Source organism: Mytilus trossulus, chromosome 13 (assembly GCF_036588685.1).
Source record: "Mytilus trossulus isolate FHL-02 chromosome 13, PNRI_Mtr1.1.1.hap1, whole genome shotgun sequence".
In the NCBI taxonomy this organism is placed as follows: Eukaryota; Metazoa; Mollusca; class Bivalvia; order Mytilida; family Mytilidae; genus Mytilus; species Mytilus trossulus.
The window spans coordinates 42,514,729-42,586,817 of record NC_086385.1 but is presented as its reverse complement, the minus strand read 5'-3'; the positions used below and the strand labels follow the sequence as shown (position 1 = coordinate 42,586,817).

The 72,089-nt window shown below is 31.7% G+C and overlaps 3 protein-coding genes across 3 annotated transcripts; all 3 read left to right on the top strand.

The window, feature by feature from the left end:
• Positions 1 to 23,580: 23,580 nt before the first annotated feature.
• On the top strand, positions 23,581 to 41,014 carry LOC134694389 (chitin synthase chs-2-like). The gene is made up of 14 exons (XM_063555395.1): positions 23,581 to 24,007; positions 25,679 to 26,724; positions 27,390 to 27,492; positions 28,432 to 28,535; positions 31,096 to 31,172; positions 32,088 to 32,199; positions 32,985 to 33,138; positions 34,385 to 34,619; positions 36,247 to 36,447; positions 37,226 to 37,623; positions 37,957 to 38,121; positions 38,918 to 39,132; positions 40,263 to 40,321; positions 40,983 to 41,014. The coding sequence occupies exons 1-14, from the start codon at positions 23,771 to 23,773 to the stop codon at positions 41,012 to 41,014; spliced, it is 3,138 nt and encodes a 1,045-aa protein (XP_063411465.1). The 5' UTR covers positions 23,581 to 23,770.
• A 513-nt stretch (positions 41,015 to 41,527) lies between these two features.
• Positions 41,528 to 42,626, top strand: LOC134694388 (chitin synthase chs-2-like). The gene has a single exon (XM_063555394.1). The coding sequence runs from the start codon at positions 41,528 to 41,530 to the stop codon at positions 42,476 to 42,478; it is 951 nt and encodes a 316-aa protein (XP_063411464.1). The 3' UTR covers positions 42,479 to 42,626.
• An 11,516-nt stretch (positions 42,627 to 54,142) lies between these two features.
• On the top strand, positions 54,143 to 67,156 carry LOC134694387 (chitin synthase chs-1-like). The gene is made up of 11 exons (XM_063555393.1): positions 54,143 to 54,239; positions 54,812 to 54,888; positions 55,571 to 55,682; positions 56,473 to 56,626; positions 58,321 to 58,699; positions 60,085 to 60,285; positions 61,542 to 61,939; positions 63,170 to 63,334; positions 63,945 to 64,159; positions 65,149 to 65,213; positions 66,186 to 67,156. The coding sequence occupies exons 1-11, from the start codon at positions 54,163 to 54,165 to the stop codon at positions 67,154 to 67,156; spliced, it is 2,814 nt and encodes a 937-aa protein (XP_063411463.1). The 5' UTR covers positions 54,143 to 54,162.
• The last annotated feature ends 4,933 nt before the right edge of the window (positions 67,157 to 72,089 follow it).

Sequence of the window (72,089 nt, the reverse complement as noted above, 5' to 3'; positions counted from 1 at the left end):
TATACTTTTGACCTTTATTTGTGAAATTTTTACCTATTGTTTCTGTTTGGTTTGTTCATGCTTCATTATCAATGTTATTTAATTTGATGCGACTCTCAAACAAGTGAGAGGTTTAGCGCTTTAAAACCAGATCAAATCCACGATTTTCTACATTTGAAAATGCCGGTGCCAAGTCCGAAATATGACATTTGTTGTCCATTCGTTTAATGTATTTTGTCATTTGATGTGTTTTGCCATTAGATATTGCCATTTGATTAGGGACTTTCTGATTAAATTTTCCTCGGAGTTCAGTTTTGTTGTGATTTTACCTTACACTAACACAGAACCGAGTTTAGGTAAAATGTGAACACGGCCTTACACAGTCTTGTGATGTGTGGTCCTATATCAATAATATATTAATTGAGATAAAGGACAAAGCGTTTGTGAAATGGTACCGCAACTGTAAATGAAAGTGATATGAGGTTAGATTGTAAATGCAGACATATAAAAATGCCAATACATTTGGATAAAGTTATCTCTTAACTTTTATACAAGTTCGTCTCTCCTGAAATATTAAAGATGTTTTGTAGGTTAACATCTTACTCATTCATAATACAAAACTAGGTTTTCAATAAACACGATCGTTAGACTTGTTTTAATAGACTTTTGTTTAATTTCAGGTTTTGTACTTCATCGTGATAATTTGAAGAAAGGGATTATCAATACCTAAACGATTGATTTTAATTAAATTTTGATAATTTTTGGTTATCGTGAAGTTGCAAATATTTCATGTACATTGTATGAACAACAAGAATATAAAAACGATAATTTACTGCACATGTAACATTTTTCAGATACACTGTTTAGGAATAATCAATAAGGAAGTGCCTAAACAAACATTACATAATTTAAAAAATCAACCTTGTGATGAGATAAGGCGATTACATAAGAAAAGATTCATATGATTTAATCAGTTAAGTTCAAAATGAATAGAAAAGTAAGTCAATGGAAAGACATTTACTTCGATAATTATTGCAATGGTAATTTGCTATATAAAACTTTGTAATCGCATACCATAATATAATTTTATCTATGTATGACGTTCTATTTTTTTAATCTAGGGTGATTGAAATATTGTTACTTGCTCAACGACCTTTGGCAATTATTTTATGTATTCAGTCCTGAAAAAATTGCTTATTATTGAAAATAGATGGATTCTGCCAACGGGAATAATGATAAAACAATTTGCTTGGAAATTGTGATTTGGTTAAATAGGACCATGCTGAACCAAAATTGAAGCAAGAATATACAAATTTTCATTAACACTTTTTAAAGTTCGATTTCATTATGTACTTTCCATCAAAAGGTTCTTATGATATCCAATCTTTAATTCATGGTTTCATCGAGTTTTATATTAAATTCAGCATTTTCTCCTACGTTAGACAGCCATTTCATGACCAAACATTACCGTAGCCTGGCTTGTTTTAAAAAAAAAAATCAACACTGTTGTTCTTATTTAAAATATACATGATTAACTCTAACAAATAGCAATTATTACGCTGACTGTATTTTCTACAGCAGATACGCATATTTAAGATACATTTCTACAAAAAACAAACTAACGTACTTGTATTTAAATCCCTACGATAACAAACCCGCTTCGATTATACCACGTTCTCACCGAGCTTGTTTTGCGACATCACTACCATTATTTCGTTCTCGTTACGACCATTTTACGATTTGTCCGATTGTAACATGATCTTAATACCACGATTCTACTTTGATAATGACACGATATAACCATGATCATACCAAGTTCATATCACCATCTTACTACGTATATGCTCTCAGCAATAACGTCAACATTGTTTTCCATATATATACTGTTCCAATCTTTACGCAGATTTCGTAGAAACAGCACAGTCATGTCACCATCAAAGCTTATTACAACCCGTCGGCGTGATGATAGGAATAGAGGTCGAGGCAGAGAGACCTCTGATATAAATTCTGACCCAGTAGAGATGTTGGACCGACCAATCCAACCTGAATCACAACATAAGACTGGTCCATCAAGGTTAAATGAAGATGTTTGGGTGACGATAGTGTGGATAACCTACGCCGTTTCAAATTTCTATTTGTTTTCGTTCTCTCAATACAATATCATGGTCTGGTTGTTAAGATTGTGTATCTGTGTGAAATATTGTATTGGCATGAGCTCATGAGAATGGTCTTGTGTTTCCAAGCTATAATTGGAGTTTCTAACTAAACCTAAAGAGATTTTAAATATCATCAGCATAGTAGTCAGAAATTCACGGTTAGCATGAATATCAATTATATGGTCATTTCAATATATACTGACCGGCTTTAGAAACGCAACACTAGATTATTTGTGTGTTGTTTTTGAATGAATGTGTCACCGTCAAAAGCGGTGACTGCCTGTTACAAACGCCAAAATGATTGTCAGAAAGGTCAACAAATACTGTCTGACATGTTTTAGGTTCTGTTTTACACCTTCTGATTTTGCATTTGTTCGACCCATTAATTGCTTTTGGCAATTATGCAGTTGTACCTTGAGGGCTTTTAAGGTTTTCCTTACGTCGATTCGTTGGTAATTCAGTTTATGGGAAACATTTATGGCATGAATCTGTACTCAATGACACTCGGCAATTTGATTAGCAGTTGACGTTGCGGCCGTAAACATGTCTGGCAAATGACGTTGCGTATTCAAATTCTGTTGACGTTTCATTGTCACTACACGTTGATCTGTTCATTGATGGATAAAAAAAATCTGGTCTACTTGTTTCGTTGTCTGAAGGACAGTAAGACGAGTTTCTGAAGTCATAACGTATGGTTGCAGCACGTTTATGTTTTCGAGTTTGCAGTATTCTTAAGGGATAATTCAGTTTTTTATTTCTCAGTCTTGGCAAAATGGGGATGCAATATTTTTAAACTAAATTAAGTGAGGCAAAGGATTTAAAGAACTGTTTGAATAAGCAAAAAAAACCTGAAACAATCTTTCATGGGTCCAAAATTTCGCTTAAAGAAATTCGTGCGACTTAAAAATTGGATATGTTCAATAACCACAGGTAAGTCAGATTTTGATTTTTTTGTAAGTAGAAAGAAGTATGAAAAGCATGGACAAAAGTTATAAGAGAATCAAACAAGATTTGTTAAAAAAAATCAACAAAACGAGTGTTGCGTTTCTAAAGCCGTTCAGTATATTTACTGTTTGCAAAAGTATAAATTTATCAAAATACTAAAGATTTTCTTTTTTTTAACTACAAAATAATATTTATACATCAAATTTTGCTTATTACAAATTTCACCAAGAGTCAAAGTTTCTCCTGATTTACCCTGTTACACCACACTGCTTGTCCAGGGAAATAAACGGTTGATCCAACTTATTAACTTATAAAAAATAATATAAAGGATGTATAATTGTCGTATTAAGGCTTGATATATATGCATCTACTCTTTTATTAAATTCATTTTCAAAAATACTAAAGACAGCAACAGTGTTTCGGATACAAAATATATGATTTATATGAATAAAAAAACTCAATAATGGTAATATATAAATAATAAAGTAATATTTACTTTTTGTGATTTTATATCCAAAAACAAGATGTTGAAATTTAATATCAAAATCTATTGTACTTCTTTTAAAGAAGTCATAGATTGTTTGCCCAAATCTACTCAAATATCTACACGTTGAAATATAGTGAGCATAATCTTGTTCTTGGTTACAAAAATACACTTGTCTGGCTTAGCTACTTTCCACTGCAATTTGTCCTTTATCTCAATTAATATCTTATGGATATAGGACCACACATCACAAGACTGTGTAAGGCCGGGTTCACATTTTACAGTTTTTTTTAGTTGGAGCATGGTAATGTAATAATTTCCATCTAACTATTTTTTTCAATTTATTTTCAGTCATATATTCAAAAATAACTTGGTACAATGAATTCATATTGAGAGTTTTTTGTACTAGTAAATTAGTCATATTCGGACAACTTTTTGGAATTTTTAGTTCTCTGTGCTCTTCAACTGTATACTTTGGTTCTTTAGCAACTTTAGTTCGAGCGTCATTGACAAGTCCAATGTAGACGAAATGCGCGTCTGGCGTATTAGATTATAAAAACCTGGTACTTTTAACTGCTACATGTAGTATGTGACAATGAAAACGAGCGTGACTGAAACTTTAAATTGTCTGTATGAACGAAGTCAGGTCGTAAGAAGAGCATGACGAGGAAGACAAGAGTGTTTTATAATTGTACCATTGTACTGAATAGCGTGCTATGAACATGGTATAGACGTAGTAGAAGCGTGGTTGACCCGCGGCGAGAACGTGGTTGTCGCTATAAGATCTTATCGCCGTGTCTCCGACTAAAATTCAAATTTGTCACAACTCGGCCGATTTGATAACTGATAGAAGGAGAGTTACGGATTCACCCGAGGATTGCCGATTGTAGAACTCGCTGTTTCGACTGTTTGGAAATGTTACAGGTTGGTCCATGAGCATGACGATCACGAAGACCTCACCATAACTGTACCATGACCTGACTGCGATTTACACGATCGTCAAAATTTGCATTGTTGTCAGAGGTTGAAGTGGGATCGTGGCTTTGTGTGACCTGGGTATTTCAAATACCAAACACATCAGTTTATAATCAAAATATATCATGATAAACATTTGCATTATTAAATATGTTTGAAATTGTTTCGTGAGTTTATTTTGTTAGGCTCTCTGGTATCACGTACTGTCTACGATCTAAACAAGTATTAGGCAGATTGATCAAAGGAAACATGTACACATATTCTTAAATATACAATGGCACGTACAATGTATCTAAGGAAAGTTAAACGGGTCAACATTCCAATATATCAAACATACTTAAATTATTTGTACGTATTCGTAATATAAAGATTTCAACTTCGCAATTTTAATCTGTGACTGTGCAAGTGTTGATTAAAGGTCCTAGAATTACAGCCCTTTTGGCAGCTTTGCAAGTCTTAATTTATGAACTTGATGTTCGATACTTGTCGTTTTAGATTGATGTTTACTACTTGTTTCAATATTGTGTTGTTTAACTACTGTCTCATGAGGGAGTTTAGTTTGTTGCTCACATATATGGTAAACCACTACAATTAATACTCTATTCTGGCACTATAACAAGAAGCATGTAGTATAGCGGTTGTAGTTTATTGTGATCTTCCAAAATAGTTTTTTGGTTTGTTTAATGAAGTACCTATGAAGCTTCTATCAATCAGTCCATTCATTTTTGAATTGCCTGACAAAGTGTTATTCTTGGGACTTTTTCTCTGTATTATATATAAAGCTGTTCATTATGGAAGGTCTTTAGTTGTTTATATCCTGTTTTGGTTGGTCCGTTATGGATAGTTGTGGTATTTACAGTCTTGCCACATTGCCATATTTCAATATTAGTCTTAAAACTAGTTCGTTCGTCGAAACGTCTTTTTCGTTTTTCTCCGGAAATGAAACATAAGCTCTGTCATGAAGAGTTTTCTTCTATAAGTCTTTTCCTCGAAACGACCATATATTCTTCCGAGCGTTTGGTCTTGCACTAGAGTGCCTGTATGTTTTTTTGAGCGTCGTCCTGTTCTTTGGAGCATCGGCCGGTTTATTTAAGTGACTATATGTTCCTCCAAGCGTCATACAAATTTCCCAGTGTTAGTCTGTCCTTCCGAGTGTGCGTCAGTCCGTTACTAATTTCTTTTACGTTGTGTATCAGCATCTTCAAGTCAAATTTTTTTTTTTATTTTGCATCTGAAAATTTCAGATTGACGCTTACAAAATTCGTCTCATTTAACAAAAGAACTGTAAGTTAAATTTTCTTCATTGATGCTCAATATCTCAAAGTACATTTGAGTAAATAATCTATTACCTATACGAAATAAGAAAGTGCCAAGCTAGGAATGTAACTGGTGTGGTCCATTCTTTAAATGTGTTTGAAGTTGATTTTGCCATTTGTTTACAGTTTCAAGGTTTTCTTCGAGGTTAAGTATTTTTTTTAAATTAATTTTTATTGACAGTTTCTATTTTAATTTTATCTTAAGTTTAGATTCATGCATTTGCTTCTATTTAATTTCATTATTTTGTTTTCAAGTTAAATTTTACGAAACTGCTATGGAGAAGTATAGTTTTTAAGTACAATTTTAAATTTTTTGTTTACTGTGATTAAACATTATATCCATTTATGATTATAATAAGTTGGTATTTTATTACACTCGATAGTGATTAAATTCTTTGTTATTTTGTCACAAGATTTACGATATCATACGAACTTTAAACAGAGTACTTTTTAATAATATGTTTAACGAGTGATATCTTTATAAAAGAGTACAAATTCATTATTCCCGTTATGGTTAACGTATTATTAGAAATATCTATATTTGTATGCCCATTTAAAAGGTAACAATACCACCCAGGATAAGCAAATACATTTGTTCGTCTAATTTCGAATGTTTCATTTACTTAATGCCAATTAACTCGTTTATGATTGTATACATTTACAATTAATTTCATTGTCAAAATACATGAGTTGATGTTAGAATAATAAAGACAACTTCTGTTTTAATGATATTATCTAATAGCATTGAGAATGGAAAAAAGGAAATGTCTCGAAGAGACAACAAATCGACCAAAAAGCAGAAAACACACCTCAAGGCCACCAACGAGTCTTTAACACAGTGATTACAAAATCCTGTAAATGACCACCTGCGGGTTTGTTGCAATTCCGTCAAAACTACTGACCACCATTTTTTAGTTCGTTGAGGGGGCTTCTGCACTCTCTTTCCATGTTGTGCGAGCGGACGAAAAAATCATGCTATATTGCAATAACTATTCGTGAAGTTTTAATTCGTATAATTGATAATCAGCACTGCTGTTAGGGAATTGTAATTACGTACATATACGGCACAACAAATAATTATTGTAAATACTGCATAATGAGGATCACAACGAACCTTGATGAAAAAAAGTGCAGAGATTTAGGCGGTTATCGATAGCTGATGAATGACGTCAGAAAAGCGCTTTACTGATGCAATGTTAAAGTGAAAGACTATGTGTGCGACTTTTTTGTATGATGGAAGTCTCTAAATGCATCAAGTTGCATAACCGAATTAATATTAAGAAACAAAAACAACGAAAAGACTTGCATACATCTTCTTTTTATTTCAATTACAACTGTATAACAATGATTATGTTTGTGTAAATAGTTATAGAATATTTTAACTTGTTTGTAAGTAGACGTTTAAGAACATTATCTATGGTAACCTCAATTTTTATCGTATGCTATTACCCTCCTGATAGCCTCGATTTTAACTAGGAAGTTCATGCTTAATGTTCAATTGCCACCTTCCTTTTTATTCGCCAATTACACTTTAAAAAACAGTTGTTATTAACATTAAACACACGACACGTTTATTCTATTCACTATATTCAGTTCTGCCTTTTTTATTAGTTTAGCCTGTTTTTTAGCAGACCTATGGGTCTTCAATACAGCGTAGAAATCCTCTTTAAGACCACTTTCGACTTTGGTACATTGGTAGCGGAAACTTTTATATAAGTCACCATCATTTGATCGTCGCTTACTTCTCAAAGAAAGAATCTTAGTTAAGTTATTTTCAAATGTCAATTTTAAAGCGCCAGCACCAGTTTAAATCCCTTTATTTTATGACCGGCTCCGACTTATAAGGTCTATCCGGATTATTATAAGGTCTATGCACTTTTCTTTTGCATATGTCATTGAAAATGTTAGGTTATATCAACAATAATTAATAAAGGCAACAGTAGTATACCGCTGTTCAAAACTCCAAAATCGGTGTAACAAACTAAAACCGAGGGAAACGCATTGAATATAAGAGGAGAACAACGACACAACATCGAAACGCAACACACACAGAAACGGACCAAGCATCAGACAAAATCCCACGAGAATAACACATATAACATCTAAACCAAATTACATGAATTTGGGATAAACAAGTACCGTGCAACGTCTTATCTTAATATCTCAAAACTAAGAGAAAACAAACGACACAACATCAAAATGCAACACACACAGAAACAAACTATAATATAACAATGGCCATCTTCCTGACTTGGTACAGGACATTTTTAAAGGGGAATAAAAATGGTGGGTTGAACCTGGTTTTGTGGCATGCCAAACCTCGCACTTTAATGGCAAAGTTAAATATAACATTGAAATGACAACATAATATTGCAGGACTACAATACAATCAGGTTTAAAATTCAATACGTCAAAAACGCGCCTCGTCAACACAAGACTCACCAGTGACGCCCAGATATAAAAGATCGAAAGTGATAAAAAGAACAAAGTTGTACAGCACTGAAGATCAAAAGTTGAATTAGATTGTGCCAAATACGGCGTAGTTTTTATGCTTGGGATAAGAACATCCTTATTATTAAGAACAATTAATGCTTTTGTAAACAGTAAATTTTATCAAATGAATATGAAAGAGATATACACAATGAAACTGAAGTATTAACTAGTTACTGAAAACTAAACCCGAACACATAATGCTAAGAACAACACAGAATAGTCACACCCGACTCAGTTCAGGCCTAAACGCAGTAAATCATAAATTTTAAAATGACTTCACATACGATGGCAAAAAGGCACAAACATTACGCCACATTTGAATTTATGAAATTTAGAAACAGCATGACGTCACATATTAAACAAGATGTACATTTCGACAATTAGAGTCTCCTCAGTGATAGACGAAACCAATACTAGTAAATTTGGAAATACAAAATATAAAATAAACTCCGAAGATATATTCTAACCGTCGATTATTAATGCACTATATACATGATATAGAAAGAAAACATGAATGTAAAAAAACAACGAATATCCACCATTTATATGACTATTGATTGTAAACGAATAGCTTAAGCAGTTTTATACACATGACTCATATTATTTTAATTTCCAATGTTGCAGCGTTTTCAAAAATACAAAGCTAGAGATTAAATCGATAACAATACATATTTAGTAGTAATTGACCAAATTTAAATGCAGGCACCCTTAACTATAATATATTTCTCGAGACCTACAGTGGGTTCCTTGAAAAGACAAAGTCTTGTATATTATGACCTTTACACTGAGAATTTTATATCCAATCAAATTCTCTTATATTTTAATAGTATGTATACCTACTTTTTTTAAAAGCAAGAAGACAATTAAATGTTCCTCAATAGTTTGGTGGATAAGTAACGTGACATGAAACTTCGTGTTTTAAATTGAAATGATCTGATATAATTGAAATTTTGTTGCATGCGTTAGCAATTTATATCTTGGACAAAGAAACATATATTGAAGTTTGAAACAAGGTCACTAAACATTCAATTATGTAATACAAATATCAGGATCACTGCAAAAATTATTTAGTATAGAGGGTTTGTTCTGTGTCTTACATTTTGACAATATATGTATGGAATATTTATAAATCCAAATGTAAGTTGACAATGTGCAGTAATTTATAATTTAGATATTCTACCTTTAAAGGCAGGTTTCGCACACAATTATATACATTAGTACTTTGGAATAAAATTATGTCGATCTGTAATAAATTTTTTACAAAAAACCTTCTAAAAACGTTAAGTCGAAGATATGCTAACGATTTATATGAGTTTTCACATCAACAACTTGTATTGCACATAATTGAATGATTCATAACGCATAAAATAATGGATAACAATTGTGCTGCCACAGTTTAGATGATGTATCATTATACGAGTTGATAGACTTAAACAAAACAATGAATTGTACTTGATTTGTAAATAAATATAACAAAATAAATAAAAAAACACTTTATACTATTTTTCGTCATCAGGAATGTCAGTTTAAAGATAGAATATATGGTAATAAATGATTTTGAAAACTAAGTTTCACAACTGAATCTTGGAAATAAAAAAAATGAAAACGTATATATAATCGAATATTCGTGTAAAACTTATTATGTTACTTGTTATAAGAGTTTTTTCTCCTTAAGAGAAATTAGCTGTTCGATAGAATACGTTTTAACTTTAGGCATTTTAAGTTTAGTTCAAAGGTCAACATTTCTGTTTTGGACTTAGCTATGACTTCATACGTTTTCAGATATAATACCACCATATTTATAGTCATTGCATTTAGTCATATGAAGTACGGCATTGAAAAAAAGTATACCGGAAGGAACTTTGTAAAGAAACATATTTTTTTCCTTCAAATACAGTACTTAGAAAACCTATATTTTTGGGACATGTATTACATAATTTACCCAATGAAAGTGACATTTTGTAAACCGGAAGTAGCTATTTATCTCGCTTTACCACAGAAAAAGGTAAACGGAACCCTATGTGTTTCGAATAAATGTAATATAAGATATCATGAAGCACTTGAAATGCTATTTTGCTTTCATAGTAAATCATTGGAAATACACATCATATAAAATCTGATAGAAAGTAGACGTTTATAGTTGTATGTGGTTCTTTCCAGAAATTCACCAAAAAAAGGAGAAAAAAAAGACACTGGTTGACAATAAAAAAAATAGGCAATAATATAATTAACAAATCCACATTAATTATCCACGATGTTAAGATCAACAGTTAGGCCGTGTTCGCATTGACCTAAATTCGGTGTTGTGTTAGTGTAACTCACACGTAAACTAAACACAATTGCGTTCCCATTGATAAAACTCAATGTTTACATGTAGTTTAAATCATGTTTTACCTACACACAGTCGATAGTCAATGTAGGCCTTGTGTAGGTTAAGTGTACACAAAACTAGGCATTTAGGACATTAGTTTTATCGTGTATATATTTAAGGAGGAAACTATTTTTGAGTAAAATTGATATTTTTGATATTCATTAATGTCTCAATTTTACAGATTTGTTTTTGTTAAAAAAAATTAACGTACTTTATTAACCCCTAATCAAGACTCAAAGCAGCATCATTGCCGAACCCGTAAGGCATCAACAAATTGATTTTCGGGGGGGGGGGGGGTTGACTATTATAGTCGAGTATATAACATAAAGGCAAGGGGTGGGGGGGGGGGGGAGGGGGCTAGGGATTTTGTTTTGGAAACAAAAAAATGTTTCCAGTTTTTGGACCTGAAAAAATTTGTTTCACTCTCAGCTGCTACTATATATAATGCTAAAATTGATTTCGACTTGTCACCAAAATTTGTCCTGAAAAAATCAATAGTTCACGCCCCCTCTCCCTCCACAAAAAACGAAGTAAATAGTTGCTGCCTAATTCATTTGAAAAGGTCTTCCCGAATCGACTTGACGTACACAGAAATATTCGCCACTGGTCTTTACTCAAAAAACGATTCACGCATAAATGCATGACTCAAAAAAGTGTGAGGTAAATGATTTGTTTGTCTAGTATCTCAGTTCCGTTAAATTACACGTAAAATAAATTAAAAAAAAGTTACCCTATTCCTTTACCAAATACTCCTTGGAGAAGAAATACCATTTGAAACAAACAGAAAAGATAAAAATGTAGTGATCCCTAATATCTCAATCCTTTTTTTCGGTTGTAAGCACGTTTTCTAATGCGATATCGAGACATCCCTAGTATATGCAAACTACTGCAAATTATAAAAACGGCTTTCATAAAGTAGCAACCACTTAACTTAAAAAAAGGGGAGGGTTATTTTTTTTCGCGCGTACATTTTTATTCCTTTTTTTCGATGCTGGTGACCAAATACTTTTTTTCAATATTTAACACTATAATGTATGGGGAAACTCTTGATTCAGATTTTTTTTTTATTATCTGTATGAGCATTTTTTTTTATCAAATTGGTGATCGGAATATTTCCATTCCCATCCCCCCCCTTTTGAAGTCAAATGGTTGTTCCCTTACCGCTGGGAAAATTTTCCAAAAACTTTCAATTCAGTTCTACGTAATGAACATTTAAATGACATATAGTTTACAAGTGGGAACAAATCTTATGTTCAGGTAGCTAAACAAGGTGTATAGATGTGAACAAATGTAATGTGGAACCAGTGTACACTACACTAAACTAATTGTAAACATGTTTACTCTACACGGCGTTAGGTGTGAACACGGCCTTAGACTCTCGTAAATGATGTACGAGGCTAAACTAATTGCAATAACTATAAGGCAGACGGATTAATATAAGTTTATCTTGTTTCTGAATCCCAGTATGTATATTGCATAATTGTATTTTGCCCACTTTTGAAATAAAATATTGTTTATACTAAACTTACTGAAATCCAGAATATTAACACTTTTCAAAGACTTAACCTTTGATAAATGCATGTGAAAAAAATGTACAACTAAGTAAATATGAATTACCAAAACAATAAATACCCACCTTAAGGTATCTATCAATTTAAAGGTTTATCGATTTTAAACTAAGTGCTAAATCAATTTTATGCACATGTTCTCGTATTATTCCATTTAAATATTGCAGCGATTTAAAATAAAATTCGAAGCTATAGATTAAACCAATGACAATGCATATTGATAATTTATTAATCGAATTTAAAAACAGACACCCTTTCATACAGTGATTTTTTCAAGACCTACACTGAGTTCTTTGAAAAGCCAACGTCTTGTATATTATAACCTTCAAACTTGGAATTGATATCCAATCAAATTATACTATATTGTAATAAAATGTATGCCTACTTTTTAATAAGTGAAGACAATAAATTTTTCCACTATAGACAAGTGGATAAGTGACGTGATAAAGTACTCGGTATGTAAATTGCACCGATTTAATATTATTGAAATTTTGTTGCGTGCGCTTACAATTTATATCTTGAACAGCGAAGAATAAATCGGCGCTTGAAACAAGCTAACAATACATTCAATTATGTAATGCATATACCAAGAATCACTGTAAAAAGTGATTTATTATACGATGTTGTTCAGTATCTTATACTTTAGCAATATATTCATGGAGTATTGATTTATCCAAATGTAAGTTGACAATTTGAGGTAATGTACATTTTAATGATAATTTCCTTATTCTCATAAAACTGACACAAGCACCCGATTTTTCTACAACCGTATTTATATAGTATTCAACACATCAGGTTATTTTCTACTTCTGAAACCTGAAAATGAAGATTGAAAAATTACAAAGTACTAAAGTATTTTTGAAACTAATTTATGAAAAAGAAGTAATAATTTGTCAGTTGTAATCTTGTGAGTGTTTAAAAGTAGTAATATATTTTGAAAAACGTCATTTATGTATCCACTTACTGGATTCATAAACATTCGTATCCCAAAAAAATACAAAAAAAATTCTCTTTTTATTAATATGATATATTTTCGGTTACACATTAGAGAAACTCTACAGACTAAACCTCTATACCAAAGGATCATGCCAACATTGAAAAGACATGAAGTATGATTGCATTCATTTGATATGGCTGAGCTCGTTGATATTTCCATTTGATGATGGACTTTTTGTTATGAATTTTCCTAGACGTTCGGTTACTTTGTTATTTTACATTTTACACTAATCGATGCACACTATGTTTGAGGTAATACACTTGACTAATATACATAAAAACAATTTGCGCGAGGCATGCATTGTTGGAATCAAATATTTGTCTATTATCTAGAATTGCATTATAATTTATGAAAGTGATTTTTTTAGACAAAACAGTTCGTGTTGCTTAGTCTTTTGTTTTCTATGTTGTGTCTTCTGTACTGTTATTTGTCAGTTTGTGTTTAATTTAGCCTTTTAGTTGTCAGTTTATTTTCAATCTATGAGTTTTACTGTTCCTCTGGTATCTATCGCACCTCTGATGGAATCGAGTCTTAACCTATAGTTACGTCAACTCTGTTTTTGCGAGAGGTATTTCTATTCATATCCAACTGATAAGTTAGGTTTTTTTCAACAGATTTGTATAGGTTGTTCATATGTTGTACTGTCATACCTCTGTCATAGGGTAGAGGAGGGTTGAGATCCCGCTAACATGTTTCACCCTTCCATATTCTGTATACATGTGTCTGTCTAAGTCACGTTTTATAATTCAGTGACTGACCTCTGTTGCTGCGATTTATTTTTGTTAGATAATCTTTAGATTAATGTTTTGAGGAACTATTATACATTTGATAAACAAATGATTCATTTAAAGTTTAAGGGACTAATACACATTATAAAACGCTACTGTATATTTTTTTGCAAGATTGCAATTTAACATTAAATTGTCAGCTTGTATCCCAAGTTATCTTTGAATCATAACGTATAAACATTTCCGATGACATTCCAAAAAAAAGACAGTCAATGACATGTACAGAATTAAAAGATAATAACGATCTATCAGGTTAAATTATATCAAACATCTATATTCATAAACAAGTTATTGTTTATTAAAAAGACCATTGAAAATCATTTAGCATACCAATGGATCATGTGGATATTGTTTGTCCTGCATATGTTACAATCTTCTCTTGAATAGTATATATTAAATTAAGAAGCACTGTAGGAGTCTAGCAACCGGAACCCGGTAGTATATTTATGGTTTGTCATAGCATTTCGGTTAACAGCGTTTATGAGTGAAGGATATGTTATTCAGAAGGGTAAGGTATCAGAATATGTACATTTAGTCTGCGAAAATAAAAAAATAAAACACATAATCTTTTCTTAAGAACTTGTATTCTGAATGCTGTGTACTAATTTATTTCGTGGACACTTGATTTCATACTTTTACTAAAGTTTCAGACAATCGTATACACAGTATGTACTTAGTTAAACATTTAGATTCGTGGTTCATCTGTATCCATGAACGAATTCCACGAAAATTGGAACATAAAAAAAGCAATATGAATCCTCGATACTTCAAATTGATTTTTTATACATATTATTGAGCTTTGATATATAATTTACACACGAATGTCATATACAGCAGAAATCGATGATTTAAAATAAATAGTCACGTACGATAACTTTACATGATGTTAAAGTCAATATATTTTGTGACCACCCTGAGCGACTTATACTGTTGCAGTGTAGTTTTCTTTTAACTATCACTGGTATCATTGCTGGTGGACTTTTAAACTAGTCCATGATCATATCATCATCTCAGTTAGCAACAGTAGGTAACTGTAAGCTATGAATTTAAGGCATGATTGTTTCCAATACAGAAATTCCCATACAAACTAACATGAATGATTAAATAAAAGAATATATGGTATGAATTCAAATGAGACAACTCTCAATCCTAGTTGTCTCATCGGCACTAACATATTAAACACTCATATATTAATAGATATAGGAAGGTGTGGTATGAGTGCCAATGAATGTCAATGAGACAACTCTACATCCAAATAACAATTTATAAAAGTAAACCATTATAGGTCAATATACGGCCTTCATCACGGAGCCTTGGATCACAACGAACAACAAGCTATAAAGGTCCCCAAAATACTAGTGTAAACCATTCAAACGGAAAAACCACCGGTCAAATCTATACAAAAAACGGGAACCGAGAAACACGTACAAATTACATAAACAAACGACAACTACTGTACATCAGATTCCGGACTTAGGACTGGTGCAAACATTTGCAGCGGGATCAAACGTTTTAATGGTAGCAAACCCTTTACCTTTTCCTGATACAATAGTACAACATCACAACACAGAAAAACACGCGATATAATATCAATTGGAAGACTGAAATCAATCAAAAAATGTAAATTAACACACTATGAACGAATAAATTTGATCTGCGATACTTGAAGGCAAATACATAGTTAATAAAATATTAGGTACAAACATTGAAGGTCAAAAAGCAAAAAACAAGTCCAAATTAAGCATATATATAATAAGTTTCTTACTTCGTCACATAACGTTCTTTTATGTTTGTGATTTCTCTTAATTGTACTGATGGTTGCATTGAACCTTATTCTCTACATAATTGTAAAGCATATATTTTTAATGTTTATAATAAAGTAATTATGCATTTACTTTGTTTTGATTGTACGTCTGAAATATTTTTTAAACAAAATAGACTATTAGTGACTTTCAAAATTATCACAAATGATTTAAAATCGCTGCTTTAATTAACCGCGCGTAACGGCTCACCAGAAAGTCCCGATTTGCAGAGGGGAATATGCTATTCAGAGGGGATTATAATGTTTTGTTTAATGTCACATAGGATGGTCTCAGAAACTGATTAAACTATCAAATTAAACATACAGTGGAATAATAGGTTCTGTTCTATTCAGGATCTGCATAATTTTAGTTGCCAAAATTTTTATTTTTTTTCATCACAAATATAAAAATTTTCAATCAGCACGCTATTTTCTATAACTGTTCCCTTTAACGATATTTTTTATCACTCGTTATAGTTCGATTTTATGATTTAGATGCATAGCCTTGAATTACAAAAACAATCCGCATTGGTCCAAAATGTAGAATAAAACTGACAACAAAATGAAATAAACGATATTGAATAATGAAATTTGAGTTAATAAAGGATATTTAAAATTTGATAAATATATGCTTTGTAGGTATTATGTTCATACAATGATGACAATACTAAAGTAGTGCATGTAAATAGGTTTGTTTATGAGATTTTTGTGAATGCAACTCACATATTACTTGTCGGAGTTTTCGTTATTAGTAGATATAGAAAGGTTTTTTTTTAACCAAATTGACTTAACCAATGCATGTTAACTGTACGCTTTCTTAAAACTGAAAGTAGTCAACGCTTTGGTCTTCGTCCAATAGATTCTATTTATAGAACTCGAATTGTGTAGATGTATTATGTATTACCTAATAAAAATATTATTAAAGCATTAACATTTTTGTATTTTAAAATTCTTAGCGTCAAATGCAATAAAGAACAGGTTTTGTCCAAATTTAAAAACTCAATGATTCAATTTCCTATTCAGTAGTTGTCTGAACTAATTTAAAAGGGATTTATGTTTAAATAAGGCAGAATGACTTTTACTTAAGTCATAGGTGAGATACTGATATTTTAAATATTTCTTATTCTTAGGTAATTAAGAAGTCTTTGGTAGAACAAAAACAGCATTAACTTAAATTTAATCTAGAAAAACGCCTAGGCCTTTTGACGTTAAAGTGCGTTTTCCATCGTTTTGGGATTTAAAATAACCCCGTTAACCCCACCCAGTATGACTAATAATTTGATTTCGTAGGGAAAATGCTAAATACGCTTTGTATAACACTTTCTCAGAATGTGACAAGACGGAACAGTTTGAACTTGTAAGCACTAAAAAAAAAGAAAACTACACGATATAAATTTCAGGCGTCCAAAGCGCTTTTTAGCTCACCTGGCCTAAAAGGCCATGTGAGCTTTTCTTATCACTTGGCGTCCGTCGTCGTCGTCGTCGTCGTCTGTCGTTGTTAACAATTTTTCAAACATCTTCTCCTCTGAAACTACTAAATGGATTTGGATGAAACTTAATATGATTGTTCCTTAGAGTATCCTGCACAAAGTGTGTGCTTCGATTTTTGATCCGTCAAAAAACATGGCAGCCGTTACTTAAAATAGAACATAGGGGTCAAATGCAGTTTTTGGCTTATATCTCAAAAAACCAAAGCATTTAGAGCAAATCGGACAAGCGGTTAAAATGTTCATTAGCTCAAGATCTATCAGCCCTGAAATTTTAAGATGAATCAAACAAACCATTGTTGGGTTGCTGCCACTTAATTGGTAATTTTAAGGAAATTTTGCAGTTTTTGGTCATTATCTTGAATATTATTATAGATAAAGATAAACTGTAAACAGCAAAAATGATCAGCAAAGTAAGATCTACAAATAAGTTAATATGATCAAAATTGTCAATTGACCCCTTAAGGGGTTATTGTCCTTTAATGACAATTTTTCACAATTTGTTCATCATATTTGCTAAATTTAAAAAATCTTCTCCTCTGAAACTACTTAATGGATTTGGATGAAACTTATCATGATTGTTCCTTAGATTGTCCTGCACAAAGTGTGTGCTTCGATTTTTGATCCGTCAAAAAACATGGCCGCCGTTACTTAAAATAGAACATAGTGGTCAAATGCAGTTTTTGGCTTATATCTCAAAAACCAAAGCATTTAGAGCAAATCTGACAAGGGATAAAAATGTTATCAGGGTAACATCTATAAGCCCTGAAATTTTCAGATGAATCAAACAAAGCATTGTTGGGTTGCTGCCACTTAATTGGTAATTTCAAGGAAATTTTGCAGTTTTTGGTCATTATCTTGAATATTATTATAGATAAAGATAAACTGTAAACAGCAAAAATGATCAGCAAAGTAAGATCTACAAATAAGTTAATCTGACAAAAATTTTCAATTGACCCCTTAAGGGGTTATTGTCCTTAAATGACAATTTTTCACAATTTGTTCATCATATTTGCTAAATTAAAAAAATCTTCTCCTCTGAAACTACTTAATGGATTTGGATGAAACTTAGCATGATTGTTCCTTAGATTATCCTGCACAAAGTTTGTGCTTCGATTTTTGATCCATCAAAAAACATGGCTGCTGTTACTTAAAATAGAACATAGAGGTCAAATGCAGTTTTTGGTTTATATCTCAAAAATGAAAGCATTTAGAGCAAATCTGAGATGGGATAAAAATGTTCATTAGGTCAATATCTATCAGCCCTGAAATTTTCAGATGAATCATACAAACCATTGTTGGGTTACTGCCACTTAATTGGTAATTTTAAGGAAATTTTTGGTCATTATCTTGAATATTATTATAGAAACAGATAAACTGTTAATAGCAAAAATGTTAAGCAAAGTAAGATCTACTAATAAGTCAATTTGACCAAAATTGTCAATTGACCTATTAAGGAGTTATTGCCCTTTAAAGACTTTTTTCACAATTTGTTCATCATGTTGACTTACTTTAAAAAAATCTTCTCCTTTGAAACTGCTGTATCAATTTCAGCCAAACTTAGGCTAAATGAGTTTCAGAGTATCTTGTATAAATTTTATATTTCATTTCCTTGTATGTCAAGAAACATAGCTCCTATGGCTAAAATAGAACATAGGAGAAAATGATTTTTTTTTTGCTTTAGAAGAAAATAGGACGATTCAAAGAACATTTAATTAAATTGAAAAGCCAAAATAATCATTGATGAGAGATTAAACCAAAAAAATTCAGGTGAGCGATTCAGGCTCTTGAGAGCCTCTTGTCTGGATTTACTTTCACCAGGAACTCGGAAAGTCTAAAATTTAAAAGCCATGGATGTATAAGGACCTAATACGTCGGAGAGCTATAAACCAAAAAGGGGCTTAACAAACAGTCAAATCCATCAAAGGCCAACGTTGCCTGATGGAGTTGAAACATTAGTTTCTGTATAATTTTCAAAATTTATATACGGGCAATTTTAGATAATTTGTTATAAATCATGTCACCGAATTGAATCTAGTCAATACAGACGTGATGATACTACAAAGGTTATCTTTGGTTACAGTAATCTAAAGCCGATTGGCAAATTATGTTTTTTTCTAAGGGTTTAAAGAAATCAAGATAAAAAATATCAAAGGAATATTCAAAACGAAAAGTCACATATGAAATTGCTAAATCAACAACTTATTCAGATCAAACGGATGGAAGACAACCTGTCATTTTCCTACTTTAGAAAATGATAGACCAAACATAGCCCTATGGCCAGCAAACCCTCCGACTTGAATGACACTTGCACGTAATTCCATTATATTCACACCAATGTATAAGAACATACTTTGCTTGAATTATAAATTTCAGTAATAACCTTCTTGAAGTTATTTGCTGTTACTTATCTCTATAAGAACAAATCAATTTTAAGAACGCATATAAGGCAGTTTTGAGGTGAGTTTCCTGAATTGCAGTCATTTTGTCTGATATGAAGCAATTCTTTCAAACTGTTGAGAAACTAACGGGTATAATATTATGCGCAGAAATAATATCTCTTCTTGCTAGATGACAAAAGAAACCATAAAGTAAAGAAAAAAAAATCTATTATAAAGGATATTCGATATTTACTAAGAATTCAAATATCAAGATGTTTTGATTATGAATTGGCAAATAAAAAAAAAGAATAAATTAAATAATAAATAAAAAGTTAAAAACACCAGACCGTCAGAATTATATGTGTTGAAATATTCCTTACGCAGCAAATTCTCAATTTAAAAAAAGTCAATCTCAAAGATTTAAATCATTAATAATTTTAAGCGTACAGATTTAACAACCATGTTAACATGTGTAATGAACATCATGACATAATATGTATTAGATTTATTCCACGGGAGGTATATGTTTAAACGAAGATTAAAAAATCACTAATACACGTGTTTACCTAAGTTTTATTATTTGGTATGTAATTGTCTGTTGTGCTGTGGTAAAGTAAATGCAAACTATTATACCTAAACATACCATAATGTAAATCCTTAGAGCGGGAATATGTGTCATTTTAAAGTATTACTCACTGATCCTTCACGTTATTTGCAGAACTTTATCATTATAATTTTCCGCACAAGCGACAATATTGATTTGAGGACGGGTCAAAGTTCACCCTTTCATCAGACTAAACAGACCAGTTACGTGCATATTGGTTCGACTATTTATGAAAACGTTAAATAGTAAATTAAAATTAAACGGAGAGTGAATGTCAATGAAACAACAACCATGCCAAAGAGGAGAATACAGCTTCTTGCCATAAATGTATCTTCAATACAGCGAGGAAGTCCTGCTCCCATAGGTGAGCTTCTGTGGTCCCCTACACAAACACAAAACTCCGGAACATAAATGAACTAGATCGAAAACAAAGAAATATTTATTGTTATCCGTGAATATAAATTTCCATAGATGTCCTATTTAAAATGTATATATATGTTTAAAACATGAGTTTAGATATTAAACTAGGTGCCTTTTTTTCTGTTCGCTCGTGTTGCTTGCAGTCTTTGGGTTAAATACGAAATGAGTTTCTTCCCGAAGATACAAATGTTCCTCTATCAATAAAAATTGGAACTGCAAAACAAAACATGATTGAGTCGATGATTAAACTCAAAATAGTGTTTCTTATTTAAAATCCACTTAAAATCGATATAAACTACAATATAAATTAAAAGTACTTAAATAATTGATATATACATGTATTAAGTTTTCAGGCAAATTAAGCTGTCGTCAACTTCAAATTGAAATTTAAATATATATGCTGTACTGACTTGTAAACGTGCTATTGCGATAAGGACATAATATGAAATAAATCTGAGTCTTTTACTCTGTTTCAAAATAACATGCTTTCTAATCGACTGTTATAAAATGAAAATATATGAATAAAAAACTAAAAAAATCAGAAAAAATTGTCTGTGTTCTTGTTTTCGAGACATAAAATACTGAACATTTGTCGAGGAAATTATTTTTTATATAGTTTTTCAATCATTAAAAATTGGCGCCTTTTTTGTCTCAAAAACTATTAAAAAGTTATGATTTTATGATATTTTCAAATTTGGTATTTAAACTTATATGACTTTAATAAAATTTTGAAAAGAATGGGTAAGTGGATGATATATATTTATACATATATAGCACTTGGCGGAAAAAGCTAGACGATACCGAATATGTGACAACAATTTAAACATATGAGGAGAAAAATCCTAAAAACAATCTTAAATTGCAGTTTAAAAATTTATATCGGTTACAAATGTAACAATAACCTCATGGTTTTGTTTCCTGTTCATTTTTTTTCGTTTCCTCGATAAAGTTGTATGCTGTCCGAGACCACAATTGTTGTCCCTTGATTTTCGTTGTTTACGAATATAGTCCCTAGTGTTGACAGTGGGTTACTTGCCATTAATTTTTATACTCCTATCAAATTTATTTCTGCATGTTTGATGCCTCAAATAGCAAGTAGGGGGAGACGAAATGTAATATTTTCATTATCCTCCCTGTCTGAAATGTCCTGGGGTTGAAGTCATAAAACTTTGCTCAGTACTAGGAGCACAAAAATCGTGTTCGAAACATGAAATCTAGTATTCTAATATGTTGGTTTTCGAGTACGAGTACAAAAAACTGACTCGAAAGCTTTATGACCACAAGGCCAGGACAACACGCTACTCCAAAAAATGCGACCAGATCATAGTATTCGTTAGCAACATTATTTCATAACTACAACCAACGATGTTTTATCGCATGAAACGCTGTTTTAACGCGTTAAATCATATTTTAACGCGTGAATTGATGTTTAACGCGTTTATTGATGTTTTAACGCATAAACTGATGTTTTAACGCGTTAATTGATGTTTCAACGCGTTAAGAGATGTGTTAACGCGTTAAAATAATGTATCGTTACTCGTAGCAACGTTATTGTGTTGAATTTAACGCGTTTATGTGATCTACTATGAGACATGTGGCCAGTGCGACGGATATTCTATCGCAATAAACGTCTATTTTCACCTACGGGATAAATCCCAAACTTGATAATTGCAAAGTTTAACGCGTTAAATATATTGATTTCTTTTCGCGTTACAATCTTGATTTAACGCGTTAAAACTGTATTTATTGGCATAAATGTAATTTTATCGCGTTAAATTTTTACGCGTTCCTTTATCGGGTTTTTGACATGATCGGCCTCTCATAGGGGCAAGCTGTCAAAAGATTTCAAGACGCCTTAAACCGAATATTGACCATATTTTGAGTTAGAGCCTATGGAGTTTTCTATAACTTTCATATAATTTGTCTCAAAAGTAGTACAACACACTGTAAAAGTATTTTTAAGAAAACGCTGGTGGTTTTTTTTTTTTTTTTAATTTATGTTCTAAAAGAAATGCAGGACCAGTATGCTATCTTTTAAATCTAATCTATGAGAATATTCAAAAGATTTTGGAGGTTTCGTTGTTAAACCTTAGACAGTCTTATCTATTGATTATTTTTTCACCAGCCGAAAAGCTTCACAACTTTGTAATCCTATAGAAAAATGATTAAGTAAAAAAAAAATGAATTAAAAAAGTATGAACAAAAAATATCCGACATTGATCTGAATGCAGTTTGAAAAACAGAGAAGAGAAAATGCTAAATGGTCGATATTCAGGGTGTACAAATAAATGCCAAATAGCGTAGTACTTTTAATTATGAAATACTTTTGTGTTGTTAATTGCACAATTTATTATTTCGTCAATTCGTCACGGATACTTTTTGTTTTTTAGATTTAATACGATATAGTTCTGGTTTCAAGAATGGCAGAAATACCGGAAGGGAGTAAACCAACTTCACGAATAGTCAACCCTGGGGTCATAAAACAGTATCAAACGGAGTAAGTTTAAATACATTAATCATTGTACTAAGATACGTCTTTTTTGTCATCAATAAGAAGGGCATGTAGTCCTTATTATAGATTGGTCGAGATTTCAACTTTTTAAGACTTGACATTGATAAAAAAAATACATATACAAGAAAACGAAAATACGAAGTGAAAACATTGAATGATTTTTAGCAACAGATTGTCAACAATAGCCAAACGCATTAAAACAATTAAAAAAAGTACAATCACACAATCAGTTACAAAAGTGACCGGGTTAATCATATTAATATAAATTGAGTTATCAAAAGCTATTTGTTTTTACAGAAATGTTGAAACCAAAGAAAATGAAGATAATGAAGAACACGAAGAACGTCCAAAGGAATATGACAGCCAACTGAAATTAAAGCCGGAAAAGGTTTTAAAAGTTGCCTTTGCAATATTCCTTTTTATCATTGCTTTTGGAAGTGGATTTATTGGACGTATAACATTGCATATCCTTATATGGCACATCAATCCACCGATGGAAACTCCAATCTCAGTTATAAATACTCTCGGAGGTCTCCTTGAAACAAACTGTTCCATATGCATTAATGAAACATCGTGCACGAGTCAAAGAAATTCTAGTGCAGTAGACGCATCATGGATATGGGCTTTGTTTTTAGTTATAATTGCGCCATATTGCTTCACCTTTATGTCAACATTTTTTAAAATCTGCTTTAAATCCAATAAAAAATTAAACTGGAAAGTGCTTGTTGCAGTAAGTTTAAATAAGAATTTTATTACTACTATATATGTCATATTATGTCATAATGGGGATAAACAATGGAGTATTTGATTGCGAACAAATGACTTAAGCTGAAGTTTGTTTGATATAAGAATACTTAATAAAGTTGTCCTTTGTGGTACAAAAGAAAAAAAAATCCAGCGATTTGTTTTATTCGTATATTGTATACCAAAGGAACGAAGCATCGCTATTCAATTAAATGGAGTATACATACTATAAGTTATATAGTTCGCTACTGACCCCCTACTGATCCATAGAGGGTTAGTAAAATTCATAGGGGGTGAGGCCGGATAACGAATTTATCGGACGCTGGACTTTTTCTACGACGTTTTGTTGAAAAATAAACAATTAAACACAACAACATTAATTGATGACGTCGCCATTAACGCGTCATGAACCCCATATGAAACTTACGAACCCCATACGGTCTCATAGGGGTCACCACGTGACGGCGTTCAACCAATCACAACATGATAATTCATCTGTGGTCCGATAAGATTAAATAATTGACGGAATTGGAATAATACAAATTATGATTTCAGCGTCTTTTCACCTTTTGTTATTAATAGGAATATTTCTTTATCTAAAATGCTACCAAAACATTACTGTAACAGTACTAGATACACACGAGTAAATGCGAATCTACTTATTCTAGGGCCTGTGAGATCTGACGTTGTTGTACAAAAATGTCAAGAATATGTCAAAGTACATAGCATTTAGATTCACCCACCGTGCAATATTATACTAATTTTTTACTGTTTTACTTATCAACTCTGTACATAAATATCCAGCATTGTCAACGGAAAAAAGTTTATGTTTTTTGTGCATATAGATATCAACATACAGATAATTACTTTCCATGAAGACATATTAACCCCGCCACATTCTGTAAATATGTGCCTGTCCCAAGAAAGGAGCCTGTAATTCGATCATTTTCGTTTGATTATGTGTTACATATATTTGTTTTTCGTTCATTTTTTGTACCTATATCAGGCCGTTTGTTTTCTCGTTTGAATTTTGTTTTACATTGTCATGTTTGTGCCTTTTAAAGCTTACTGACGGATACTATAATGAATTTGTTGAAACATACTTTTTTTTTAAAATTATGACACAGAATATATTGCATATGTTTTGGTTATAATCTGTCTAATCATTTCCATGACTTATTACCAGATGTTTATTTTCTTCTCCTATACGAAAGTAACACACCGGAACAAAAACTAAATTTTGACTCTTTACTTTTTAACAAGAGTTTGTATTTTTTTCGTGAAATGTATAAAGGTAAATGTGCTGACAAAACATATTTCAAATTGCTATGATTGCATGTACAAAGTTAAGTGATACGAATTGTTATTGGTTGAAAAACGACCCAAATAAAGGAAAAAAGTCTTCCTCAACAGAAAATTGACAATGCCTTCTTTACAGTTACACCTAATATTTAATTGTTTTTGGAAGGTTTGTATTTACTGAGTTCACACATTTCTTGTTTGTTTGTCGACAAATGTTTACCAATATTTATGAATTTAGCAGTTTGTTTCTCTTTTGTTTATTTTCCCTGCTATAAAATGACTCAATAGACTGTTCTTCTCCAATCTTATCATGTGTTTATAATGTTTATATTAATAATTTCTTTATACTTTTCAGGTGATTATAATTGAAACACTCCATTCAGTTGGACTCTCTATATTGGGATTTCTTGTGTTACCTGCATTTGATCCAGCTTCTGCGTCAGTCGTTTATCTATCAACTGGAGTTTTCCCGCCTTTACTTGACCTTTGTGATAAGATTGTCAATGCGATTGGTAAGAAAGTCCCGAACAAATCGAATAATCAGCAGAAAACCAATGTTAAAACCCTAGAGCAAGACCACAATGGAACTACACAAGACAACAGTTCAGAAAACACAATAGGATCGCCTGCTAAAAGTTCATTCTGTAGTGAGACACTATCATTCTTATTGCCATTCGGTGGATTTACAATGCAGATTGCCGGAATTATTTTAATAGCAATTTACATCAAAATTGGAACCACCATGGTTTTATTTGTGCTGTCCGTCCTTTTAGTCTCAACTAAATACTGGGAAAACTTCATTTCTATGGGGGAAAATGACTCGATCTTTTTCAGAAAATTGAAACGAGAACTACATATAGGAAGAACTAAAACATCGTGTATAGTCAGTTTCTGGAAAATCCTTATATCTTTTTTAGCAGTTATAACGATTTTTACTAGTAGAGGTACTGACTCAATGCTGGCTTTTAGAGCATTGTTCAATGGAAGAATAGCATCGACAAATATCTTCTTTGGAGACCAAACGATAGGAGTTAATCCAAATTGTCAATCGAATGTGCCATTTTTAGCGGCACTTATTTGTATTATATGTGAATACCATTGTTACAAGACATCAAAAACCGTATGTGTGATCAACTGTCAACGATTCGGCTTTAGTTTTTCATTGGCTACCATTCCACCAATCGTCACTATTGTTATAGGAGGCCTGATGCATCATCCTGATATTTTAAAATTAGATTCATGTGATCTACTCTTCTCTGACTGGTGCATCAAGGACAATAGTCGTTTAGCTGACAACTGCTTAGAATTAATTATAGCATTCGTTTTGCTCTACATTTCCTTTTTGATCATAACACGACATATTTGGAAATCAAATGGACGAAAAAATGGCGAAACTGCAAGGTAAACACGATTCTAAGCTGATACGTTTTGTAACTTTAACTTTATTGACAGATCAGACAAAATGACGTGTTATTTAATTTTCTTAAATTTGTATGATGAGTCTGATCAAAAAGCTTCATAAATCGATATATGTCTGTCACAGCGGGTATTCAGTGTGTATTTCAGATAAACGTAAGTCGATACTTACAGTGCTAATCACTCATGCAAAGTTGACCTTAAATGAATTTGAGTAGTTTTGAAGATCATTTCTGATTATTTTATAACTCTTAAGGTTCTATATACATACTTCGCATTCTAATGTATCACTTTGAGCGTTCCGTATGAAGGTAAATCTAGAAAAGCTATTCGGATTCAGGAAATTTATATTGTGTTGTTTCCATATTATGTTTGAAGATTAACCTACGATACTGGAAAAGCAGCCATTTTGCATGCATCGTATATAACATCTTTGCAATTTTTCTAAACTTACATATTGTATTAAAACCAAGTCAAATTTATAAATAAGAAGCAGTAACTCTAGAATTCGAACGATTAATTACACAAATTTAAAATTAAATTAACAAAAAGTATTTTTATATAAGTCTACAACCCAAATCAACTATCCGTGCTAAGAACATAATTCCTGAAAAACTGACAAATACCACTCATTTCTATCTATTTCATAGGATATTGATTTCACCCTTTTACTGTGGACTCTTTACTGATTTATCCTTGATACTGAATCGCAGAAGAGATGACGACGAATATGACATTGTTCACCGTGAGAAGGTAATTATCTAGATAAACTGTAAACCAATGCATACAACAAAGTGGAAAAAAAATCCTCAGAAAGAGCGTTTCATTTGTTCGTGCGTTTGAGTGCAAGCAGTTCTAGATGCCTGAATAACACAAACGGTGTCTATTTTATTGCACAAAATACATATTTCGACAATCAATGTTTCTTCAGTGATGCTCGTGGTTAAAATGTCTGAAAATCCAAAGTTCATTTAAAGGATGAAGAGCTATAAATCAAGAAGGACAAAAAAGTATAACCAAAGCCGAATAATGAATAAGAGCTTTGCATGAGAGCAATACATTCCTCAAATTAAAATAATTTCAAAATAATTTTTACAGCAAATTTTAATTACACAACATCCGTATTTCTGAGCATGTACCGAAGTCCTGGCTACTGGGTTGATGATACCCTCGGGGACTATCAGGTCACAATCAGAGACATCGACGCAGTGGTAGTAATAACATAAACTACTGATATGTATGCCCGAGGTAAATATTTGAAAATCAAAAGCACAGTAAAAGGATGAAGAGCTTTAAACCAAAAAGGACACAAAAAGTATAAACAAAGCCAAGCAAGGCATCAGAGCTTTACATGGGGAGATACTTTTCTCAATATTATGTCAGGCTGTACATAATGTGATTCTATATTGATAAACGCAACAAGTAGGATAGGAAAAGAACATGACATGTTTATACATGTAGAGATCCAGTTAAAAATAACAAGCATTCAATAACTCACAATTAAAAATAATTGGAAGACGTTTTCTGTCGATGTTCCATATTTGTCCTGCTTCATAAAGTTTTAAACACTACCATACCTAAAGACACTATCTGTTCCCTAATCGATCGACCATTAAAAGCGAAATAGTCAGGGAGACATTATATGACGTTTGAATAAAAACTGTGGTTTGTCTCTTTTCAAATTTATTACAGAAACCTGACGAAACCAAGAAACATAAAACTCTTTATGCCTGTTGTGCTACAATGTGGCATGAAAATGCAATTGAGATGAAGCAACTAGTTACATCATTATTAAGGTAAAATTAAAAGAAAAAAAAATTATTCTGTTCCAGTTTTGAACTGAATTTGACAACAACAAGGTTCTACACATTGTCAAAAGATCAATGATTGTATATGGACCGCGTGATGAGACGTATACATAGATAATTTTATAATATGACTTTTCTGTATCACATCTTTATCAATATGAGACACCAATAAAAAATCCAAGAGCTCACACATTTTATACTAATATGTACGTTTTTTCATGGCCAATAATAGCCGGAAGTCAAGTTAAATTATTTGGCCCCCCGGCCAATATCGATATCAGCCCTCAAAATCAATATTGAACCCCGAATTTGACTTCCGGTAACCATTTGATCAAAATCTATTTGAACAAGATTTCATCTGAAGAAGCTCGACAATCTTCCAGTATTAAATGACGATGCAAGTAAATTCATACAAGAAATGCAAAATGATAACAATATGAAAAAAACAATAGAGTAGTAAAACATTAGAAAGTATAAAAAAATTGTAAAAATCAACAGTGGAAATAGTTATTTGTCCGCTATAAATTGAAATCACAAAAGTTCCCGTTAAACTTTGACGTCATAACAGAAACTATATGATTCCACAATGTAAAAGTGATTATTTTATGACAAATATTTGTTTACTCACTGTGATACATTTTTTTTCCTCAAATGTTTTTGAATTTATGTTGAAAATATCAATTTAATTTGATATATTCCTTTTTTTTCTCCAGCTTGAAAATATGTGTTAAATAGATTATTACATGTCATTTTCCAGATTTGCTGCGGTTTCTGCCCACGACTCATATCAAGTCCTCGCGCTAATGCTCTTTTGATTGATATTGGAGTCTAGGGATTATACCAAGGCCAATATGGAAAATGCCATGTAATTTAGTATTTATAAAGAATTTGTTTTTATATATGTAGTTGGTAATCCCTTAAATACATGTTATAGGCAATTTATCATCGTGCATTTCCCTTATCATTTTTAAGTAAAATAGAAATATTTGCTAGATTCATTTGTGTTCATTTTTAGACTTTGTTATATCGAAAAATAAGGTATTTTGTAGATTAAATTTTGTAAAATCGACCATTAGAGTAAAATTTTCTGTTTTAAAAGAAGACTGCACACATATTGGTTACACCATTTTATTTTTAGTTTAAATACATGTTAATCAATTTATGTGAACATTTTTAATAGTGAGAACATGTTTTTTTCTGAAATCTGAGTAAGCGGTCGGATTTGAAAAAGTGCACGATGGCTGAAAATTATTTCTTTTTTTGTGAATATAAAGACCGATTATCTATGATTCATCAAATATTAAAGTGAAAATCCTACTTTTTAATTTGTAATTGGGCTTTGTCCCTATTGTCATTGAGTAAAATTATAGATTTAGGTGACTATCTATACATTTTTCATTTTGCTTTTAATAGTTATTGAAAACTTATATTCAAAGTGTTTTCCTTTTGAAGGGCTCAAAATATGGTTAACATCATTCATCACGCAGTATTTACACAATATCTAATAAATAGTGTTATGTAGGTGTTTGCACTATACATTTCTAAAGAATGTATGTTAATTAAATGCATTTATAAACTATTTAAATGTTCAAGTATGAAGACATAGACACTTAATATGATAAAGATTTTGAAATTATCTACCATCTGAACTTCATATTAATGGAAATCAATGAGGACAATTAACAATCATTTTAATTGTGCATGAAGTAATCAGAAATCAACAGAAACCATGTTTAATGCATATGCATTTATATACATAAGTACATATTAATGCATTGGACATAACTTTTATTAGAGCATCTAACACTAGGAAAAAACTTCAGTTAAAATGTAAATAGAAATGAACATATCGATATTTCTTTACGTCATTTGGGGGGACAGATGCTCTTAATATTGACACTTACGTGTAACTTGGACCTATTAAGTACATGGGAATCGTCTATGCGTTTCAATGTTCCTCTTGTATCTTTCGCACCGTATCCATAATCAAAATTTGTAAAAAAAAAAAAAAGACTCATTATATTTATGTCATTCTGATGAATTAAGCCTTTTTAAACTGATTTTTATAGTTCGTTCTTATGTTGTACTGTTGTACCACTCCGCTAACATGTTTAACCCCGCCATATGCTGTATGTATGTGCCTGTTCCAAGCCAGGAGCCTGTAATTCAGTGGTTGTCGTTTGTTTTATGTGTTAAATATTTGTTTTTCGTTTAATTTTTGTACATAAATTACGCCGTTAGTTTTTTCGTTTGAATTGTTTTACATTGTCATTTCGGGACCTTTTTTAACTGACTATGCGGTATGGGCTTTGCTCATTGTTGAAGGCCATACGGTGACAAATAGTTGTTAGTTTCTGTGTTATTTTTGGTTTCTTGTGGAGAGTTGTTGCATTGACAATCATACCACATCTTTCTTTTTTTATAATTATATTTCATGCTAGTAACTTATTCATACACATACAAAACGATGTGTCATTATTCAGCAGCAAGTTGCATTACTCGTTTCCTTCATACATTTAGGTATTCCTTTTTGTTTTCGTTTAAACAGGTTAGATCAGCGGCAGGCTAAAAACAAGTTTTTGAAAGAAGAGTTTAAAGAAGACGTTGAGACATTCGACTTAGAAGGTAGTGTACATTCTTCATATCCTCGAATTTGTGTAACCATGTCAGATGTTATCATTTTCTTTTATTGATGTTATTTGTTTTGCGTCTAATGAGAAATATTCAAGGCATGTGCAGGACTTAAACAAATGCACAAAAAAAACAACGCAAAACGAAAGTTTACACAGTTGGCGTTGACAAAAAAGACGGATAATAGGAGGATAACTTGTAATGCCACTAGAAAATGAGGGTCTATTTAAAAAGGATGAGCTGTCATGAAGTTATGGCAAGGGTTCTCTAGATAATTGTTACCCAGTTTCAAAATAACAATCTTTTCATATAACAAGAATATATTGATAAAGGTTTATTAAAGGAACACAAAAAAAAAGAAAACATAGGTCAATGTGCTTGTTTTCGATATATTAGCCTTCGAAGTTTTGGCGGGACAATGTTCTCCCTTGATTTTTATAGCTTTTTCATTGAAAAGTTAAAACTCTTAAAAAAATATTAAAAGATAACACAGATTTTATAAGACTTTTACAGATGCCTTATAATTATACAAAAAAAAGATTTATAAAAAGGAAATGGGGGTCAATGGGCAAAACCTTTTTAAGGCATTCAAATTGATAAAAGCAAGGGGTTCCGTTAATCCTAAAACATGACAAACGGAGGTAGCATGGCACTATTTTCATCGAGACCTTAAATCCATTATCTGATCACACATGGCTTCCGTTTTAAACATCCATATATTTGAACTTGTCTCAATCATTGAAAAAAATACAGAATAGTGTTTTCGACAAATGAAAAAAAAATCAAATTACTATGTTTATCTTGTACACAGATATTCCATAGATATATATTCATGATATTAATTTAGTAATCATACAACTAAAAATATTTTCTACTGCAAATTATATTAACCAATTAAAACTTTTTAAGCACATGTATTTTTTGATGATGCATTTCTACCAACGAAAGGCAAAGACGACACAAAGAAAGTAATGAATTCATATGTACAAACCTTCATTCAGGAATTAAACGATGCTACCAGGTTAGTTAAAATAAAAACGATGGGACCATCTCCCTGTTTGTAACAATCATCCACACCTGAAAACATGGAAACATAAAATACGTAAATGATTTCTCCAAAAACCTACTGTTATTTCTTTGTATCGAAGAAAGAGATAGATCTTCGTCTTTATCTTAGAAATATATGACAATAGTCGTATTCAAAATTTCATCTTTATAATAACCCAAAATATCTTGCAAAAGAAATATATATAAAATGTAATGTTGATTGATATCGTATAAATTGCAAAAGACATATATTCTTGTGGAATAAGGAAAACAATTAACATTGAAATTAATTAATGCTTTCATTAACGAATCATCTTGACCGATTTTTTCATTTGGCAATAAATAAAGGCAACAGTAGTATACCACTGTTCAAAATTCATAAATCGATAGAAAAAGAAACCAAATCCGGGTTAATAAGATAATTGTCATTATTTTTTCTATGTGACTGTATATTCATATAGCTTATTATTTTTTTTATATCAACAACATATACAGTACTTCCTTCGAGTCCTTTAAATACTTTTTTTTCAAGGGTGACCTAGACGCCCAGATTTTATTATTCAATGACTCCAACCGCATTTTTCTGATTTGATCACAAAACGTTTAAAGAACTCATCAAAAATACTTGGCTTAGTAACCAGAATTGTCCAATATATATTGTATTATAGAAAATTTTATTATTTTTAACCATTAACCCAGATGATGCTGCATTTGAAATATCCATTCGATAAATTTACTGTTTCTATATTTTTTGCACAGGGAGTTTTATGACAAACAAATTGAATTACCAGAAGGTGGTATGCTTAGAACTCCTTATGGTTCTAGGATTGAATGGAAACTTCCCGGAGAAAATAAATTGTTTGTACATTTGAAAGACAATACGAAAATTCGAAACAAGAAGCGTTGGAGTCAGGTACATATTTAAAAACATATATTTGTTTTACCGTCTTGCATCACATCTGAAGCAGTAAACTGAACGCGTAATATGTACATAATAGCATTATGACAATATTTCTCCTTATGATGTATAAGAAACAAAGTCGATATATCACAAGCCTTGATGAATTAAAACACTGCTGGTCTTGGTAAAGTTCTTGTTTTTCATTTTTAATACTTACTTTCTTTTAACATGTTTTTTGTTATATTTACCTGTTTTTCAGTAAAAAAAATTTGCACGCCAAATTTTTATCTGTTTTGTCCGCTTTGAAAGTTTTCGGTTTACTTCCTTGTGAACGTTTCTAATATTCTTAAACTACTGAAGGCTTTTAAAATAAAAGGGTTTATACAAATGCATATTTGTAAATGTGCTAGTAGTGGTTAAATCACATTTGAAACATATTAATACGGGTCAAAATCAAGCAACAACTTTTGTTGTTTATTCGGTTTTGAAAGGATGATACCATTTAAATTCCATATTTGAGTGCATTATGTTTTTCGGTCTGTGCATGCGTCTATTCGTCTATATGTCTCGCTTTAGGTCAAAGTTTTTTGTCAACGTAAATTTTGATGAAGTTGAAATACAATTTTAATGTGCAGTTCTGTCACTTGTTTATACAATTGTCCATAAAATTAATTTTTAATTATGTAATTAAAGATCAAAACGCTTTTTATCCATGTGTTTAAAGATATTTAAATCCCCTTCTCAACAATTAACACGCGATTTAGAAATAAAAGAGAACCTTCGAAATCAGCAATGTAAATTATTGATTTCCTTTTAGAGGAGAACATACATTATATTTATTTGAAAATTTGTATTATTTGGAGTTCGTGTTTTTCAATCGTTAGTTGTCTAATTTATGGACAACTTTTGTCTTTGTTTTCTGCATGCATCAATTGGCCTTGGTATTGGTGTTTATTTTAACTTGTATAAACCTGGATGGTTTCCTTTTTTTTCTTTTTATATGGATGTGAACCATTAGATTTGAAATATATAAATAATAAATCTTATTGTTTTCTAATTTGAACTATGTACCCAAGTGAATAATAAGTTCAACGATATAGGCAAATATATATATAACATCAAAATATACCGTCCAGCGGAATTATTATTATCAGCCATCATTAATGGAATACTTATTCATGAATCGGATGTTGTAGAGTGAACAAATAAGTGTTATTTATGCTAAAAAGCAATTAAGTCTGATTTACTATGCTTTCAGGTGATGTATATGTTGTTCATTCTAAAATGGAAAATTCAACGAAAATTCAAAGGTAAAAAAATGGAGAAAAAGGAAAAGAAGAAAGCAATTCAGGAGGCCGCTGAAAATACATTCCTGCTGGCACTTGACGGAGATGTCGACTTCCAACCAGAGGCTGTTCTAAGTTTAATGAGACGAATGGAAAAGAACGATAAAGTAGGGGCAGCATGCGGAAGAATTCATCCGATTGGAAATGGTCTGTGTTTTTAAAGATTATTACTTATCTTTCTTCTAAAATAATTAAAAAAATAAAGCAAAAAAATTACGGAATGAATTTAATCCTTCATTGTTTTCCTACTCGTTCTTATAATTGTCTATTTAGCAGGCAAAGCAAGTAGTGTTTTGTAGGTTCCAAGGACTACAAAACCATAATGATGAATCTTGTTTTTCAATTCCTATAAAAGAGATGGGAAAGATATCAAAGGGACATTCAAACTCGTAGATCGAAAAAAAGCTAACAATGCAATGGATATCAATGAAAAATGACAAACAAATAACACCACGCAAGTCAGAACATAGAAAACTAAAGACTTTGACTTTAGAATGTATTGCCGCCTAATTCAAATGAGATAAAACCTGAAATTGATCAATATTTTTATTCCATTGATGTATTAAAAACGGGATTGAAATTTTGACCTCCGAAAAAAAGAGTTAAGACGACAAGGTGATCTATGACATAAACGTATCAATTGCTTCTCATTTAAAAATTTAGAAAATAGTTTGTTTAAGGTTTCTAAAATCTTATTTTAACAATGAGTTTAGAAGCAGTTCTTTTTTTTTTAATTTCAAATACTAGTTTTATCATTGCATCTAATTCGGCTTCTGTTTAAAACGTCAATCTATTTATTTTGACTAAAGATTTAAAAAAAACCCAACCTTACCTTACTCAATTAGAGGATTTATGTATTTATTAAAAAAAGTACATAAACATGCCATATATATGTGTTGAATTAAATGATTCCAAAAGGCTTTTTTTAAATTGAAAGAACACCATGCAACTACTGCCTTTTACTGCATTCATTTAATATATGATTTTATCATATGTTTAGTAGTAAATACAGTAGTTTTGAATATTTGGCAAGTAGCCTGCTGTTTAATCCATATTGCGCAACTTTGATGCGCAACCTTTATCGCAAACCTTTTATTACAACCATAACCTTTATCGCATATCCTTTATTACACCCCTACTTTTTTTTACATAAAGTCATTTTTTATTTATGTAAGCTTAAGAAATATATTCCCTAAAAATAGGTATAATAGAACGGTCATTCAGGCGAGACGCAATTTATTGAATGACGTCATTGTTTGATTTGTGACGTCACGAACGTCAAGTTTTCATATTTGTAGGCAACTAAATGCAACTATCAAAAATACAAAACAAACAACAAAATAAAATAAAATAAACAAAGTATTTTTATAACAACAGCACGCAAGTTGTAAGGTAACCAAGGTGCTTCGGATAAGTAATTGAGCAGTTCTTTTTAGGCTTTTAAAACAAGACAAAAGTAAAACTACTGAAAGTAACCCAGTGCTAGCCTATGGATAAGAAAACAGTTCATATAATATAATACTCTCCTGTTGAAATACATGATAAAGCGTATAAAACATGGCAAAATCCGTATCACATGCCGTATCACTCCCTCGACCAATATCATTCCTCGGGCCTAAGGGCCCTTGGGCTGGTATTGGTGTCGCGGGATGATACGACATATGATACGGATATCGTCATATATTATTCTCTATATAAAACCATTGTTCATCATCAATTACATATCTTTTTATCGATATATATTGAATTTACGTGATATTTGTATCGTAAACAGGTCCTATGGTTTGGTATCAACAGTTTGAATACGCCATAAGTCATTGGCTTCAAAAAGCAACTGAACACGTGATTGGCTGTGTATTATGTAGTCCTGGTTGTTTCAGTTTGTTTCGTGGTTCTGCAATATTACAACATGAAGTTCTTGAGACATATACCTCAGTTGCACAAGAGGCAAGGCATTGTTTGCAGTATGATCAGGGTAAATACTTAACTTATTTTCATATAAATTATTGTAATAAAAATTAAGGCATTATAGATGTTCATTAGCCTTTAATCAATATAAGCGTAATCACTTATAGCCTTTTGAATTTAACAGGTACATAGAAACTAAATTTCGTGCCGCAAATAATTCTCTAGTTTTAACAGAATTACAACTTTTGAAAGTTTATTCTATTTTCTCCAAAAAATACTTTTAATACCACAGCTTTGCATCAATCACTTTACATGACTACTGAATTTTTCTAGAAAGACCAATTTTCATTTACTAAACAAGGTCACAGAAAGTTTCAATCGAAATGAAATCACAGTAAAATATTTACTTCGCTGCCACTTTGTCAACCTATTAAGACACTGGCCGCTAGAAGGCGTCGAGTTGTATCTACGATTCTTCTGTATATGCTATTTTGTATTTCTAAATATTATTTAGTTTTTGTGAACCATTTTGTGAACCATTCAACATAATGAAACCATATATCGATATCGATTAAGCAGTTTTATGCAAACAACAGTAGAAGGCCACCAATGGGTCTTCAGTGTAGTAAGAATTCCCGCAACCGCAGGTGTCCTTCAGCTAGCCCCTAAAAAGTATGTATACTCGTACAGTGATAATGGACGTCATAATAAACTCCGAATTATACACATATATCATACTATAATGTTAAATGTAGTCCTCTGATAACAATATATATATTCAAACATGAGAATTCTTCGTACAGACTATAAGCACATAACCCGCGGTCAAACTTATTGTTTTTCAGGCGAAGATCGGTGGTTATGCACCTTGCTTCTTCAAAAGGGATGGAAAATTGAATATTGTGCGGAATCGGATTCATATACATTTGCTCCTGAATCCTTTTATGAATTTTACAACCAACGTAGACGCTGGACACCTTCAACTATGGCCAATATTTTAGAAATAATTCAAGATTGGAGAAATGTTACCAAGAACAACGAAAACATATCGTTCCTGTACATTGTTTATCAGGTGTTTTTGTTTGCATCAACCGTTCTCACTCCTGGAACAATATTCATGATTATATTAGGTGCTCTTATAGTCGGATTTGATAGCGTTCCGCCATGGTTGGCACTTATTTTAAACCTTATTCCAGTAGTAGCGTTTATATTAATGTGTCTGTATACCACAACTGAACGACAGGTGTGTAGATGTTTGCTGTATACAGTATATAACTTATGTTATGTTCATTTATGTCATTATTGAAAGGAAAAAAAAGGTTTTAATGTTATGCTCTGTAAAATTTGAATTTTAAATGCAGAAATGATTGATTCACTTATAATTGAAAATGTCGAATCGAAAATGTTAACATGCTCCAAGAAATTATGTTTCTTAAGATAATCTGTTGATTTTTTTCGAATACTTGATTTACAAGTTGTGATTGTAGACGGTTTTAACTGTAGTCGCATATTTTGCTTCCTGGCTTATTGGATAAAATTTTTATCGGTATAAATTATTTACTTCAATATTTTTCAGTTGCAAATGGCAGCCATTTTGTCTTGCATATACGTTATTGTAATGGTTGTTGTTATGATCGGAGTTGTGCGAGACGCCATAGTTGAGGGGTTATGCTCAACGACCACTATATTCATAATGTTTGTTGCTGGAGTGTTTGTAATTTCCGCTTTTCTTCATCCTAAGGTAATACTTGTATCAAATTTCATGACATCTGTTATTGAAAAAAAGTTATAAGCTTTATATGGTCATATTTAGTTATAGTAAAAACGTTATTACCAAAGTTTTGTATGTAATTCCGTTTTTGCAGGATTTTCTTGTTGCAAAATCTGTATTATGAAACGGTGCCACAGTTAATGTTTTCAAGCAAGGTTTGAAAGCAAAAGGTCACAACATACGTAACAAAAATAATTCCGCCGAAAGTATATACAAAAAGGAGCAGTCAGAAAAAAATGAGAAAACCAAAAACTCGATTATATAATCCAACGAAACGACTGAAAAGGAACTTTGAATTTCTGACTTGGCCATGTTTGTACATGTTTGGTATGATATATATATTGCAAGTAATAATAAAAAAATATAAAGAATATGTTCAATTTCGTTCATCTCAGCATTTTTGTCGATTTGTCTTCATCAAAATTGCTCAAAAGTATAAATTTAAAAGCCAAAAATGTATGATTACGTTGAAACAAAAGTAGAAATGCTGTTCCATAGTGTAATATATGTTTTGTCTGTTTTGAGTAGTCATGTGATCAAATTCTGACGACAAAAATCGATCATTTATAATGAAACTGTAAATAGACGTCAACAAAAAATTACTAGCTACACTGATTTCGGTTGATGCAAATTTAATAAAACTACTTCGTTACATGTATTTGTTTTTTCTAACTAATTCACACTTTCGTGTTTGTTTTATTAACAAACAACTGTATACATTTTTGAGTTTGTTTACTAACAAACAACTGTATACATTTCGTTGTAGGAGATACTCTGCTTACTCCCGGGAATACTATATTTTCTGGCAATACCTTCAATGTCTATGTTGATGTTTTTATATTCAATTGGTAATCTTCATGTCACATCATGGGGTACAAGAGATACCAACACAAAAAAGGAGTCCGACAAAAAGATATCAACTGAGAAGATAAATAATAGAGAGGCCAATGAATATCTGTGTTCCATTGGAAAATTTGTTTGGTAAATCCATACTTTTTTTAATTTGAATTCGTTTCTTTGTAGATGACAATGAAATTGTCAAATTTGTGTGATTTGTGCTTGCTCTTTTCTATATCAATTTTTATATATTTCTATAGCTTTGTTGTCCTTAGGCTCTGTGTTGAATTCTATACGCAGACCTTTAATGGTGTGTTTTTTACAAACTTGACCTGGATTTGAATAGAGATTTGTCTCAGTCTCATTGGAAATATTAACACGTCTTCTCATATGTTAACAACAGTTTATTCGCTTCTTGTTTGGAATAAACAGAAGCAAGTGATTAATAATAAAGTAATTTATGTATTTTCCATTTTCTGTGTATTCATTTGTATTCGAACGTCTCAAAGTTTGTTAATTTTCTTGGATATCCAATTACGTGGTTTTACCAGCCTCTATACATAAAGCCTAAATAAATTGTGTACTTTATAGAACAATTCTAGTCATGGTTCACTTGTATCCATGAAAACCATGAATATTGGTATACACCAAATCCACAGAATTTTTATCAATTTTCATATAGTACTAAATGAATATATTTTTGGTAGTAGGGTATGCTACGTTTTGCAGTGGCACTATATAAAGGATATTTCAATAATATATCATTTTTTCCAAAACAATCAATTGAATACAAGCTCCTAACATGGGACATACAATTGAATATCGAAATGCGGAATATGTCAACAACTGATTTTTGGAAAACACGTGTTTTTCCCGATGCAAAGACCCTACAAAATAATCAATATTAAAGCCAAAATATGCCATCTGTTATGACCTGACAACAGTATCGTAACTATATCTCTTCTCAATAAGTCTGTTTTAGCTTTTTTGTTAGCTTTTGAGGTAAATGCTGACATTTTTTAGCTCTGTAAAGAATATTACCATACAAAATTTGATGTGAAATTCCTGAACGTTTAAGATGTCTATATGTTGAATTATATTTACGAATGATGTCCTTGTACCGATGATAAAATTTAGTAAATGTTTTGTGCTAGTGTACAAATACAAATACAAAAGAGAAGGCGAAAAATAAAATAGAAACATTCAAACTTGTCAATTTAAAAAAAAAAGGATAATAATGACTGACCTACACGAGTATATTTTATATTTCACAGTTGTGCAATGTCAAAAGATCAAACCACAGAAACACATTCGAATAAAGACCAAGATAAAAGTATGTATATGCAAACTAGCCAATACAGTTTGTATCCTTTTCGAAAGTAAACATATATTTTCTATACCTAAATTATAATGCAGCATATCTCGGTGTTCTTTATGATAAGTTAACGTTGCTTTTACTTGTTACTTTCTATAAAGGCCAACTTTAATTGTGCCTTGTCAATTATCTTTCATGTGGTAAAGTTTTAAAAGTTATAAGATATTTTTTTGGAACTAAGTTATGCACTAGGTAAAACCTACACAAAAGTTTAATTTTCCGAATATTTGTCTTTATTAATTATACAAAAACCGTTCGTATAACAAAATTTAAAGTAAATAATTTAATTTTTCGGGCATTAATTATTTCCGAATCTGTATAATGCATGCAGATTTTGCTCAAAAAACGAATTTGTCTAGCCCTTTCCGGAGCACCTGAGATCACCCCTAGTTATGGGTGGGGTTCGTGTTGCTTATTCGTTAGTTTTCTATGTTGTGTCATGTGTACTGTCTGTTTGTCTTTTTCAATTTTGGTCATGGCGTTGTGAGTTTATTTTCGATTTATGAGTATGACTGTCCCTCTGGTACCTTTCGTCAATCTTTTTAATCTTTACATTAGTTTATAAAAGTCTATAGTATAGATATGAATACTGAAATAGCATAATTTTGTGATTCTGCAGTATTTTTGCCATTTATTCTTTCTAAGAAGTAAGAATTGTGCCACAATATGAATATAAGGAGATGTGGTATGTTTGCTAAGAAGAATACAATCTACTAAGGGACAACTTCAAAAGATCAATGTAAGATAAAAAACTTAATTAAAAAAGTTTGGGGGTTGGGGGATGGGGGTTGCACTGCTGCAAGATTTGGTTATCCGACATTGAGTTTTACATATATCCATAAGGGTCGATAATTTTTTTCTCAATTTAAGTAAAGAGAGGGATTGGGGGGGGGGGGGGGGGGGGGGGGGGGCAGTGAAAAAACTATGTGAATTAAGTTTTTTAACCTTCATTGAACTTTTGATGTCGCCCTAAAATTCAGATAGATTAAATAGAATCAAACAAAGGCAGTCGTAAGGAATTTAATAATGAGAAAAATGCCGTGTAGTTGTCTCTAAAAGAACCCGACACAAAACATATGAAACAATTTAGACATATAACATGTACATGTACTAATGATAACATGTAAGCAAAAGTTAAATGAATTTTCGTTATGGTTCAAATTTATGAATCTGCTATTGTTTCCTTTTTCAACATATCATGCGAATTACCAACCAGATGTTTTAACTAATGTTTTACTTTTGGAAGCAGAAGATGAGGCCACAAATAAAAAGTCAACAATAAATGATGAAGAAGATGAAAGTCAAGATAAAGATATGACTAGCTTCACCGTCGACAAAAATGTCCCGAATATTAGCAAAAAGGAAACAAAATTTTGGGAGGAAAAGATAGAGAGTTATTTAAAACCACATGATAAGATGGATAAGTTTACGATTGCACGAGAGAAAAAACTGAAAACCGAATTAGTTGAGTTAAGGAATAGCGTCTGCTTATTTGTTTATCTTTTGAATGCCATTCTTGTAACAATTATGTTTGGGCTAACACAAGTAAATGCTTTCAAAGACTCATTAACAGCTGGATTTGACTGTGGTGGCGAAAATATTTCGATTGTCCCTATAGCAATACTTTTTAGTGCTGTATTTGGAATTCTTCTTTTAATACAGTTTTTATGTATGCTGTACCATAGATTTTCCACGCTCGTTCATATCACTGCTAATACTGATTTACGTAATACTGACGATGAATATAGTGCTGAAATATTGAAGAAAATTGTTGCTGATGCTGTAGAACGGAACAGGGACCAACCAGAAGACGGAACGGACATGGACATGAATAGATCTGTGTTCAAAGCTAAGGAAAAGCGTTATGAAAATTTCAAAGATTTGATGATGAGAAATCAACCGAAACTACGATCAATGATTAAAGGATCGCTTTACTTAAAGAATTTGTCAATGCAGAAGAAAGTAACAGACAAATGGCTATCTGTTTTAAACAAACAGAATAAACCAGAACCAAAATTAAAAAATGTTGTAGAAAAAGTTAAGAACAGTAAAATTGGTCCGGCGCCAGCGAATGATTCTCAACCGGCCACTTCTAACACAGATAGCAATGTTTAAACATGAAGGTAGTAAAATGAATGAAACAAATTGTAGATAATATTTTTTAGTTACAAATGACACAAATGCAAAAAGGAAAAAGAAAAATTATAATAAATAAATACTTGCCATTTCTGTCATAAAATCAATAATATTTCTTATAATTATGATTTTTGTTATTAGGGCTATAGCACTTTTTCCGTGTTCTGTTTTATTGAAATTGCATCATATCTGCAAAAGATTTTTTGTTTTTTTAAATAACAAACAAACATGAATTTATTCAAGTATGTTAAAGATTGCTGATTAGAAATGTTTTACCTCCCCTTGAGTTTATTAAATTTTTATTTGTGGAGTTGGGATACAGATTCAATAAACTATATCTTTAGGTACAGCTGTGTACTTAGACATTATTGTAGTTTTACAAGTTTTATTATTTATAGGCTTTATATTTTTTTTTCTTTTTCAAAACAGTATTAACACGTGTATTTATTATTAAGTATTATTATTTTACTATTAGTGGTTTATTTTAATAATTATATATTGCTTTAAATTAAAGATTTCTTACTGTACTTTGCTTCAAGTGACTGTAACCAAAACAATAGCTCAATAGTTTATTCAGTTTAATACTATTTGAAATTAGCACAATGGTAGGTAACGCATGTGTACCAGGAACTGAATACCTATTCCTGGCATCGGAGTTTATCTCAGTTGTTTTATTTATACTTATTCCTGGCATCTGAGTTCATCTCAGTTGTTTTATTGAGACTCATCTTGCTAAATCTGTATAGTATTTTGTTTTTGTTACATGTCCATTTCATCGTTTTCCTTCGAATAAAGTGTTACAATGTAATACCTGTTTTCTTCTAGTTTTTAATCTTGTGAGTCGGTTAAGTCAAATTTAGTGATGATAGGATGGGATTGAGATTTTAATCAGTGAAAAAAACTAGATGTAATTTTTGTCAAACCTAGTTCCAACAGTTTTAAAAAATAATTGATGATAGAAAACAAGTTGTCGGTGAATTTGGTTTTGTAATCAATATTATCGCTATTTTGTGCATTTTTCGTTTGATCTTTTTTTGTGATAATTTTCATATCATGCTACTCGCTTGAGATGGAATAATTATCACTAGAAACTAAGGAGGCCACGTGGCGTTGCTAACGAAATTGACATGAACATGATGAAATTGACAACGTCGTCATAGGTAAAATAGCGATAAATAGATTATCATTGGTCATCTCAACTCGCTTGCTTTTCTCACTTTCGCTGTACCAGCTCAAGCGAGAAAAATCAATCTCGTTGAGATGATCAACGATAATCTATAAGTATACATGTATGTGCTTTTTTTTATGATTTCAACAAACGCTTGCAATTTGTGTTTGCTGCTTCTTTGCCAACGGGTTTTATATGCAAGGGTAAAATATATAGTCCTCTTCATACTACCATGTGCTAATTCACGTGATGACGTGAAACATGTGTGATACTGTCATTTCTCTTATGTCACAAACTGCATGATACTTACATTTACAGAAACATGATATAACACGGACTTTTACATAGGGTTTGACAACTCAATTATATATATTTACAACGATGCGTTAACAAAACAGACACACTAGGAAAATTATCAAGCATATCCAGCAGTCATTACTGTGTCACAATTTCAATTAACACAAAAACAAACAAATATTTAATAAAGAATCACAAAAACATCTATAAAATTTAACGACCACATTCATTGCTTACTTATATAATTATGTGTTTTAAAAAAATCTATAATTGATTGAAATATTAGAGGTACTGAAACTGCATTCACATCAACTCTAGAAATGTAGCGTTAGTTGTTTGACGTTTGAATGTTTTAGCGTTAGAATGTAAACGTCACATAGGGAGACATATTAAACAATTTTGTCGTTCAAAGTATTTTGAAAAATATAATTTTACATGGGGATTGGTGATACTCAGGGTTGAATAATAAAAAAGTTTTGTTAGAACTTATATAAAAAATAGACCGATATTTGAAATTATCCACAAGGTTAATATCCCTACGCGAGTAAAATAATTTTGTCGTTTAACACATTTTAAAAATATATGGGAAGAATATATAAAATCCACCCTTAAAGGATCGAACGAACGATTTTAAAGACTGAAACCGAATCCTTACCCTGTAAATGTAAGGGAAAGCTGTATATATTTTATTTCGTTTGAAAAAGGGTTTTCCCCGTTTGTTATTTGTAGTTATTATTTATAGATGGGAACTAGTATAACTAGTTCGGATACTGGTTTTGTAACTGTATGTACTATTTATAGATTTGATGGTATGTGCAGAAGGCACGAGGAAAGTTTTGGCGGTTTTTATGGTTGGGGTTGTATGGTACTATTTTACATTTAAATGTATTAGTATTAGTAGAATTGGAGTTGGTCACATAGGTATATGTGCAGTTGCTGCTATGTTTATTGTACGTACAGGCGTTGGAGGTTTTAGCCGAGGAAAAAGAAACGATGCGAAAGAAGAACAATGTTATATGTCATGTATTTATATATTGTTTCAATCGAGGAAATATGTACAATAAAGTAAAATAAAATATTTTTATCGCAAGAAAAAATAAGATGTTACTGCGAGTAACTAATCCTATATCTGTGTTTGTCTTGTTTATAGCCTATTGAATTTAGAGATTAAATACTTTAAATTCGGACGAGCAGGGCGAGGGAGTATTTAAGAATCCCTTTTGTTTTAGGTCAAACGGGAAGAACAGGTAGTACAATTTTTATAACATATATAAGACCGTTTCAATGATATCAATTATGTGGTGTCGCTTACTTTTATATCAAAGTAAACTAATGACGCGTGTTAGTCTTTAACAAAATTATTTTTACAAAGGAAAAACGTAGAAATTATGAATATAATAATGTTCAGAGATCTCTCAATGTTAATCCCATACCCGTAGAAATATATAGGCAATTTCAGATTCAGAATCCTCCAGAGTTCAAATAAGAAAATTGCGGATTCGAAATACATAAAGCAAGGTTTTTTTTTCATCGTAGCACAATAAACATGATAAAGGCACTGTTAAATATGTTTAAAAAATCGATTCAGCGAACTCGAATCCGGGGCACGGCTAACAACCGACGAAAACACATAAACTATAAGAGGAAAACAACAGAACAACAGAAACACTTAACTGCTACAAAAACAACAATAACGTAAGATACATAGATCGGACTTTTTGAAAACAATTGCCATATTTATGACTTGGCAGTGAACATTTTGAAAAAACAAATGTTTGATTGAACCTGGTTTAATGTCTAGCCAAATCCTTCGTTTATATTTCAATATTAAAAATAACCACTAATTAAGATGACATCATTCAGTGACAGGAATAAATCATAAATAAACGCAATAACACTCAAAATAGAACCAACTGAGTAACAACGGACACCTGCCAAAATGTTACGTTTTTTAGTGCGACGTTTATACTATCCCATTTGGATTCTTCAAATGAAATATACAATTTGGATTGATTTTTTATGGTATAATTTTACATAGTTTTTAATTATAAGCTAGTAAGACAAGCGATGTGGATGTAGGCTAATTCAGGACATCGTACGATTTGCAACAACGAGCAAAACTAATATGTTATATTCAGCTATAGAAGCTTGGCACACTTAGAAAATTCTAAAAAAAATATGTTTTGGTTTAGGACAAAACAAGAGATGGAAACAAATATTTCAGTCAGCAACCAATGAAAACTACTGACTTCCAGGACCATGTCTGTGGACAGGTACACACGTAGTGGGGCATTACTAACACTTTATTTAGGGTTTAAACATCCTCCTTACATATAAGAGATATATAACAGCACTACAACATCATCAAAACAAAGTGAAAAAAATGTTAGAAATGGTTTACCCATAAGATAAGCACAAGCAAAAAGAACAATTAAAATAGCAACAAGTTCGGTTAAAAAACATGACATGTATGTGAATATTCTCCTCCAAACAGGTACGGTTTGGTAAACAGCTGTATACACAAAGTGCAATCTTTGTTCAACGAATCATTGAATTTTTCTTCTTATGTTTCGGTTATTAAGGAAGGAACATGCTTGATTCAGTTTAAATTGACTCAACTTTATGCTTATAAATATAAGTAGGTTTCAAAAAGAACAATTTGTATAATAATATGCATTTTTTATTTTAAAGTATCATTTAACTACAACAAATTAATCGAATCCATTGTTATTAATTGAATATGCGATTGAACGAAACAGATACTCACTAGTATGTTTATAGTGAAAGCTACACGACAGTATTGTTTCTACGTAAAAATGATTAAGTAACGATTTAACTTTTATAATTAATTCTTTGTTGCAAACAAGGGTTAAAAGTTCGCTAATTACGAAGAAAGAAAAAAAAATCAGCATATTATAGACATAAGGTAACTAAGCACTCAGCTATCAATTCGTGAACTATTATTATCATGTGATTTATAAATTGTTGCTCACACTTTGGCAACTTGATGGAAGATTGTTATAATTTACATGTAAGTACAGAATTGAAATAATTAAATATATATATTATATATAAGTTTTTGGAAAATCTCTATATCCTTGAAGGCAAAGCTCATATGCACTACTATAGTTTTCCATGGTTAAACTATATGGTTGTGTGGTGCACTTTAAAACTGTATCGAACTTCTAAGAGTTTAAACTTGTACTAACATTCTATACTACCCCTACATTTGAATTTAATTAGTAAGGGACGTCTGACAGAAATACAGATTTGTCGAAAATTCATAAACTTACAATTGAAAGATCCTTGACTTATTAACTGATGTATATTTGATTACATAAATGTCAGGAAATGAAGGATAGAGTAATATTTCAAAAAAAATAAACAGGTTATCGTAATCATAAAACAAATATTGAGCGGCAAAAAATTATTCTAAATGAAAATTAACATTTGTTTAAGAATATGAAATATGTAGCAACTGTATTTTATTTGTAAAAAATGGTCCTACACATGTAAGCAAAAACTAGAAGATTAGAATAAATAATAGGTTATCTTATATTCGAAGACCACTTGAACTTTGTTAAGCGACCTGAGCGACTCCGACTACTTGGTTTTTTTTAAAAAGTTATATATGTTAAAGCCGTTACAAAGCGACTAAAAAGGAGATCGACTATTGGATACAATGTTTTTATAATTGTTTAATCAGATAATCGCGAGAGCTTCAAAGAGTGTAAAATGAGGTGTTGCCACATAAGATAGGGGTACAAATCGTGTTAAGAGAGTAAGCTGCGTCAGCACAAATGTACATCTAGCATGTTTGCTAATAAGGGGGGCCGTCAATTAAAAAATCAAATATCTCGAAAAGTAGCTCCATAACGTATTAATATTTTAGCTTATTTTGTTCCTAAACTAAAACTCTTCCAACTTATAGAATCAATTTTTAAATTCTTAATTGTTAAATCCACTGCAGAACTTCCTTAACGACAAGTAGAAGCGTAATTCAGCCAAGCTCGGTCGATTTTTCATTTTAATTACCTGTGATTAAACCCATAAGTACAATTATAAAGACTATCTGTCATGCATGCTCGTTGCATTGTTATACGTTTAATGTATTCTAACTTATTGTATTACTTATTAATCAAAATGACAATCGAAAACTTTTCTATCAAATATTTGTAATATTTCAAACGAAATTTCAATTGTATTGATTGCAAGTTCATAAGGGTCAACCCAATGCCGTTTGTCAAATATTATTAAGATTGTGTAAGTTTTATTTAACCATATTTACGTTTTAATTTTTATTGTTAATACCTTGTAATCAAAGACTCGACAAACACTATAAAATTTATATGAATAGATTTAAGAAGATGTGGTTCAAGTGCCAATTCAATTCACAATTTGTAAAATGTAAACCATTATAGGTCAAAATAGGGGCTTCAACACAGAGCCTTGGCTTACAATGAACAGTAAGCGACAAAAGGCCCCAAAAGAATGACTAGTATACACCCATTCAAACAGAAAAACCAACCGCCTAATCTACCTTTTGTTAAAAAAAAACCTAAGGGGAAACGAGAAACACTGACGAACTACATTGACAAACGACATAAGGTTCCTGAAATAACTTATGACAAAATTTACATTAACATAGTTCCAACAGCTGGAAGAATTTTCTAATTGTCTTGTTTGTGTTCTTTGCAGGTCGCTTTTCTACTATTGTAACATCAATGTGAAAATTGACAACACACACAATGTGCGCATGGTTTTCAGTATTGATACGATTTTAACATCATGTCTAACATGAAAAAATCAACAGTAGGAACCTCAAATACAAGCAATAAAGAGACATCAAATAAGTAAGTTTAAATACATATTTTCAATCTGTATAACATGTACTACCTTCCGTATTTATAGCCTCTTTTAAAATCAATGTATACATGACGAGATAATTAAACACTGATGAATTTTACTCTTTTCTGACGATACTAGTAATCAATACTAGAAATAAAGATATGTTATTCCTAAATATTTTTTTTTGTAATTGCTTTCAGCAATAACAAAAAAGTTAAATAAAGAATCAGATGTCTATATTGTTAATGTTAACTATTTTGTCAGTAGCTTAACACTGTTTTCACTGACAAGGATTTGTTTTACTATTAAACTAAATTGATGACAATGAAAATGATTTGAAGAACATCGACATTGATTATGATCCTTGTTTAATATTCTGTTTAGCGATTGACTTTCATTCCTATTACTAGTCTATTTAACTGCTAATTTTGGTTTCAAATTTATATTTGGAATAGCGACGAATTTAATGAAATGCAAACTTACTAGTACGGAACAATTGAAATAAATAAAATCAGTGTCCTTTTTACATGATTTTGCAATATCTAAAAACCAAAATTATGTTTATCAGTTAACACGGGACATGTTTTATCGCTTCTGTCTATTGGTAATCTTTTTTGTTGGATAGCTAAATGAGTTAATGTTTCTCTTCTTGTTTGAATCTGATGGTCTATATATGTGAACCGTCTGGCATGTTTGCCCTGCTAGTTATATATTTGGGTATAATAAACTCATCATCATTTATTTCAACGCGGAGCCTTGGCTCACACCAAACAGCAAGCTATAAAGAGCCTTAAAAAACTACTGTGCAAATATTCACACAGGCGACCAATGTCTAATCTATATTGAAGACGAGAAACAAGAATTACGTATGAACCAAATCAACAAACGACAACCACTGACCATCAACATTCAGTGCGGTATAATAAACTACGTATATATTAGTAATGGACAAATCTGGTCATTATTTATTAACTTGTTATGCACCAAAACATAACTTGTACATTTGGTTTTTAAATGTCATTTGTTTGATATTTGCAGAGATGCCGAAAGTACCGAAGAACAGAATAATTCGAAACTAAAGGGATCTGTATGCCCACAAGCAGAGAAGATTTTGAAAGTTGCCTTTGCAATTTTTCTTTTTATCTTGACTTTTGCAAGTGGATTCATAGGAAGGATAACATTGCATATACTTATATGGCATATCAATCCACCAATAGAATCCGATGTCTCAACTATAAATACTCTTGGAGGTATACTGGAACCAAACTGTGCATGTATCAGCGGAATATCATGCATAGGAACTACTCATAATACTGCGGTTGATGAATCGTGGATATGGGCACTGTTCTTGGTTGTAATTGCACCATATTGCTTGACGTTTATGTCTACCTTTTCTCGGATCTGCTTCAAATCAAATAAAGAATTAAACTGGATTGTACTCATAGTAGTAAGTAAACTAGAGGCAGTCGTCTACCGGTGTTTTTCTCTCTCGTAATTTTGATAAAACATACACTCAGTATAAAAAAAGCAACAATAAAAAAAACCAATAAAAAAAAAACAGCAACAACAATTGAAAGTATTTTAACATTTGAGGAGACTTACTGTTTTAGAGAAAGATGAAAAAAAGGATAGATAAACACTAAATATACGTGAAAAAAGGTGCACACTGATGGTTCCTGCGTACATTTATTGAAGTATGTGAGTTTATTAGTTACTTATGTTTGCTAAATTAAAATCCGATGTCATATGATGGATGTTTTTTTATAGATTTACCAGAACAAGTATTTGTTGTTATCGATTTTTCTGCGAAATGTGTGAGCACATTTGGCACTTTTGGTTTACTACCGATATTGTTAGATAACTCACATTTACGCTGATAATATGTGAATCCGGTAAAATTTGCCTGAAGAATTATTAGCTATTATTGTCTAACAGACATGCGTCACTTGATGACTACTGAATCACGATTCTGTAAAAAACGTAGTAATTTTACTTTCAAAAAGTGTATTAAATGAATTCCTCTTTTCACAATGTCACTTTCAGTTGGCATCTTTCAAGGTCTTATGTTAATCAAACTTTTACTTAATCATCAAATTTGGAGCGTTGTCATGTTTATGGAGCACCTCAGTTTTTGGTTGGGTACGTGTAATAATTTGCTTTGTTGTGTTTTGCTCACTGCAGATGCATTAATTCTACTACATTTGTGTATGTTCTGAATTTTAGCTCATCGTTATTGAAACCCTTCATTCAGTTGGGCTGTCAATAATGGGATTTTTGGTGTTACCTGCATTTGATCCGGCGTCTGCGTCAGTCGTTTATTTAGCAGTGTGTGGGATACCGCCGATATTAGACCTAATTGATAAAATGGCCTTTCAACTGACTGAAACAACGGATCAACAGAAATCAAATGGAATGAATTTGGAATCAAATCCTCAAAATCCGTCAGATGAATCCATAAAACAGCCTTCCCATGGAACAGATAATAAGGCAACGCATACTACAAAAACGAACGGACAGACTTCAAAAGACACGAATTTAGAATCAAAACGTCAAACTCTGTCAGATAAAACGAAAGAACAACCATCACATGAAACAGATAGTAAGGCAACGGATACTACAAAAACAAATGAACATACCACAAATGGCACCAATTCAGAATCAAATCGTCAAAGTCAAAATCCTTCAGATGAAACGAAAACACAGCCATCATATGGAACGGAAAATGAGACAATCGGCCAACAGACTACCGCCAAGCAAAACCCCAAAAATGAGAATAAAAACGGTGAAAATTCAACGGAAGGAACTGCAAGTAAAGGAGATAATTCCCAATCTGCATTTATTATATGTAATGAAAAATCAAAGTTATCCTTTGCATTACCATTTGTTGGTTTAGTACTGCATGCTGCAGGCATAATTCTTGTAATGATTTACATTAATATTGGGACAATGATTGTTTTATTTTTGCTATCCGCACTACTAATTTCAATTAAATACTGGGAAAACTTTATCTCAATGGGGAAAGACGACTCAAATTTTGCTTGCCGCTTGAAACTAGAATTACATAAAAGAAGAACTAAGACGTCATGTATAGTCAGCCTTTGGAAAATACTAATTACCTTTTGTGCAGTCATCATAGTATTTGTCAGTAGAGGGACCGATTCAATGGCCGCTTTAAAAGCGTTATTTAACAATGGAAATACGACAATCAATACTGTCTTTGGGGAGCAACAATTTGGATTTAATCCGATTTGCCAAACGAATGTGCCATTCTTAACAGCTTTTATTTGTATCATGTGTAACTATCTTTGTTATAAAGCATCGAAAACCGTATGTGTAATCAACTGCCAACGTTTTTGCTTCAGTCTACCGATAGTCATGTTACTACCTGTGGTTACTATTGTAATGGGAGGCCTGATGAATCAACCGGATGTGTTTAAACTAGGGTCATGTGATCTACTATTTTCTGATTGGTGTATCATAGATAGCAGTCGATTATCTGAAAAGTGTTCGGCATTACTTGCAGCATTTATTCTGCTGTTTTTTTCTATTCTTCTCATTACAAGACATATCTGGAAAACAAATGGAAGGAAAAATGGAGAAACTGCAAGGTAATTATTTTTCTGAGGTGGTAAACTTGTAACGTTAATAAATGTCATGATTTTACTTCTACGTTATGATTGTTTGTAACTTTTGTAAAGTTTTAGTCTTAGTAGTTTGTCTGTTTTCCACATTATAGCTTCATTTTTTAATTTGAACTATATGCGTTAAAGCGTAAAATAAGTATCTGGTACTTTTGTGATGAAAGTTCGTTCACAATGTGAATGATGATACAAATTGGATTTGTTAGCATTGTAGTACAATTATACACTTGTGACAATAACATAATAAAATCATCATATTTCATAACGTGAAGCGATCATATTTTAAATCAACCATTTGTTATGGAAACAATGGAACACGGACAATCTTTTTCCCCGATAGTCCTACGTTAAACGCAGGTTCAAATTCAATTTAAAGTTAACTTTGAAAACAGTTTGTCCTAATAAGTTATATGATTCTTACATTTTTATATTTTATACTCTCTATTTGTTGCACATACATTCAGTTAACAAACCTTGACTAACCACACAATTTCAATTGTAAAATGTATGTTTTAATATTTGATTTGACTGATAATTGAAAATCCATGTCGAATTTATTTGTAATTTTTCTAGAAAACATAATTCTATTGCATATCTTTCCAAATCATAAACATCATGCCCATTATGATGACATCGTCAGAGCATGTTTTGGTAAAAACATATAAATACAAAATATTTGTATATTTTTTCTCAGGATATTCGTTTCACCATTTTACTGCGGAATTTTTACTGAGTTATCATTGTTACTGAATCGGAGAAGAGATGATAATGAATATGACATTGTTCACCGCGAGAAGGTATGTTCCACATGTAACGTATAATTATCCTTTAGAAACAGTTCAGTCATTAAGTAAGTTAAATTAATGTCATATTATGTTTCATTATCGCACTTAAAATGCGGTATGTTTATCATCGATGAACTTCTACATCAGAGACCAAAATAGCGGAGCAGTTACCCCTACAGGTCATCGTACGGCCTTCAACAATGAGAAAATCTATACTGCATTATGTGAGTAATACAAACATATTCCTAGAACGCGTTTATCAGGACACTTATCCCAATAAAATTAAAGAACAATATCATTTAACGCTAACATAACTTTATTCAACTGTTTGTATCATGTTAGGTCATTTGTATGCAAAAGGTTTTAATTTCTTTATAATATGTTCCGCAGGTCTAGTTTAATTAGCAACAACAAAGAATAAAAAACAATGTCAAACTTTACAAAATATATTTGAATGTAAACCAAATCAACATAGATTTTATTTAAATACAATCAACGAGACGGTTCGTGATTGAGAGAGGGAAATTAAATTAAGACTTCATAGTCTATCAAATGATAAAAATCGAAGTGTTAAGAAGGAAGTAAGGCATTTATAAACAGTGAATTGGTTTATCAGTGAATAGCAATATACAATAATAACATAAATGGAGCATGCTATTTTCACACATACCGTGTTGTTTCTGGTTCATACAAAATTGGACTCAATATCATTATTTGTTTACAGATGTAATTTATATTAAATGACAACAATTGTAGATTACTACTGTAACATTAAATTCATTGTCTTTTTACGTCAAATGTGTTTGTATTTTCAATATTGATTTCATTTTATCATTTTTTACAATTTGATTTCAATAGAATAGCATTCATCATTAAAATATGTTCTATCTACAGAAATCAAGTAAAGATCCAAAGAAAAGGAGAATGCTCTATGCCTGTTGTGCTACACTGTGGCATGAAACTGCGACTGAAATGAGACAGTTGGTAACATCTATTTTAAGGTAACGAACTTCATTCTACTTTCAAAACCTCCCGGGCCAGCGTAACAATCGCGGGTTAAAAGTTTTTAAGTGTAAAGAAATGTACAGATAAACTGATCAACGTGTTATATATATACAGATCACTTATGCATATTGATATTTCGTATTCCGTCATTCTCAGATTACGTAAAGATTGGTCTTTTTGCATTTTGTAGATATGATTTTAAAAAGTACAAAAAAAACACATGTCAATTATTTTAGATAGTTTTTTTTCTTATTCAATACAGGCAATAGTAGAATACCGCTGTTCAAAAGTCTCAAATCGATAAAGAAAAATCAAATCTAGGTTACAAACTAAAACTTAGGTTAACACATCAATTATAAAGAGAAAACAAAGGAAAAACAGAAACACTGGCGTGCAACCAAACCAATCGCAAACTGTTGAACAAACATACAAATATTCTATTTGATATGAACTGCTAAACAAATTATACTATTAAAACCCTTACTAATGCTTAGAATAATCTTCTATAATTCATGAGTTCTATCTTTATATTAAAACATTTGATCAGAAGTCGTTTGTGTTAAATTAGGTTAGACATGCGACAAAGTATAAACAAATTTATGGAAGAAGACTTAAAGGAAGATGTCGAGACATTTGATTTAGAAGGTACTGTTAATATTCTTTTTTATTTTACTTTAAAATAATAATAATTTTGATAGTTTCTTTGTAATCTAATTGTTTGCAATTTGTGATGAAAATATGAGACTGTACTTTTTTTAAAGTAAACGACTTCATCAAGACAAAACAAAAAAAAACGTCAATGTAAAAAAAGCCAACAACGATAAAGCACTTATATCAAAGTGTTTGAAATAATTTGTTATAGAACGCTTCTATGATTTATTCTACAAAATGAAAGACAATTTGATATTCCATCAAGTAAGAAAAGAAAACCACTTGTATACAGCTCATGAGTTGAAAGAACATACAAAAAAGTCAAAGAGATATATGTAAGAGAGCTTAAACTACTTCTTAGGTAGAAAGTAATATAAAAACAAAAGAAAAGACAAAACTGAATAATTTGGTCTGACAAGAGCTGACTCATTTGGTCGTTAATATCAGAACAGCATAAACATTTAATAAAAGACTAAATATAGTACCGATCTTGGAGTTGTAGCAACCAATGAAATATTGTCTGAAGACCAATCTCGACTTATTAATAGACATTTTTGTTTCAAACAACCAACATATTGATCCGCACAAAGCTGACAAATTTAGTGAGAAGACGTGATTATGAATGGATGTGAGAAAAATATATATAAAGCAAGTCTCTATAACACAATTTTTTCAGCACATGTATTTTTTGATGATGCATTTGAACCCACAACGGACCCAGAAAGTCAAAGAAAAGAAATGAATATACATGTTAAAACCTTCATACGAGAATTGAGTTTTGCTACCTGGTATGTTCACTTAAGAAAAGAAATTTATTGATTAAAATGCTTATTAAAATAAATCTAAATTTCAATGCTTTTAAGATGGGATAATCAGTTTCACAGCTATACATTTTGGATATTGAAGGTTATATACATACGATTTTTTTTTAAAATAGAAAGACAAGATATACATAAAGAACATTGAACAATCAGTATAAAAGACGGCGACAAGGTTATAAAAAAACACATCGAATAGAAAAAATACGAAAATTATCAAAAAACGATCGTTTGATTTTTTTTTATTTTCATAAGAGAAAGATCTGGATTTGCTGCCTTTGTAAACTCTTGTAGTTTTGCGTTTGAATGTCGCTAAGATTTTCATATCGTTGAAATCAGTGTGCAAAACTGATGTCATGGTCTTCTGTCATTCTGCTTCTAAAACGTATTTATTGAATCGTATTTTGAAACTACAAATGAATAGTCTTATTTGAATCTAATGAACTAAACATTCCAGGATAGGGTTAGCGCTGTAAAACCAGATTTAATCCACCATTTTCTACATTTTAAAATGCCTGTCCAAGTCAGGAATATGACAGGTCTTGTCCATTCTTTTGTTATGTGTTTTGTTATTTGATTTTGCCATTTGATTATGGACTCTGCGATTGGATTCTCCTCTAAGTTCAGTATTTTTGTGATTTTTCTTTTTAGTTTAAGAAATACGAGTGTTAAAATATATTATATCCTCTTTGACGGATATCTTTTATTATGTAACAATTCCACCGTATTTAATCTTTACAAAAACTGTTTTTTAAATTAGGGACTTTTATGAAAAACAAATTGAATTACCAGACGGCGGTATGCTTAAAACTCCTTATGGTGCTAGAATTGAATGGACACTTCCTGGAGAGAATAAAATGTTCATTCATTTGAAAGACAAGAAAAAAGTTCGAAACAAGAAGCGCTGGAGTCAGGTATATTAGACCATGATATTTATATATTTATAAATCACTTTCCTCCACCAATAATCTGAAATTAATATAAAAAACATACTTTTGTATAACAGCCATGACAGTTTTGATGTTTATTCTGTATTTTGCGTTTTGACAGAAGATATCGGAAACAAAAATGTGTGACATTATGTTAACATGATACGCATGATTCATTAAACATTTGTTAAAGTAATTGACAGTAATTCAATCCATGTTTTTTTAATCTAAAGAAAAGACAGTTAATCTAGCAAAATTATTGTCTGACAACGTGTCATGGAAAATCAGATAATCTTTAAAGGGCAAGAAAGGAAGTTCAGATTATAGCATTTTGGCTACACACGGTTGTTTTAGCATACACAATGTTGTTATGTGAATAGATTACATAACAAAGAATGGTGTATCTATGATGAGTTAATTTACTTGATCCGTAAACTTTGCTTCCTACTTCTATCAACACGATGTTTTCTATGACCATTAGTTTTTGATTTAAACGATATTTTATATATTTAAGCTCTATCATGTCTATACTAGGATATTGTAACAGTTTTTGTTTACATTAAACTAACAAGTATATTTATTACAAAATTTCTAATGTGAAATTTTCAAACAGTTAGATTACACTCCCCTGTTAAAATTTGAATTTATTCATATGTAAATAAAGACAACAGTAGTATACCGCTGTTCAAAACTCATAAATCCATGGACAAAAAACAAAATCGGGGTAACAAACTAAAACCGAGGGAAACGCATTAAATATAAGAGGAGAACAATGACACAACACCGAAACGCAACATACACAGAAACGGACCACACATCAGACAAAATCCCACGAGAATAACACATACATCATCTAAACCAAATACATGAATTTTGGATAAACAAGTACCGTGCCACGTCTTATCTTAATATCTCAAAAATAAGAGAAAACAAACGACACAACATTAAAATGCAACACACAGAATATAATAATGTATAATAATACAATGATATAACAATGGCCATCTTCCTGACTTGGTACAGGACATTTTTAAAGGTGTAAGAGATATATTCATGGCATGCTTTGTTTGGCCCTCTACATTATTCTAAGTTTTAAAAAAATGATTAATCTGACGTCTGAATGTAAGGATCGCATGGGGAAATGCACAAATGGAAAACTGATAATCTTCAAAACATAAAATGATTAACAAACAAAGATAAATACCTACTTGAATGAAATGAAGAGAGTCAAATAGACTCATATAAATCTAGTTCGTTATTGCATATCCATTAAGAATGTTACTTTTTTAATTGGCATTTACGTCAATATCAATAGTGTGTTCAATTTCTGGAACAGCGAATATTACCCTTTTCATAGAGCTCTTCGATCAAATAAAAATGTGTTGTCCTTTTAGAAAAGACATAATTCATTTCGGCATAAAAATTTTGATTTTCTGCAGATTGCCCCCGAAGCTTATATTCCCTCCAATGCTGTATTTTTTTAGAAAGTTTTTTTTTACAGAAATGGCCATCTTGTGGTAAAACCATGATAAGTTGAACCCTCATGCTTTAAAATCTCAAAATATGTCCAACTAACTAGGTTTTGAAAACGACCATCAATTTAAAAGGAGTAAAGGTTTAGAAGAGAAGTGTCACTTGTGTTACAAGCCATTACAGAAAAATGTATTTATATAATTTAGGTTATGTATATGCTGTACATTTTAAAATGGAAAATACCACAGATTCTAAACCCCGAAAAAGGCTACAACAGTTCAAAAACCAAAAGCGAGAAAGAAAAGTTAGATAAAAAGAAAGAAAAGTTAGATAAAAAGAAAGAGAAGTTAGAAAAAAAGAGCGAGTTAGAAAGAATGGAATTGTTAGAAAAGAAGAAGATAAAAAAGTTAGAAAAGAAGACAAAAAAAAAGAAACAAATCCAAGAAATAGCTGAAAATACTTTCCTACTAGCTCTCGATGGAGATGTTGACTTCGAACCAGAGGCTGTTCTAAGTTTAATGAGACGAATGGAAAAGAACGATAAAGTAGGGGCAGCATGTGGCAGAATTCATCCCATTGGGAATGGTATGTTAAAGATAAACTTAAATTTGTTTTAAATTAACGAACCAACATTACGCACGACAAATTTAAATATCACTGAAAAAGAAAACGTATAAATTCAGATTTATTATGCGGAAATCCGAATATACTATTTTCTTACGGCATGTTGATAATATAATTAGTCTACATAAGGCTCATCAGTGACGCTCAGAACAAAACACCATGAGTTTAACATGAATTTTTCATTCGAAATTGTTTCAAAGGGTGTATCAACTGAGTTTATCAAACTCTTTAAATGTGCATCATTTCAGATTTCGTAGCAACATATATTTTTTGGATTATTTATATACTTGTTTTCCTTTCTGGATAGAAAAAAAAGATGTAGTATTTTTATCCACAAGAGACCAAAATGGCACAGACATTAACAACTATAGATAACCGTACGGCCTCAAAATGAACAAAACCCACGACGCATAGTCAGCTATAAAAGCCCCCGATGTGACAATGTAGTCCACTTCTTTATCGGCATACAAATTCGTATTGATCATAGGTGTCAATGTGACTATAAGTCATTAAAGACTACGACATATTACGAATTAAAAGAAATGAACAGCCTACTCTACCATAAATCTTATAGTTAAATGTTCCCTTTGTTGTTGAATGAGATCTTACTTGATGTAAAAGTATAAAATTGGTGTACAGTATGGTTAATTGCACATGATTGCAATCATTAATTTTTGGTGTCTACTGAGTTGCGTTTACAAGTTAAGATTGTTTCAAAACCCAAAACTGTCCGAAGATCGATAACTGTTGTTATGTTATTTTCGAATATGACGGAACTGATTATTCCTGGGAAAAGGACGACAAATATTCCAACTAAGTATGCAAATGTCCTGTCAGGCATTCTACTAGTACTTTTATCGAAATGAATGTGTTTACTGCTGTCTAGGAGACTATTGATATTCCAACGAGAATAGCTTTTACGCAGATAAATAACTTTAAACATGTTAAAGAAAAGGAACGAATTTTCCACACCATGAACGTTCTTGTCATCTTAATTACATTATTCATCCTGAATATTTGATAATGGATTTGTATGCCCGACCTACGATAGTAGAGGGGCATTATGTTTTCTGGTCTGTGCGTCTGTTCGTCCGTTCGTCCGTCCGTTCGTCCGTCCGTCTGTCCCGCTCCAGGTTAAAGTTTTTGGTCAAGGTAGTTTTTGATGAAGTTAAAGACCAATCAACTTCAAACTTAGTACACATGTTTCCTATTATATGATCTTTCTAATTTTAATGCCAAATTAGAGTTTTTACCCCAATTTCACGGTTCACTGAACATTGAAAATGATAGTGCGAGTGGGGCATTCGTGTACTGAGGACACATTCTTGTTCATTGTTTATTAACAGGTCCTATGGTTTGGTATCAACAGTTTGAATATGCAATAAGTCATTGGCTTCAGAAAGCAACTGAACACGTTATTGGCTGTGTCTTATGTAGTCCTGGCTGTTTCAGTTTGTTTCGTGGTTCTGCAATATTACAGCACGAAGTTCTTGAGACATATACTTCAGTTGCACAAGAAGCAAGACAGTGTTTGCAGTATGATCAGGGTAAGTATACTGAATCATTATGTGAATATCTCTTACGATATGACACAATTTGAAATGACTCACTGTCTCCGTAATCTATTTTTCCTTAAGCAAAGCGTCTTGAAATAAGTGTATTATAATATTTAGTGTCACGTAACTGGATGTGGCTCAATCAAACGCTGCCTATTGTACTGGACCAGATCGGCATTTTCAAAATTAAGGTTGTTTTTATTAAAAATTTCTTTGTCGCTCTAAAATGAAAATGTTTTAATTTTTTAATTCAAAGTTTACTTTTTTAAAGGTGGTAGTGTGCGTATGCGTTTGCCTTTGCTGTGTTTGTATTGTTTCGTTGTTTTACTCATATACATTTTGTAGTTGATGTGTTTCCATAGGATTTAGTTTATTTTCAGAAAATGTTTTTCTTGATTAAATTTTTACTATTGAACAGCGGTTTATTACTATACAATAAGCAGTCGACTTTCAGATACAGTCTTTGTTCGTCAAAAATGTATAAAAATAACATGAGCAAGCACGTTTTTGTCAGGCAATATTTCTTTCTTTCCAAACTGTCATCAAAATACATTTTTCGGGTGTAAAATTGAAAATTTAAAGTTTATCACAGAAGAAATTCGCAGTGTTTAAAAATACCAGTTCCAGAAACACATGTTTTGAGCACAGACATACAATGTACCAAGATCTGTATTATGATAAAAGTCGATGCAAACAAATGTATTATACACCGGCAAAGTGATGCAATACATACGTTTGAAAGATATAACTGTCACATATTTATATATATATTTTTTATAAAAAGTATTCACAGACAGACAGATAAGTACAGTAGAGAATGTAAACAAGGAATGTGTCAAAGAGACTATAATCCGACCAATGAGTACAAAAACTAGCCGAAGTCCACCTCTGGGTCTCCAACACAGCCAGATAACACCGCACAGAGAGAGGACTTCATCTGGCCTTTAAATAGCATTGTTCTTGAAAATGACTGACATACGTAACTCCTAAATATACAAACGAACCAAAATAAATAAAATTAACAAGACTAACAAAAAAAAAATTAACAACACTCGCACGTACGCACAAATTACAAAGGCTAAAGGTTCTTGACTTAGACGGGGTTGCACCTCTAGCCAATGTAGAATAACGCAATACGCAGTTTAAAGGAAGTTAGAGTTCAATGTCAGAATAGGTAACAAAAGAAACTAAGCAAAATGTGTGGTTAAACACTTGTACATGACACTTGATCTCAACTATTTTAACAGGCGAGGATCGATGGTTATGCACTCTGCTTTTGCAAAAAGGATGGAAAATTGAATATTGTGCAGAATCAGATTCGCGTACATTTGCTCCCGAATCTTTTAATGAATTTTACACCCAACGTAGACGATGGACACCGTCAACTATGGCCAACATCTTGGAAATTATTCAAGACTGGAAAAATGTAACCAAAAATAATGAAAATATATCCTTCCTGTACATAGTGTATCAATTCATTTTATTTGTTTCCACAATTCTAACACCGGGAACAATATTTATGATTATCTTGGGAGCATTAATTGTTGGATTTGAAACCATTCCGCCATGGTTGGCACTTATCTTGAACCTTATTCCAGTAATAGTGTTTATATTGATGTGTTTGTATACCTCAACTGAACGTCAGGTATGTATGTTATCTGCATATAAAAAATATATAAACACTGCTATGTTTATGTTTAAAGTAAAATTAGAAAAATACTAAACTCCGAGGAAAATTCAAAACGAAAAGTCCCTTATCGAATGACAAAATCGAATGAAAAAACACATCAAACGAATGGATAACAACTGTTGTATGTTATCGATGAAAATAAATCGGGAACGTATTCAATTGGGAGGGTTAGGTAAAAGAAGATCGTAGCCATATAACATGTGTATAATGCAATTAACTTAGGGAGACGTATTTAATTTGAACAATTAAAATCGGTCACACAATTAACCTCTGATAAAGCCTCACGAGGCAAACAAAATAAATTGTTTATGCAATTATTTTCTCGCATCTATGCAGTATATGTACAAGTAGTTAGACTTGTACCTGCTGCAATGTTAATTTTTTTTTAAACATTATGATCGTGTCAGTTGTTTTGGGTACCCAGTAATGGTTAGTAAAATAAATTAGGCGTGTGGTAAGATAAATCGCAAAGACATAACATTACAATTAAGTTTATTATACTCTAATCCTTATACCTTAATTATAGAAATGCACAACTGGTGCAGACAGATTGTTTGATTTACAGTTATACGTACACTGAGCAGGCTATTAAAATGAAGATGCGGTATGATTACCCATGAGAAAACTCTCCACAAGAGACACAGAACACAAAAATTAACAACTATATGTCACTGAAAGGCCTCCAACAATGAGCAAAGTCCATACCACGTAGTCAGCTATAAATGGCCCGAAATGACAATGTAAACCAATTCAAATGAGAAAACTAACGGCCTATTTTTTGTACGAAAAACAAATATTTATATATATGTGACACATAAAAAAAACCCGACAACCACAGAATTTCTGGCTCCTGACTTGGGACAGGTACATACATACAGAATGTACAGGGTAGTCTATGTTGTACAACAGGTGTATAAATAACTTGTCAAAACCGAACTTGTGATTTCGAATCAAGTATTAGCAGGTGTATACAACTTCAATCTTAATCTTAAATGCTTGAGATTATCAGTTATCTTACCAAATAGTTCTCTCCGGGCACACTGGCTTCCTTAACCAATAATTTTGTCTCTTTTACACATTCCCAATTTCCTGTTCTCAATTTTATAATTCAAAATTATTATACATCGTGTTTTTCACAGATTTAAGAGATTAATCTTTCTTCTTTTTATTACTACCTTTTTTCAGTTGCAAATGGCCGCCGTTTTATCTTGCATATACGTGATTGTAATGGTTGTTGTAATGATCGGAGTTGTTCGAGACGCTATACTTGAGGGCTTGTGCTCAACCACAACCATTTTTATTATTTTTGTGGCTGGAGTGTTTGTTATATCAGCTATTCTTCACCCAAAGGTAAATGCTATCTTGTTTTAAAATATATGTTGTTTTGTTAAAATTCAGCCATGTACGTACATGTTTTGATGGAATTAATCATAGACCATTACATGTATACCTTATGTAAAAAATAACTTATCAAGAAGGTTTTCTACTAGGAAAGATATACCAAACAACTAATCAATAATACACGTAGATAAAATGTAATGCTTCTGTTTGTAATAGCCTTTACATATTCCAAAGTCAATGAAATACGAGTTCAAATGGTGCTCAAACTTTGTTTTAAAAAACTCACCAAAGATACTGGGCTATAGTTATAAACGCCAGACGCGAATATCGTCTACAACAAAATCCTCAGTGATGCTCTAATCAAATGCAGTGTGTACAAACAGTTATCGTCTCCAACAGACTCACCAGTGACGCTCGAATAAAAGAGTTAACAAAAAGTGTTTTGTATTGTCATTTTGTAAATGAACATTACAGAATGGTATTGATACACTTAATCTTGTTATCGTTAAATGTAGTTTAAACAAAGTTCATTTTTAGTTTACTGTTGCCCATGTTTGTTCTGTATTTGATTATATGGTTTTTCAATAACTGTAACGCTTTTTGTATGAAATCGTTGTAGGAGATCCTATGCATACTTCCTGGAGTACTATATTTTTTGGCCATACCTTCAATGTCTATGTTGATGTTTCTGTTTTCTATTGGTAATCTTCATGTCACGTCATGGGGAACACGAGACAGTGAAACGAAAAAGAAGCCAGACGGTAAAGCAAACACTGATCAGATAAAACATAAACAGGACGCTGGATATCTTTGTTCGTTCGGAAAGCTTGTATGGTTGGTGATAAAAAAAATAAAGTTTTGTTTCATTTCTTTCGTTTTCCCATATGGTTTATATTGATATACAAACAAGTAGATGTAGTATAAGACAAACTATCCAAAATATTCCAATCTAATTGGATGCAAGCAATTATAGGTTACCGTACAAAGAGAAAAGTCAGCTATTAAAGTAGAAAATTAAAGAAAAAAAAACTTACGGTCTAATATGGACCGGTATAATGTATAACAAAACTATTTATGAAAAACAAATGTGGCACACATTAAACAACGACAACCACTGAATTTCCGGCTCTTAATTGAGGAGAAACACAAAATAATGAAAACAACATGTAAAAAAAATGTATGCGTTCGATGCGTTTTTCTCGATTTACATTTCACAGGAACAATAAACGCTGAATATCTGAAATCCACGGATTTATAAGTAAACTCATCATAGATACCAGGACTAAGTTTTGTATATAAGAACCGTATCAATTAAAAGTATATGACAAAAATGAATCTAAAAATATCTGAATTCATCAAGGCCAACTTTTACTGAGTGAGTTGAAACCTTAGGTTTTGTTTTAATAATCTATGCGTTTATAAACGAACATTTTAGAAAGGATTGTAACATGTATAAATTGTATTAGTACCGAATTACTGACGTCTGCCCTGCTGATACCCTCGAGGATTGACAGTTCACTAGCTGGGGTATCGACTAAGGGGCGAATTTAACATAATAAGTGTAAGCGCTCAACTGTTTAAAAATCTGGGACTTTGATGTTACACTACAACATAGGAATAAAATGTAATGATCACGTGAAAATTGTTTAAAGGGACTAAGCACGAGACATAGACAAATCAAAAATATCATTTATTTTGTTCAATCATTAATGAAAGTTTTGTCAAACAGTTTTGATTCATATTTTACGGTCCACTAAACATAGAAAATGATAGTAAGAGTGGAACATCCGTGTACTTTGGACAATTTTTTGTTTATTTTACAGTTGTGCGATATCCGATACGAAAGAGAACACCAATGACCAACGTACAAATGAAGAACAACCACAAAGTATGTACATGCAATATAAACAGTACTTAATGAATGGCTTCTATTACTTTTTTTATATCAAATTTCTGTGCAATATATACAGTTACTGTAGTTATGCGGTTTTGACTCATTATGCTTGTTTCCAGTTTTGTAGTCGCTTGAATGTTTGAAATTGCGTTATTTTATCAAACTGTACACTCACTAGAAAACAAGAATTTCACAGGAGCCTGTATCGATTTTTTGACTCTACTTTGATTTTTGAAATCATATAAAAAAAAGATATAATTTGACTACAAAGTAACAACAAATGGTCAGCCACCTCACAAGGAAAGAAATATTTATGCTATGTTTGGTTTCATTCAATTCAGTGGTTTTCTAGAAGAAGACTTTTGTCTGCACTTCCCATGGGGTCCTTCTCTCCCTCCCCGCTGATTGTTATCTTGGATATTGGACCGGCGAAACAGTAACACTTGTTTTTCATCTCATAAGGAGCAGTCATGCTATGTTTGGTTTCATTCCATTCAGTGGTTCTCTTCAAAGAAGACATTTTCATGCATTTCAATAGGGTCCTATGTTAATCTAGGTCCCACTTCAAGGATATTGAGCACGTGTTTAACATGTACAATCAGATAATAGTTTATTTCAGTGACAGATTCATGCGTATTGCGATCACTGGATTTTACGAGGAGGTTTACGCTAAGGTAATTTTGCATACGTAAAAATATGCAGGCAGTCAAAAAAAGTACACTTCTTCTAAATCATGTAAATGTGGACAAACTAAGGAATTTTCTTCAAAAAAAAGTATATGTACATACGTTTTATTAATAATGAAAACTATCGATTTTGTTGTAAAAAACATATATGCATTTTTAAATTGAGGTTTCTAAAACTACATGTAAGACGATTTATTAAACTGTTCCCAATAAAACTATGAAACTGCTAATAACAAAATGATGCTAAATTATCTAATCGTTTATCCTTTATTTCTTTTAGCGCCGAAAGTGGATGACACTAATAAAAAATCAAGTTTAAATAACGGAATGCACGATAAAAAATCAAGTTTAAACAACGGTAGGACAAACCTAGAAGACACCTTTGATTATATTGTCGATGAAAATGTCCCCAATATCAGCGAAAAGGAAACCATATTTTGGGAAAAAAAGATAGAGCAATATTTGAAGCCACATAATGAGAAAGACCAGTTTGCGAATGAACGAGAGAAAAAACTAAAACGCGAATTAGTTGAATTAAGGAATACCGTCTGTCTATTTGTTTATCTTTCCAATGCCGTTCTTGTAACAGTCATGTTTGGGTTAACACAGGTCAATGCGTTCAAAAGCTCGTTAACGGCTGCATTTGATTGTGGCGGTGAAAATATTTCCATCGTTCCCATAGCAATATTATTCAGTGCTGTATTTGGATTTCTTCTTCTCATACAGTTCTCATGTATGCTGTACCATAGATTTTCTACGCTCGTTCATATCACTGCCAATACTGACTTACGTAGTACAGAAGATGAACATATTGCTGAAATAATGAATAACATTATTAAACATGCTATACAACGAAGTAGAAATGAAACGACAGATGTATCAGACAAGTGTAGAAAAGTTTTGGACGGGAATAGATCTGTTCTTGAGGCAAAGCAAAAAACGTGTACAAAATTCAGAGAGCTAATTTTAAAAAATCACGATAAGTTAAAAAAAATTGTGAGCATAGAACCGAGTAATTTAAAGGATAAGGAAATACACGAGAAGGTGAAAGCAAAATGGCAACTATTTTTTAAACCAAAATTCCGAGATATTGTCAAAACAGCGGTAAAACAAGAAAAGAAAAAGGCGGAAGAGGTCAGGAAACGGTCTTCAACTGCAGAACCAAAGACAAACCAAGTCTGTCCTGTGTCAACAAATGATTCGTTGGAATCGACTTGTAATGAGGCAGTTAACACTGACAGCAATGTTTGAGAATTGCATACTATACTATAGTGTTATGAACTGGCTGTTTCTGTATTGGCACTGGTATAGATTCAAGGTTTGCTGTATTGGCCTCGAGACCCGTAGGGTCGAGGGCCAATACAGCTGACCGAAAATCTATACCAGTGCCAATACAGAAACAGCCAGTTCATAACACTTTTATTAAATAATCCAACGTTTTCAATACAGACTTGTTCTGAATGCTGTATTACATACATCAAATGTGAATATAGGGTCAATATTTCCAATACGGACTGGCAATGATGTGAATATAAGGCCAATATTTCCAATACGGACTGGCAATGAATCCTGAATTACATGCATAATTAAACTCATATAAGAATGCCAGAATTTTATTGGTTCAACCGTTGGTAGCCAGTGTATTTTTCGCATATTCTAACAATTTTTCCTCATTTCAAACCAAATTGCCTGTTTTTCACCACTGCCGGTGAATATGCCTCAAATACTATGGTATTTGCCATTTTGGATATTCCTTTTTTACCCTACCGAGCATATTTCCGCCAATTTGTTTCGGATATATGACGTTTATAAAAAAAAGAGAGCTTACACGTATTAGTACATGCATTATTCCCGCGGTTCTATGATAATATCCACTTTTTTATCCTCAAAATTATGCATAAACATGTTTATGAATTACACCTTACAAGTAAAAGAAAAAAAACAAACTTCACCTGTACAGATAATTTTAGTCCTTAACTATTCGGTGTATTTAAACAGATATATCATGTTATGGAGTGGTATTTGCAAAAAATACGAGTCTTGGGACCGATTTCCATCGCCTTGCAGGCTCGGGAAATTTCACAGCCCCTTGACTGGTATTTTTCGCAAATACCACTCCATAACATGATTAATGATCTGTTCACAATGTATGTTTACGGGGCCAATGATTTTTTAAATACTGACTTGCTTTGAATCCAGCTTACAGAGTTACATGTATGTCATTGATATGTGTCATAATGTGATCAGCGCCAGCGGCCAATATTTCAAAAGACAAATTTGTATGAACTGTCAAATTTGTAAGATTCATATTTTTTCAATAAGAATAAATATAGGACTTACCGTAAAGAAGATACAGAAATAATTTCATATCTGAACTCGTCAGTGCTTTTCGCTTTTACGTCCATCATCATGCATGGATTTCTTGTCAACATTGTCAGATGAAATTTCTGATTCCTCGTCCAAGTACTTAATAAAATGCTATAACAATTCATTTTATGTAGCAAATATAAAGTAACTGGGAAGAATAAATCAGACAGTTTAACTATTCTTACTCGTCTTAGATCGTCTGCGTTTTGAATGTGATGATTGTTTACCTTAACGGAAATGCAACAGTGTCAATAATAGAAAGTCGTACTCGAAAAGGCTGTGAATTATTTCCGTTTCAAGAATGCAAGACGTTAAAAACATTGCACATCATTTAACCTTTTTATTCTATGATTACACAAATGTACCCCCAAAGTTAAGTAATGGCGTACCGAAGTAAACGTCCTGTATTAGCCCATGGGCCAATACAGCTTTTATCTGTATTGGCCCTGTTCGAAAACTGAGCAATATGAGCTCTTGATTTATATCGACAGTGGAACGTTATCAGTATTGCACATGCCGATTTATCCGTATTAAGGCTGTTTAAATCGTATTATTTAAAAAATTTGTTTACAGTTTATATTTTTTTTCTAAAAGACACAAATGTACCAAAACCACAATAGCACAAAATCATGTAATGCTGTAACCAATAATCACGTATCATTTCTATATAAATATAAACACAATAGAAAAATTGTTTTATTTTAGTTTTATTTGCGGATTTTTAGGAAAAACCACTTCAAATATGTTGATTAAACATATATATTTGTTAAAGGTATTGATCACATGACGTTGTAACAGTCAAGTGATTGTTTGCTATAGACACGTGTGTGTTTATATTAGGCACATGGTGTGTGTTTATGTTCAATTGGATTAGATGGCATGTACCTCATGCTTTTCACGAAAAGCATGATTAGGTATTACTTAAGGGGTTAGTTTAAGAGAATAAAGTTATTCGATTTGCCTATAGTTAAACGTACCTTTAGCAGCAGTTCGTTATTATGTTTACCTACCCACTCACCAACCCTTTAATGCTATGGTTATCGTTAATGGGAGTATATGCATATATAAGTTGTCTCATTGGCACTCACACCACATCTTCCTATATCTATATATTAAATATTATATTAATATAAGTTTTCCGCTTTTGTAGATATTTTTTGATTGTATTACTGTGCTATTGTATGATTGGATTGGTAGTGTGCCTGAATTTATAGTGGAGGACTTTAGTTTGAGAATCATATTGAATGTAAAATTATTATTAAAGGCTGCTACAGTTGTAGGAACACTTATCCTACGTTGCTTTATTTATTAAATATAAGTTATATTCGTTTGATCTGGCGAATTAGAATATAAAGGCAGATTACATGTACCATTTGTTGCGTTTCCTTTTGTATTGTTTGGTTAACAAGTCTTCTCGTTTCTCTTTTTGTTTATATAGACTTTAACCTATAATGGTTTAATTTTTGAATTGTTGTTTAGATGGAGAGTTGTCTCATTGGCACTCACACCACATCTTCCTATATCTATAGAACGTTGGTTTTCCCGTTTGAATGGTTTTACACTAGTAATTTTGGGGCCCTTTATAGCTTGTTGTTCGGTGTGAGCCAAGGCTCCGTGTTGAAGCCCGTACTTTAATCTATAATGGTTTACTTTTTAAATTGTTATTTGGATGGAGAGTTGTCTCATTGGCACTCACACCACATCTTCCTATATCTATTTAATTATCATCTAAAATGCTACATATTTATTTGCCTTACTAGTTTATCTGCCGATGATGTTATAAATGAGTGGTTTTTTTTATTGTAGATTTGATTTAAGTTTTAATATTGTCGTAAAAATTCAGGGCCAATTTTAACACTTCTTAAACCTTCTCCTTTTTTATTTAGTACTGCAATAATTATTGATTTTGTTTAATCATTTGTGTTTTCCAATTAAAGATTCTCCATGAATTTAAGTTACAATGTACATATTAGAAGCAGCAATTATTGGTGACTGCAGTAAAACTGGTATTACAAATGTTTTAAAGATTAATGTGTTAAACTCAACAGCACACACAGAACTGCGTTGTAAGCACACTCATTGTTGATGAAATACTGTCAACCTATTCATCCCCTAACAACAATTTGTAACATTTATGCTTTTACAAGAACATTGCAACACGCATTCACAACAGATAGCAAACGTCTAAAGATATAAGAAAAGGAAATGATATGTGCATTAACAAAGTTTTTATCTAAGTCGTAGCCAATTTGAATACAATATATATGTCGAAAAAAAATGTGTCCTGACTTTAATTTTATCTGTTTCTTTTAAACTACACAATTCTTATCATATTTACTTGCAAAGTTTACACAACGGATGAAGTTATTAGTGTTGGGTCTGCTTTCATGGAATTCACTGGATTTAACTCTGACGTGCAGTTTGTATTGCCAAATCTTGAATTATTCTGATTAGAATTTTGTTTAAACATGTATTGGGGTTTTTCGTCTTTCTGATTAAACATGGTGTGAACGAGAACTGTTTTATTTCACTAAGTATTTTCGATCAATATCGGAAATCATCTGTGGCACGCTTGTTCCTTACAATATAAAAACAAAACCGTAACCACGCAGGCGCGGATGTAGATCTAAAAGCGGGGAAGATGGGTGTTTGATTTTGCATAGTATTGTCAAAAACAGCTCATATATACTTGATGTAGTATTCAACATACCAATAAATAGCTTAAAGTATATACGTTTCAAAATTTTGTAAAACTGCTATATTTTGGGGCCAAAAAGGGGTCTAACTGGACCTACTCCTTTTTCGATATAAAAAAGAAGATGTGGTATAATTGCCAATGAGACAACTATCCACTATCCACAAAAGACCAAAATGACACAAACATTAACAATTATAGGTCACCGTACGGCTTTCAACAATGAGCAAAGCCCAAACCGCATATAGTCAGCTATAAAAGGCCCCGATAAGACAATGTAAAACAATTCAAAGGAGAAAACTAACGGCCTTATTTATTTAAAAAAAAAATGAACGAAAAACAAATATGTAACACATAAACAAACGACAACCACTGAATTACATGCTCCTGACTTGGGACAGGCACATTCATAAATAATGTGGCGGGGTTAAACATGTAAGCGGGATCCCAACCCTCCCCTAACCTGGGACAGTGGTATAACAGTACAACATAAGAACGAACTATAAAAATCAGTTGAAAAAGGCTTAACTCATCAGATAAACAAAAAATACAAGTGGACGTGGCCGGGTACTAATACATCCCGACACAAAAAGACACAATGAACAGATCTGAGAGTACTCGCAGTTATCTGACAGCTAGTTCAAAGCCATAAACAATTAATAAAAATATCATGCCTCTAAGAATAGTTTAACTTAAGTACAACTTTTTTGAAACTGATAATAAAAAAATATAGGTCACCGATGAGTCAAACAAGATATTACAATTCTATTAATGCCAACAAAATGGCATTTTCGCACCAAAGGGAGATAATTTGGAGCTTTTTCAATGATATATATACATTTTAAAAGTCATAAGGGGTCAAAACGAATTGCTTGGAATGAATGATTTTTGTACCGTATGATAAAGTAACATTTACAAATACAATTAGTTGTGAAAAAAAAATAAGATTTTCCTGATATTTGTATACCCTCGAGCCACCTTAATAAGGCTGTTTGGTTGTATTTTTTGGGTAAGATTTGCATTCACCATTTGCTGTTACCAAATTCTGAACTGGTTTCTGAACAATGTGTCTGATGGTGTTGTCAGTAGCGAGAAAAACCCAAAATTTGCAGCAAACTCCGT

Bases quoted from the DNA above. Each gene is read 5' to 3' on its own strand.
- LOC134694389 (XM_063555395.1), top strand. From the start codon at position 23,771: ATGGAAACTCCAATCTCAGTTATAAATACTCTCGGAGGTCTCCTTGAA. The intron at 32,200-32,984 runs GTTAGTTAAAAT...TTTTTTGCACAG, and splicing joins GAATTAAACGATGCTACCAG to GGAGTTTTATGACAAACAAA. The intron at 38,122-38,917 runs GTAATACTTGTA...ATTTCGTTGTAG, and splicing joins CCGCTTTTCTTCATCCTAAG to GAGATACTCTGCTTACTCCC.
- LOC134694388 (XM_063555394.1), top strand. From the start codon at position 41,528: ATGAATCTGCTATTGTTTCCTTTTTCAACATATCATGCGAATTACCAA.
- LOC134694387 (XM_063555393.1), top strand. From the start codon at position 54,163: ATGCTCTATGCCTGTTGTGCTACACTGTGGCATGAAACTGCGACTGAA. The intron at 58,700-60,084 runs GTATGTTAAAGA...GTTTATTAACAG, and splicing joins AATTCATCCCATTGGGAATG to GTCCTATGGTTTGGTATCAA. The intron at 63,335-63,944 runs GTAAATGCTATC...AAATCGTTGTAG, and splicing joins CAGCTATTCTTCACCCAAAG to GAGATCCTATGCATACTTCC.